This window comes from Phocoena phocoena, chromosome 17, assembly GCF_963924675.1.
Source record: "Phocoena phocoena chromosome 17, mPhoPho1.1, whole genome shotgun sequence".
Classification (NCBI taxonomy): Eukaryota; Metazoa; Chordata; class Mammalia; order Artiodactyla; family Phocoenidae; genus Phocoena; species Phocoena phocoena.
In genome coordinates this window covers 12,389,595-12,461,043 of record NC_089235.1, presented here as the reverse complement: position 1 = coordinate 12,461,043, position 71,449 = coordinate 12,389,595, and the positions used below count along the sequence as shown (strand labels likewise).

The window sequence follows — 71,449 nt, the reverse complement described above, 5'->3', positions numbered from 1 at the left end:
GCAGGGCTTTTACAAAGTCACACTCTTTGGCGGTGCCAGTGCCAGGTTAAGTTTGGGAGCATGGCCCTGGGGTCTGTGCAGAGGCCAGCCTGGGTCAGGGCATTCTTGGACCACTTCATTGGACTTTAGGCCACTGCCAGAAATATGATCCCTCCTCATATTTCACGGCACAGTTAGAAATCATACTTCTGGGCCAGCTGCTTCTCATTTCAGAACCCACTTGCTCACTGGAGAGGAGGAAAGAATCTGTCTGCCCTGGGAATTTTGTTTTCATGTCTGTCTCCTAAAACAATGGCTTGCTGTCACTTTCGTTTGGCATACTGGGTTGCCAGTATCGAATTAAGTAAAACGAGGAGTAGTTAGCTGCCCTCATTTCCCCTTTGATGGACTGTTTCTCAATGATTGACGTTCATCCATATGCCTCCTTTTCAGAAACAACCACAAACACGGTCAAAACAGAGAGACCATCCGACCTCAGAAACCTGGGGGTAAAAACCGTAATAAGGTAGCACATGACTGTCTTAGCTCTCCTGCTTAGCCTGCCACGTTAAGGAAACAGTCGAGGGCAATTTTACTCACCCTTGGAAGGAATCACGGTGGTGAAAACTTCTATATTTTCATCACTGCAGCTGTAAATCTGATGCATTGTTTCAGCCTTCTCTCCCCAAAAGTGCCTGGGAACCGGAGGCCTCTCTCTGAACCCCTAGTCGCGAGGTTTCCTAATCCAGTCTGGCTCGGGGATCATTGTGCCGGTCCACAAAAGACAGGCTGGTGCTGTGATCTCATCTCATTCCAGAGTCTTCACTGCAACATTTTCTAATCCCATCTGTCTTTTTTTTTTTTTTTTTTTTTATGAATCCTATTATTGCGAACCTTTGATGGAGCCTGGAGGTTTCAGTCCCCTCGCGGCCAGGATGTATTTAACATTTTTATTTTGCCGTGTCTGCCGCAGTGAATTTGGAAGTCTTTTGTGAAGTGGTGATGAAGTGAAATCGCCTACTCGGGTAGCGCCAAGCGTGGCTGGAGGATTTTACCGAAAAGGAAACGTGAATTTTGGTACCAGCAACTCCCCTTTTCATTTCAGAGATGAAGAGGCTTTTTTATTTTTTCCCCTCCCTCCAGAACTGGCTATTCAGTAATCTGTCATGTGTTAATTTGGCTTCCTTGAAAGTTTCTATTTTAAACAAAAGGACTGTTCTTCCAGAGCGTTCTCGCCTCATGCCAGTACATGACAAGGCTGACATTTCTAGAGAGCTGTGTGTTTAGCATCTCCTTGTACAAGCCTGCAGGTGCTTGCAGGAATGGGGGTAACAAGCAGTGCCTGACGCTTGAGGTGCCCAGCTACAGGGAGATTGTATTTTTATTATCCTAAACGTCCTAATATATTGTATACTATCCTAAATATCCTACTGTCCTATATATATCCTATATATCCTATATTTTATCCTATATATTCTGTATACATACACAAAAAATAAGGTATGGTTGAAGCATAGGTGTATTATGTCAAACCCATGGCCTTTCATTACACCATTACAGATTTATTTCTTCATGTTGATAATGATGTAATATTTTAAAATTTTATTTTATTGAGGTATAGTTGATTTACTATGTGTTAATTTCTGCTGTACAGAAAAGTGATTCATTTATACATATATATGTTCTTTTTCATATTCTTTTCCATATGGTTTATCACAGGATATTGAAAATAGTTCCCTGTGCTTTACAGTAGGACCTTGTTGTTTATCCATTCTATATGTAATAGTTTGCATCTGCTAATCCCAAATTCCCAATCCATTCCGTCCCCACTTTCTCTCCCCCTTGGCAACCACAAGTCTGTTCTCTATGTCTGCAGGTCTGTTTCTGTTTTGTAGGTAAGTTCATTTGTGTCTTATTTTAGATTCCGCATATAAGTGATATGGTATTTGTCTTTCTCTTTCTTACTTCACTTTATATGATAATCTCTACGTCCATCCATGTTGCTGCAAATTGCATTATTTCATTCTTTTTCGTGACTGAGTAGTATTCCATTGCATTCCATCCACATCTTTATCCATTCATCTGTCAGTGGACATTCAGGTTGTTTCTATGTCTTGGCTATTGTGAATACTGCTGCTGTGAACATAGGGGTGCATGTATCTTTTTGAATTATAGTTTTCTCCAGATATATGCCCAGGAGTGGAATTGCTGGATCATATGGCAACTCTATTTTTAGTTTTTTGAGGAACCTCCATACTGTTTTCCATATGGCTGCACCAATTTATATTCCCACCAATAATGTAAGAGGGTTTCTCCACACCCTCTCCAGCATTTGCTATTTGTAGAATTTTTAATGATGGCTGTTGTAACTGATGTGAGGTGATACCTCATTGTAGTTTTGATTTGCATTTCTCTAATAATTAGTGATGTTGAGCACCTTTTCATGTGTCTGTCGGCCAGATGGTGATGTAATACTAATAATGATAGTTGGCATTTATTAAATGCTTGCTAAGAGCCTGGAAGCCTGATATATAATCTCATTTAATGTCTACAACCACTCAATGAGACTAGCTATTTTTGCCATTTTATAGGTGAGGAAACTGAGGCATAAAGAGATTGAATAATTTGCCCAAGATTAAAATATGTAGTTCATGGCAGAATTAGAATTTAAACTGTAACTTGACTCCAAAGGCAATGTAATTAACCACTAAATTGTAGTCCATTCTTTACCTCCAAAGCCATTCCCCCTACTTTGAATCAGGGGGAACCTGAGCCATACTCTCTTAGACTTGGATTTGGTGACCACTGATATTTCTACTGTAGACAAATCTGGGGCATTTACTCATTGGGTGGTTGTCAACATTACACCTGTATCTCTGAGAATTGCACCCAGCCACAGAGGATGGCTCTGGGGAGCCATGTTTGTTCCACCTGAATTTGTCCCCTTGGCCACATTTGATTGAACCAGAGCGAACATATAGCCCAAACTGCTGCTTCCCGGAAACAATATTTGGGCCTTGACCTGAGGCCAGAGGGAAGGTACTGACTTTTAACATCTGAGGTGGCTTTCAAGGCCAGTGGGGACAGAGTTAAGGGCAAGCCAGTGGACAGAAATGGAACTGTTGCTCTGGAAGGGGCCCGAGGCCCAGATGCAAACTCAGGGTAAAGAGTTTTAGCTGGGGGAGGGGAGCAGATCCTTTCACCCTGGCCTACACCAGGTGTGTCTGTGGTTCTGTTTGCACTCAGGTAAGGGCCAGTGGGAGGGGTGGGGGTGAGGGGAGTGTTGGGAGAGCGAGGGGTGGGTGTGGAGAGATTGAAAAAGACAGAGGGGAGGGAGGGAGGGAGGGAGAATTGCCCTGGCTTGATAGTTTCCCATTTTCTGCCTTGTCTCTCTCAGGCCCCGTGGTCTTCCTGTCTCGTGGTCAATAAGATACCTCCATCTCCATCTGATAGATTTCCTTTGTGCTTAAGTTTAAGTAGGTTTTGGTCATTTTCAGCTAAACAGAGTCGTGTCTAAAAGATATGTCTATAAGTTTTGTAACCTCCACAGTGATTACATTTTTAGATAATGTAAAGTTTAGAGGAGTACCTAGTACAATAGAAAGTAAGATCCAAAATTATGTTGAAGACAGAAATTATGTAACAGACTCTAGGTAATAAAAACTACAAGATGAAACTTAACAAAACTAAATGAAAACATCTCTCTTTACATTAAAAAAAATTAAGTACAGAATTGGGGTGACCTGGTTTAACAGCAATTTATTAAAAAGAAATCCCGGCTTTGGGTTAACACGTGCTTAATAAGAGGCAATATTAAAGGGCAGAGACTAAAAGATACAAATGTAGTTTCAAGGACCTGATACTAAATTGGAATTAAGAACCCTCTAGGGCACCCAGAATCCAGTCAGGGTTACCTGGAATTAATCTCAAGGGGTCCATGCTGGATTAGGTTTTTTCTAAGAAAGCCTAAACTTAATTAGAATATATTGTACTATGTCTAATGAATAAGACTGAAATATGTAACTGAATGAGTTTATGTTAGGAAACACATCCAGAGATAAACAGTTCTTAAGAAATCATTTTTACCTGTTGGAAATATATTTTAAATAATAAAAATAATACTTGCTTATTATAACAAATTCAAAAATTGTAGATAGGTATACAGAAAAAGTGAAATCCACTTCCCCCATTCCAGCCTCACTTCCTAAAAGCAATCATTGTTTACAGATTGGTGGGTGTATTTGCAGACTTTTTTCCTTGTATATATATGTATAATTAAAAAAAATAGAAATGGAACTATACTACACATATGCACGTACATGCGTGCACTCATTCATGTGGGGACATGTATAGTTCCCATTCTTTAAATGTGCAGGAGACTACTGCATTGTAAGAATTTATCCACTCCTTTCTTGATAGACCCATAGCTTATTTCAATTTTTTAAAATTAGAAACAGTGCTGCAAAGAGCATCCTTATATATGTATCTTTATATATGTCTTCTTCTAATATTTTTGTAGGTTACATTTCTAGTTGTGGGAGTATGGGTCACAGCATATGCATATTTAAAAATTTGAGGGATTTTTTCAAAGTGCCTTCCAAAAATTCTCATCAGTTGACACTTTCACCAATAGGATATGAGGGACTTATTCCCTACACCCTTGGTGAAATTTGACATTATTAATTTTTTGCCAGAATGATCCTGTTTGGTTTTTGTATTCTGAGTCCAGAATATTGATTGCGATTGACAGTTAGGGTCCTCCTAGCTCAGGTACTTCACAATCCATGGAGGGGTGGATGGCTGAGCCCTCACGTTGGAATACAAACTCTATAATCTGTGCGCAGTAGTAACTATACACCACACCTCTGAGTACTGGTCGCCACCCCTGTCCAGGACCAGGCTAAGCCTAGGTTAACAGAGTCTTTCCTGCCCTAGGGGTCCTCTCTCCCAGGTTAGGGGAATTCACTGCGGAGAGTTCTACACTGTTTGTGTGTGGATGCCCACTTCTGTTTTAAAATTTTGCTTCTACGCTTACTCAGCAGCAGTCTCAGTCAATGTTAGTGGAAGACTTTCTTGCATGCTTGGCTACCTGCTTGGCTGGCTAACGGGAGAGGCTGAGTGGTGTTACCTCTGTGTTTCTCTCTCCAACCTGAGGGCTCTGGAGACCTACCCTGGCGGAGGTGCTAGAGGAAGCCCTCTCTGAAGACATTCCATTTAGGCCGGAGCCTAAGCACTGCTTCTGAGACTTTACTGTGATGGGTTCGCCAGGGGGTCTTGTTAAAATGCAGACTCTGATTCCGCATACTGGGGGCGAGGCCTAAGAGACTGAGTTTCGAGGAGCTCCTGAGAGGCCCTCCTCGCTGGCTCCAAGGTGCACTTTGGGGCTCACGCATGGAGTTCATTTAAGGAGGGCAGATATCCTCGACCCGGATGCATTAGAATTTTGAGGAGCTCAGGTCCCCCACCAGACTACTTAAATATGATTCTCTAGGGCCCAGACATAGGTACTTATAAATACCCCTGGTGAGGATGATATGCAGCTGGGGTTTGGATGGAGCGACGTAGTTCTCAAGTTGTCCACAGACCGCAGCATCAGCATCACCCTTGTTAGACACGCAAAGTCTCAGGCCCACCCTGCCTGCTAAATCAGAAACGCCGGGGTACAGCCTCGCAATCTGTGTTTTACAAGCTCTTCCAGGGCTTCTGATCTCGCTGAAGTCTAAGAACCTTTGATGAGCAGAAGAAAGAAGAGGGTTCTTGTCAGAGCCCTCCTCCAAGACTTGGATCCATGGTTCTTCATCCTGGTTGTTCTTAACCCAGACCTGCTGAGCAGCTTGATAAACATCCTCATTCCTGGGCCCCAGGCTCATTCTTTCTGATTCCAAAGATCCAGAATGGTGCCCAGGAGTATGTGCCTTTCAAAGCACTTGAGGGATGCAGGTTTAGTGGCTGAGCAGAGGTGGGGCGGACCTCCAACAGGAATGGTGGCCTCTGGCCTCCTGGCTGGCCCCATACAGCAGTCATTCACTCACTTCATGTTTACCACCCCATCATGAGCCAGACACCATGCAAGTGGCATCACTGTCGATCACCCGTTGTGTACCAGGCATTTTACACGTTAGCCTACTATACCCCTGGGAGGTGAGCCTACTGCCATTTTACAGAAGAAAGGCCTTAACCCGGGTCAGTCATGGCTCTAAAACCTGGACTCCCCACCACTGCACCCGGCACCAGTCTTTGCAGACTGGGGGGCACCAGGCTGTGGGCCTCTGAGAAACCTCTGTGTTTCATCTTCAGTGGCTTGTTTTGTGAAATTGGGGATACATTTGTAATTATAGCAGGTATAGCACATTCTCCTTTCAGTTCCTCAGAGAGAGAGAGAGGTGGTTTCGATCTCTAACTTATGCAAAGTGAGGCTCTTTGTGCGTGAAGAAGACTCTCCGTATCAGAGGGCGTGTGCTTTGGGGTGTAGGTGGTCAGATAAAATACAGGTTACCCTGTTACGTTTTAATTTAAGAGAAATAACAAATAGTTTTTCTAGTATAAGTATGTGCCAGACATTGCATGGGGCATACTTAAACTGATTTGTTTTTACTGAAATTAAAAGTTTATTTGAATTACTGAAATCCAGATCTAACTGTGTGTCCTGTATTTTTATTTGCTAAATCAGGCAAGCCTATTGGTGTGCTCCATCTCCTTGTGATGCTTCCATGTTAGAAGCTCGCATCTAGGGCTTGAGTTGGGGAGGAAGGCAAATTTCACCTGGTCTTATTAGGTGAATAAGGTTCACCTAATTCCTGGTTCTGCAATAATCGAGATAATCAGATACAGGCTTGACCTAATAATATTTTAAAAAGAGCACTTATGTGCCAAGCACTATGCTATGAGACCTTTGCTCACTATTTTATTTAATCCTCACAACCCTGTAAGTCGGCCCAGAACTAATAGCCCCATTTTACAGATGAGAAAACTGAGGCTCAGAGATTGGTTGAAAAAACAGTTGATTGAGAAAACAGCTCAGAGATTGGTTGAAAGCAGAGTTTCTCAACTGCAGTGTTCTCAACGTCTGGGGCCCGATAATTCTTTGTTGTGGGGACTGTCCTGTACATTATAGGATGTTTAGTGGCCTCCCTGGCCTTTACAGATTAGCTGCTGGTAGCATTCCATCAGTCGTAACCAAACTTGTCTCCAGACATAACCAGGTGTCACCTGAGGTACAAATTTGCCCCTGGTTGAGAACCACTGATGTAAGGTTTTGTTAACTATTAGATGCTGAGTCAGGATCAGAGCCAAGCAGACTGCCCCAAAGCGTGTGCTTTTAGACACTGCAATGGTTTTTTTTTTTTTTTTTTTTTTTTTTTTTGCGGTACGCGGGCCTCTCACTGTTGTGGCCTCTTGCAGAGCACAGGCTCCGGACGCGCAGGCTCAGCGGCCATGGCTCACGGGCCCAGCCGCTCCGCGGCATGTGGGATCTTCCCAGACCGGGGCACGAACCCGTGTCCCCTGCGTCGGCAGGCGGACTCTCAACCACTGGGCCACCAGGGAAGCCCTGCAATGGTTTTATCCAGGGAAAAGTTCAGGAAGGAAGAGGAATCTATCATATCACATTTATTTGGAAGAAAATCATTTGAAAATGACAGAACTTTTTTTTTTTTAATATTTATTTATTTGGCTGTGTTGGGTCTTAGTTGCGGCACGCAGGATCTTTTGCAGCAGCATGCGGGATCTTTTGCAGCGGCACGCGGGATCTTTCAGTGCTTTGCACGGGCTCTTCATTGTGGCGTGCAGGGTTCTCTCTAGGTGTGGTGCGCACGCTCCAGGGCACGCGTGGGCTCAGTAGTTGCAGCACACGGGCTTAGTTGCCCTGTGGCATGTGGGATCTTAGTTCCTTGACCAGGGATCGAACCCGCGTCCTCTGCACTGGAAGGCGGATTCTTAACCACTGGATCACCAGAGAAGTCCTGAAAATGACAGAACTTTTGCTTGACCTATTATTGCAGTTTGATTTCCTCTGTTTGGCAACTAGGTAGTGGTGACAGTGGTGATGGAAGCACGACATTGTGAATGTGCTAAATGCCACTGGAATGTACACTTTAAAATGGTTAATTTTATGTAATGTGAATTTTACCTCAATTTTAAAAAAAGCAAAAACAAAAGGAAACCCTGTATCCGTTAAGTCATCACTCCCCATTCTCCCTTCCCTCAGACTCTAGCAACCACTAATCTGCATTCTGTCTCTACGGATTTACCTATTCTGGTTTTTTCATATAAATGGAATCATACAATATATGACCTTTTGTGTCTGGCTTCTTTTGTTTAGCATACTCTTTTTGAAGTTCATCCATGTTTCAGTCATTCATTTTTTTCAACAGATATTTATTGAACAATTACTATGCGTCAAGCACTGGGGATGATTAAGTGTAAATTCATGGAGCTTATCTCCTATTGAGGGAGACAGATGATAACCAGATGCTATAGTCTGAATGTTTCTGCCTCGCCAAAATGCATATGTAGAAATCTTAATACCCAGTATGATGGTATGAGGAGGTGGGGCCTTTGGGAGGTTCTTAGGTCATGAGGGTGGAGCTCCCATGAGTGGGATTAGTGCCTTTGTAAAAGAGACTCCAGAGAGCTCCTTAGCCCCTTCCACCAGCGAGGACACAGCAAGAAGGCACCAGCTATGAAGCAGGAAGAGGGCTTTCACCAGAACATGGCTATGCTGGGGCCTTGATCTTGGCCTTCCCAGTCTCCAGAACTGTAAGAAATACATTTCTATTGTTTACAAGTTACCCAGTTTGTGTTATATAGCAACCTGAATGGACTAAGACACCATGATGAATAAGTAAAATATACAATGTATTAAACAGTGATAGGGTAAAAAAGGAGAAAAAAATATAGTAAGGAAGAAAGATATGGAGGATTGAGGTAGAGATTTAAAATTTTAAATGGGGTGGCCAGAGAAGACCTCATCAGAAAGGTGATGTTGAGCAAAGCCCGAGGGACGTGAGGAAGTTAGGCTACAAGTAACTGGGGGAAGAACATCTCAGGCAAGGGAACAGCAAGTGCAAATACCCTGAGGCAGGAGTTTGCTTGTTTGCAGAATATTCTATAGTCACTGGAATAGAGTGAACAAGGGGAGGATAGTAGGAGATAAGGTCCAAGAGGTAGCAGGAGGCTCCTTCATGAAGAGCCTTGTAGTAGGTACCATATAATTGATGATCCAAACTAGGCTAATTTTTCTTTTTTTTTTTTTTTTTTTTTTGTGGTACGTGGGCCTCTCACTGTTGTGGACTCTCCCGTTGCGGGGCACAGGCTCCGGACGTGCAGGCTTAGCGGCCATGGCTCACAGGCCCAGCCGCTCCGTGGCATGTGGGATCTTCCCAGACCGGGGCACGAACCCGTGTCCCCTGCATCGGCAGGCAGATTCTCAACCACTACGCCACCAGGGAAGCCCCAAACAAGGCTAATTTTGAAAGTGAAAGCAATTAAAATTTTGCTGGGACATTAGGTATAAACTGAGATTGTCCTAGCCACGCTGGGTCATAGCAAGGAGCAAGGATTTAGCCTTTACTCTGAGTGGGATGGGAAGTCACCGGTGGGCTTTGAGCAGAGCTGCTCCATAATCTGACTTGAGAGCTTCATTCTGTTGAGAGGTGCTGAAGGGTGGCAAGGGCAGGAGCAGGAGAGGAGTTGGGAGGTCACTGCAGTACCACAGGTGAGAGATGATGGGGGCTTGGACCAGGGCAGTGGTGGAAGGGGCGGTGAGAGTTGATGGGGGCTTGGACCAGGGCGGTGGTGGAAGGGGAGGCCAGAGTTGATGGGGGCTTGGACCAGGGCGGTGGTGGAAGGGGAGGCCAGAGTTGATGGGGGCTTGGACCAGGGCGGTGGTGGAAGGGGAGGCCAGAGTTGATGGGGGCTTGGACCAGGGCGGTGGTGGGAGGGGTGGTGAGAACTGGTCAAATTCTGGATATAATTTAAGATAAAACCAGTAGGATTTCTGACCAGTAGGCTGTGGGTACGAGAGAAAGAGAGGAGTTAATGATGGCACAAGGGGAAGAGTGAAAAAGGAAGAGATTTTGGGGGTGAGGGGGTCCCATTGCAGGTCAAGTTCCCAGGAAGCCGTCTCAGCTGAGATGTGTGTGCAGGAAATTTGCTGGCCAGTGGTCGCAGGATCAGCCCCTGGGGTGGAAGTGAAGGAAGTGAGATGGAGCAGAGGGAGTTGCTGAGCTGCTTTGTGGTCCCAACAAGGGACTCAGCCAGCCGCATGAAGGAGCCTCCAGAGTTATCCGAACTGGGGCAAGGTGGTTGGGCAGGCCTCCTAAGTGGCCTCCTACTCGACTAACACTGGATGGAGGCCGCCTTGGGAAGGGGTGTGATCTCGGGTGAGGCAGCCCTCCCCGGTGGAGGGCAAGCTCTGGAGAGCCTCAGCTGTGAGCTGTCGGTCACCAGCACTCGGAAGGGGAGAGGAGTGTCTTGGTCCTGGAGAATCAGGGTGGCGACTCTAGCATTCGCTGTGGATCGGAAGCTAAGTTTTGGCCCTGTGAAGTTTGATATTCAAGGGGAGACGTTAACTGACTCTTGTGCCTTTTCTGCTGACACCAGGGGCCTGTACATTTTCTCAGTTCCTTCAAGGTGCCTCTCACCCATACTGTTCCCCAGCTCACGCTGAGCCACTACAGCAGCACCGTCCCATAGAAATAAAATGCAGCCACATATCTAATTAAAAATGTTGTAGTAGTCACACTTAAAAAGTTCAGAGAAATAAGGGAAATTAACTTTAATAATATATTTTATTTACCTAATAGATCTAAAATATTATATTCTAATCATATTGACTTTTTAAAATGCTAAGTGTTCCAAATCTCTGTGTATTTTAGTTATATTACAGCACATTTCAACTTGGACTAGTCACATTTCAAAGGCTCTGTAGCCATGGTTCTAGAGGTTCTCCACCAGCCGAATCCCGCTACTGACTCTTGGACTCTGCCCTTGACATGCTCAGTTTCAGCATCACTTCTGCTGGAAGATTCCCAAGGCAGGTCAGGGGTCTGAACGCCACTGCAGCACTGTAGTGAGCAGTGGTTGCTTGTTAATCGGTCTGCCTGCCCCCAGGAGGCCACGTGCCCTGTTCAGTGTGGTACCCCAGTGCCCAGCGTAGTACTGGGCACAGAGTAGGTATTCAGTGATTATATCTTGCTTGAGTAAGTTACAGCAACGTTCTATTTGCATAGGATTTAGAGGTGGAGAGGCTGATAGGTACGTGCATTTTTCTCTTTCTCCCCTTCCGGCCTTCCAACATTTTCAGGATTAATGGGGACACACCTAGAGCTTCCTCTGGGGAATCCAGCTGAATTTGAGGTAGTGTGCCCGGGGTGGCATTAAGAGGGACTTGCTTAGCAGAAATGAACTGAATGGGTCCTTTGCACAAGGCGCCGTCACTTTCCTTTGGTGGTTTCCCTTCCCATTGTTCTTTCCTTTTCTATTTCTTTGACAAAAAATTGCCGCCGAATTAAAGCGCCTAAGACTGAACATCCGTGGAAAGAGGCCTCCAAACGCAGAAGTGATGGTGACAGTAGGTAACTCGCAGCAGAGGAAAATGAAGAGAGAGAGGGAGCGGTGGGGGGACCGCTAAGGCTTCCCAAGCACCATGGGCTCCTGGCCTTAGCGCTTGGGCTGTGGGAGGCGTGGCTTCCTTAAAAACCACAGTAGGTGCGGCGCCATTTTCTCCCTCCGAGGTGTGTGGCTTTCCTGCTTGGTGGCCATGGCCGATCTGCCTTGTGAAATGCTCCAGCTATTGTGTGAGCACAATTCTTTTCTTTCTCTTTAAGAAAAGAAGAACTAGGCAAACATGCTTATGCTAAACAACGGAAGCTTCCATTTTCCAGTTATCTTCAAGTATTTCTTTTAACTTTAACTTCTGAATAATTTAACATTATGAATAATTGTAAACAAACATAAAAGTAAAGTATATAGTATAATGAACCCCCGGGTTCCCATCACTCAGCTTTACCAGTGATCAGCTCATGGCCAATCTTTTTGCACCTATACATCTTCCCACTCCCCCAACCAATGGGTTGTATCTTGAAACCCATTCCAAGTATTATATATTTCATTCACAAATATTTGAATGTGCATCTGAAAGTTTTTTTCTTTTTTCTTTGACTTAGGAAAATGATTTCTGGCTTCCCTTGTTACCTCTGGTCTCTCGGTGAGATCAGAATCGCAAATCAGGTCTTTAGGCTCAACGTTACCGTAAATTCTTGGGTATTTCAACGGCTGGCGAGTTAATGACAAGAGCAACCAGAGATGCTGTTAGCTCTTGATTTATGAAGCCACGGGTTCAGCCTGTGTGACGGATGCCATTAAAATCGGGCGTGGCGGCTTGCTCTGCCCAGCCCTCTCCAGGCCTGAACGCCCTCAACAGATGGGGAATTTCATGGCCACAAATGGAATTGTTTATCCTCTCATTGTTCCCGTGTCAGCAAACTAAATCCATTACCCACCAATAAAACGATCAGCCGGCTGCCAGTTCAGCCGTGGAAGGAGCTGAAGCTATGTTGAGGAGATTTAGAGTTTTAGAGGGGATAAATTAGTAATAAGCCATATAAAAATTAAGACCCAAGAGAAGAGTTTGAGTCTCTCATTCTAAAACTGAGGTTTTAAGGGATTTGGAAGGGAAGGCCTAGTAACTCAATCTTTTCTTCAACAGAAAATATACTCTAGAGACACCTGATTATAAATATTGCATAGCTTTTATTGTGTGTTGATGGCTTTATTACTTCATTAAAAAAAATCAAAAGCACTCAGATTGGGCTTTGAAGAAGAAAGCAGTGTCAGATTCATAATGCAAAAGCTGCTAAGATGTTAATGGCGTTACTACCGGTAGGAAGATTTTCTTTTGTATGGCTAAATAACTGTCTGTTCTTTATAAAGTTGTTTCTTATTGGCTCAGCTGGGGGGTTCTCTCCATTGATCTGTAAGAGGAGGCTCCTAAGTTCTGTGGACCCCCCAAGCTGCCCTCCCAACATTCTCAATGCACCAGGACTTTAAAAAGTGGGTCCTAGAACACTTTTTGCTTTTTGTCAGGTTTTTTTATATCAGGATATATTGGGCAAAAGATGCTAGTTCCAGCACTCACTGGTTATTGCTGAGGATCTGGGGCTCACAGGCTTTGTATTAATTCACTTGAAAAGTTGGAGGGAGATCAGGATTGACATATCTACACTACCATGTGTAAAATAGGCAGCTAGTGGGAAGCTGCTATAAAGCATGGGAAGCTCAGCTCGGTGCTCTGTGATGACCTAGATGGGTGGGATGGGGGTGGGTGGGAGGGAGGTCCAAGAAGGAGGGGAAATATATATACATAGAGATGATTCACTTCATTGTACAGCAGAAACTAACACAACATTGTAAAGCAGTTATGCTCCAATAAAAAAAAAAGTAAAAAAAGAAAAGTAAAAAAAACAAGTTGGAGAATTTGGCTAATGAGAATTTCGTTCTCTCCTTTCCATTCTGTTGTGCACATACTTACTGGAAACTTACTGCTGTACAGGCACACTCTTCTGCTAGGCAGTAAAGGCTCCAGAGATAATTAAGACATAATTGTATCCTCTGTTACCAGATTAGAGGGGGAGATGGACAAGAAAATAAACGCGCACAGAGTAAGACGTTTTTGCAGCATAGTACAGGCATGCAGAGGATGTTATGGGAGTTCAGAGGAGGGTTCTTTGACTCCCCCAGGGAGAAGGGTGTGACCACAGTGAAGGATCCATGGGGAGACAGGAGCGTGGGTGAGGAGGCAGCGGCAAGATCATGACAGTCCTGCCTGTCTGCTGCAGGGTGTGTGCCTCCTCGTAAAGGCCACGGGAAGCCACTGAAAGACTTTAAGGGAAAGCCATTGGCTTTCAGACAATCTGTGTTTTATCAAAACCATCCTGAGGGCAGGACGGAGAATGGATTTCAGGGGGTTAAGAAGTGGAGGCTGGGAAACCATTAAAAGGCGACTAGAGGGCATCCCAGGTGGCGCAGTGGTTGAGAATCTGCCTGCCAACGCAGGGGACATGGGTTCGAGCCCTGGTCCTGGAAGATCCCACATGCCATGGAGCAACTAAGCCCGTGCGCCACAACTACTGAGCCTGCGCTCTAGAGCCCGTGAGCCACAACTGCTGCAGCCCACGTGCCACAACTACTGAAGCTGGCGCGCCTAGATCCCGTGCTCCACAAGAGAAGCTACCGCAATGAGAAGCCCGCGCACTGCAACGAAGAGTAGCCCCCACTCACCGCAACTAGAGAAAGCCCGTGTGCAGAGTGACGACCCAACACAGCCAAAAATAAATATATTAACTAATTAATTAAAAAACAAAAAGGCGACTAGAGTGATCCAGGTGAGAGATGGTGGGCTTGAATGAGGTGTGTGTGTGTGTCTGTGTCTGCGTTTGGGGTGAAGAGGAAGATGTAATAACTCATAAGGTTGTTGAAATGTCAAAACTGTAAAATAAGTAAAGTGCTTAGAAGTTGTTACAGAATCGACAATCAGTGTTAACTCGTGTTTCTCTTTTTCCTCTTTGGGAATGAATAATTCCCAGTGGTCATAGAATAGCACAGAGGAAAAACAGGAAGAGGAATAAAAGGAGGGGGATAATTGGGATGGGAGGGGAGAAAGGACACAGTGGGGAGGGGAGAGCATCCTCCACAGTGTCTCCTCAAGTCTCTGCCCTGTAGGAAACCTTACCTGCTGATGAGACTCTGAAGAAGGAGAGGTGAGCTTGGTGTTGGTGGTCTTGTGGGATGGTGGAGTTTTGGGAACACTGAGGTCAAAGTTACTTGGAAAGTAAAACCTGTCCTGGGCAGCAGTTGTGGCTTAACCTGGGTATTCCACAGAGCTGTGTGTGAAGGATTTGCTCTTCTTTCTGGATGACCAGATCCTGCTACTTTTTGGTTCTGATATTCCATGATGCTTCAGTCCCTTTCTTTATATTTGATAGTTTTCAGTGATTGTTACCCAGCACAATTATGCAAACTGACCAGGCTGGCTAGAGGAAGGTAGATATTTAGGTTTAAGGAATCCTTTCTACTTCTAGAAAGTATAAAGTACTAGAAAGAACTACCTTCTACATAAAATATGACCAACTTTAGATCTGTCCAAGAAACCAGAATAATACCTTCCTCCCTCCCTCCCTCCCTCCCTCCCTTCCTCCCTTCTGCTTGGCCATTCACTCAACAAATATTATTGAGCTCCTCTAACATTGGAAAGATATCTCACTAACTGGGGCTATGGCTTCTTCAGGGGCCAAGCTGCAAATATGCTGATCTGTTTCCCCTTCTCAACTGTGAGCTCCTTCAGGCAAGGGACTGTCTCTCATCCAGCTTTGTATCCCTAAAACCTGGCACAGGAGTTGGCACTGGGTGGTTTTCAAGACCAAGATCTGTGTCTATGTCCAAATCACTTGCTGCTTCTTGCTAGTGGTGTGACCTTGTTCAATTATCCACCCTCTCTAAGGCTTTGTATTATCATCTGTAAAATGGGGGTGGTAGTAATATCTGCCTCATCAGGCTGTTTTGAGCATTAAATGGCATAATGCATGTAAAGCACTTATAGTGCCTGGCACATAAGAGTTCAACCATATTATCAATATTAGGCTTACAGTAAATGTTATTGAACTAATGCCCTAGGACCCAGTCTGACTCTACTAATTTATGTGTAAATTGGGCAAATCAATTTACCTCTTGGAGTCTCTATTTTTAAAAAGCTTATGTGGGGCTTCCCTGGTGGCGCAGTGGTTGAGAGTCCGCCTGCCGATGCAGGGGACACGGGTTCGTGCCCTGCTCCGGGAAGATCCCACATGCCGCGGAGCGGCTGGGCCCGTGAGCCATGGCCGCTGAGCCTGCGCGTCTGGAGCCTGTACTCCGCAACGGGAGAGGCCACAACAGTGAGAGGCCCACATACAGCAAAAAAAAAAAAAGCTTATGTGATAAATGGAAATTGTAATACCTGCATGGGTACGTTAACAGGATTATAATGGAAATGGAGAAGATCACTTTGTCCTTTGATTACAAAAATAACCTAACTCCAGTAAATTATCTAAGCATGAACACCAGGAAGTAAGAAAAGCTACGTTATAATATTTTAAAAAGATGACACAGATTCTTTAACTTGATAAAAAGCATCTACAGAAACTCTACAGCCAACATCATAGTTAATATGAAAGACTCAATACTTTCTCCCTAGGATCAGGCACAAGGGAAGGATGTCTGCTCTCACCACCCCCATTTAACATAGTACTGGAAGTTCTAGCAATGCAGTAAGGCAAGAAAATGAAATAAAACGTATACATATTGGAAATGAAGAAATAAAACTGTCCCTATTTGCAGATGCCATAATTGTCTACATAGAAAATCTCAAGGAATCTACAAAAAAACTTACAGAATTAATAAGTGAGCTCAGCAAGGTTACAGGATACAAGGTAAGTATGCAAAAATCAATCACATTTCTGCATACTACCAATAAATACGTGGAAATGGAAATTAAAAACACAATACCATTTATAGTTGCTTCAAAGAAAATGAAGTATATAGGTATAAATACGACAAAACATGTTCAGGATATGTGTCCTGAAAATTACAAATGCTCATGAAAGAATTCAAAGATTTAGATAAATGGAGAGACATATTGTGTTTGTGGATTGGAAACTCAACATACTAAAGATGTCAGTTCTCCCCAAATTATCAATAGGTTTAATGCAATTCCTATCAAATCTCAGAAAGATATTTTTGTTGACATAGACAAGTTTATTATAAAACTTATACTGAAAGGTGCAGAATCTAGAATAGCTACAACACATTTGAAAAAGAAGGATAAAATAGGAGGAATCATTTTATCCAGTGTTAAGGCCTACTAGATAGCTACAGTAATGAAAACAGTGTGGTATTGATGGAGAGATAGATAGATAGATCAATGGAACAGGTTAGAGAAACCAAAAGTAGACCCACATGAATAAGCCCAACTGATTTTTGACAAAGGTAAAAAAAATCAATGGAGGAGAGATTGCTTTTTCAATAAATGGTGCTGGAGCACGTGGACAGGCATAGGGAAAAAAAGAACCTCAACCTAAGTTTCATAATTTATACAAAAATTAACTCAAAATGGATTACAGACTTAGATATAAAACTAAAACTTCTAGGAAAAAACTTAGGATAAAATCTTAGAGGTCTGTGGCTAGTCAGTGTTCTTAGACTTTACACAAAAAGCATGATGCATAAAAGGAAAATGTGATAAATTGGATCTCATTAAATTAAGGACTTTTGCAATATTTTGTAATAACTACAAATGGAGTATAACCTTTAAAAACTGTGGATCACTGTATTGTACACCTATAACTTATATAATATTGTACATCAACTATACTTCAATAAAAAAAGAAAATATATTGAAACTTTTGGTCTGTGAAAGACCCTGTAAGAAGATGAAAAGACAAGCAATCGACTGGGAAAAAATATTTGCAAACCACCTCTCTGACAAAGGACTTATATGTAGAATATATAAAGAACTTTCAAAACTCAATAGTAAGAAAGTAAACAATCCAATTAGAAAACAGGCAAAATACATGAACAGACATTTCACCAAAGAGGATGTACAGATGGCAAATCAGTGCATGAAAAGATGTTCTACATCATTAGCCATTAGAGGAATGGAAATTAAAATCACAATGAAAGCTCACTACCTACCCACCAGGACAGCTTAAATAAAAAAATAGTGGGGGCTTCCCTGGTGGCGCAGTGGTTGAGAGTCCGCCTGCCAAGGCAGGGGACACGGGTTCGTGCGCCGGTCTGGGAAGATCCCACGTGCCGCGGAGCGGCTGGGCCCATGAGCCATGGCCGCTGAGCCTGCACGTCCAGAGCCTGTGCTCCGCAACGGGAGAGGCCACAACAGTGAGAGGCCCGCGTACCGCAAAAAAAAAAAACAAAAATAGTGGTAACACCAAATGATGATGAGAATGTGGAGAAACTCAAACATTTCTGGTGGGAATGTGAAATGGTGTAGCCCCCTGAAACAGTTTGTCAGTTCTTTTTTTTTTTTTTTTTTTTTTTTTAATTTATTTATTTAATTTTTGGCTGCGTTGGGTCTTCGTTTCTGTGCGAGGGCTTTCTCTAGTTGCGGCCAGCAGGGGCCACTCTTCATCGCGGTGCACGGGCCTCTCACTGTCGCGGCCTCTCTTGTTGAGGAGCACTGGCTCCAGACGCGCAGGCTCAGTAGCTGTGGCTCACGGGCTTAGTTGTTCCGCGGCATGTGGGATCTTCCCAGACCAGGGCTCGAACCCGTGTCCCCTGCGTTAGCAGGGGGATTCTCAACCACTGCGCCACCAGGGAAACCCAGTTTGTCAGTTCTTTACATAACTAACCAAGTCATACCACATGACACTCTTGGCCATTTATTCCAGAGAAATGAAGACTTACGTTCGTGCAGAAACCTGTACACAACTGTTCAGAGCAGCTTGATTCATAATAGCCAAAGACTGGAATCAACCAAAATGTCCTTCAGGAGTGGTTTAACAAACTGTGGCCCATCCACACAATGAGATACTGCTCAGTAATAAAAAGGAAGGAGCTACTGGTATACACAGCAACCTGGATGAATCACCAAAGAATTATGCTGAGTGGAAAAATAGTCCATCTCAAAGATTCCTAGCTTAAATTATACAAAATTATAGATAAAGGGAATAGATTAGCAGTTGTCAGGGATGGGGGAGGGAAGGAAGTGGCTATGGCTCTGAAAGGTAGCTCAGGGCATCCTTGTGATGGAAATGCTCTGTATGTGGCCTGTGGTTGTGGTCACATAATCTGCACATGTGATAACATTTCATAGTGAGTGCATGTAAAAATGGTGAAGTCTGAATAAGGTGGATGGATTGTATCACCGTCAGTTTCCTGGTTGTGCTATTATACTACAGTTGTGCAAGATGTTATATTGGGGGAAATTGGGTAAAGGGTATGTGGGATCTCTATGTGTTATTGCTTTCAGCTGAATGTGAATCTACAATTATTTCAAAATGAAAATTTAAAAGAAGATCTAGAGAAAGATGAAAGAAATGTTAGCTTATTTATCATGATTTTTTCGTTATTCTGTAACTATTATCAGTCACTTCTTAATCTGGCTTCTTGTCTTGAGTGCCTGATCTCCAACACACATCTGTCTCTGGCACTCCAGCTGGTACCTAATGATTTTTTTTTTTTTTTTAGCACCTTACTGGATTCGTTCCAAGTTCCACTGGGCACCATGTTGACTTCTCCAGCCTCAACTTACCACCTCTTGACTTGCACATGACACTCTGGCAATACCGAACTGTTACACTCTTTGCACACCCTGTGTTTTTACTCCATGCTATAGTTTATGCTGTTCGTTCTACCTGGACCATCTTTCCAACTTCCTATCTCCCATCTAGCTCTGCTTTCCTTCAGAGTTCAACCCAGGAGTCCTCTCTTTCATGAAACCTTCCCTGACTTGGTTTTTTTTTTTTTAATCACTATGCTTACTACATTGTTTTAAAAGTATAACGCAACACCCCTTAACTTGGACCTGGTCTTGGTTTGCTGTTGCAATTTAGCAAAACCATCACCGCAAAATTTTAAAACAATCTGTATCATCATCACCATCTACTAAGAAGCTCCAAAGGGAGTTCTATTCGTAACACAGAACCAACCTTTAAAAACCAAACCAAACCTCTCTTCCCTATTTATCTTCTAATGCCTGGCTTGCAGCTGCCCCTAATCTCTTCCTCTCTCCTGAACTCCCGCAAGACTCTCTCTAAACAATTTGGGGCCTCTAGTCCTTTCCTTCTTGCCTTCTGATTTACAAGTATCTTTTTTCTGCCAGTGGCTTTTAGCCCTTTCTGATGTAAAATTCTCAAGGCTCCCCCTCTTTTGCTAGCAAACCCTAGTTGTTAGGGTTACCCAAACAAAACACCACAGGGTTTAAACAACAGGAATTTATTTTCTCGCAGCTCTGGAGGCTGGGAGTCCAAGATCAAGGCATTGGCAGCTTTGGTTTCTCCTGAGGCCTCTCTCCTTGACCTGCAGATGGTGCCTACTTGCTGTGTCCTCACATGTTCCTTCCTCTGTGTGCATATCTGGTGCTTCTTTTGTGTCCAAACTTCCTCTTCGTAAAAGGACACCAGTCAGATTGGATTAGGGTCCACCCTTTGGACTGCGTTTAACCACACACCTCTTTACAGGCCCTGTCTCCAAATACAGTCACATGTGAAGTACTGGGGGTTGGGGCTTCAGCACATGATTTGGGGGAAAAACAATCCAGTCCATCATGCTGGGTATCCCAGTTTCCCCCAGAGAAGGCTGGGGGCCCAAGCTAGCAAAGCCAAAATTCCTTGTAGGAGCCAGAATGGGTAGAGGCTATGAGTGCTCACCCACTCACGGTATTTCTGCTCCCACGGAACTTTCCGTGTTCCAGTCCCTTGAGTGGGGAGGCTGGGTCTCGTTTATGCAGCAGCTCCCATCCCAGTGCAGGGGCATAGCAGGCATTCAGGCAAAGTTTGAGAGCTGTTCCATCTCTGCCCCTCCACAAACTTAGGGAATATCCTTTTCTTTGTACTCGATTTCAACTTTCAAGTCAAATTCTTAAATCCATAGACTTTGGTGGTTCGGTAGCATGACAGGGAACCAGCCCTCCCAGCCTGTGCCTGTTTCCGGGGAGAGCATCCGACACCCTTGCTCACGGGCACGTGATAGTTCAAGGAGGTCAGGAGGAAGAGCAGAGAAGCCTGGGGTGCCTCTGAGTGCGCTCAGGACACCTGGGTTGTCTTTTCCTAACTGGATGTGAGTAGCCATCCTTCTCTTGGTCCCTTGAAGCACAGCTCATTTTATTCTAATTCATATCCAAGGATTCTTTACCAATAATTACATGCACAACTCTATATGTATTTACTCCTTCTATATCCACTTTCCAGGTAAAATGGAAACTTTTCCCAGAATAACTTTTTAAACAGGAGCGTAACGAGGAGGGTTTTTGTTTTCTTTTTTAAACAGAAATAAGACATAGTCTGTTAACATCGTAGTTGGGAGTTTTATATTCTTTATACCAATTATACTGAAATGAAACTCAGAGATCTGGTACATAGTGTATTTTTTAATAGTCCCATCGTGGTTGCCGCCAATACCGTGGCCTTCCAAAGCGCTATAGTCACTCGTGAGTGTTCCCTTTCTGCTTGGGCTTTGACAAACAGAACGTCCTCACACCCTGGAAAGGCCTCAGCCTGAAAAGAAAGTGGAAACAAGGGAGACAGGGCCTTCTTGGCAAGGCTGTCATGGCGGGGAAGAGGGGGCCCAGCGCCTGGGGCTGGGGGCCCTGGTCTGGTGGAGAGGTATGTCCTGTGGTCAGTGTCCTGGTCCTGTCCTGACCCTCACCATGGACCCATGGTCCTGCTACACGCTGGATAGAACTAATTCCAGCTGGAATTTCCTGAATTTGAAACATGAGAAAATTGCAATCCATGGGTCCAGTGGTTCTTAAAGTGTGGTGTCAGAGTGGCAGCGTCACCTGGGGACTAGTTCAAAATACAGATTCCTGCTCCCCAGCCAGACCTATTGAATCAGAAACTCTGGGGACCAGGCCCAGCAACCCATGTTTTAACAAGCCCTCCGGAAGTTTCTGTGCACACTGAAGGTTGGGACTGATGCTCTGTTTCTGTCACCACCTACGCTGAGAGGCTACCCAACTGGTCCAAGTGCAATTTAATTTTCCGAAGTGAAACTTACCCAACCATTAATAGATCCATGGGTTCCAACCTCGGTTGACAGGAGCTGAATTTCTGGGGGATGGGGGAAGAGCCTGGTGATCTCTGTCTTTAACTAGCATCCCAGGTCATTCTTGTCCTGGGGGAAGTTTGGAAGCCCTTGGTGCCCAGCTGACGTCGTGTAGAGATCTGATGCCAGCTTAGTGTTCCGGGAGGGAGGAGAACTCACAAGTGCTGGGCAAAGACTGTAGACCGAGCACCGTTCTAGGCACTTAGCACACGTGACTCCCTGTAGACATAACAACCCTGTAAGGTGAAGACTGTGCTCAGAGAATCTGAGTGAATCACCCAAGTTACTCAGTCAGTGGCGATCAGGGCGGGCCGGCTTCACCCCAGGGCGGCTCTGTTACCTCTAACACCCATCCGTGTGGCCACCAGCTCGGCCAGCTTGACTCCCCTCTGACATGTCAAAGGCTTGCAGAATCTCCTTTTCTCTTCTCCTTCTCCCTCTTTTAATGAAGTACAGTCCTCTATTCCACGAATACTTATGGCGTCCCTACTGTGTTCAAGGTACTGTGTCGTACACAAGCATCTACAGTGTGTAAATGGGATTCAGGGAAGTCTCTGACAACAGAAGGCATTCGACAGGCAGTGAACTTGGTGGTGGGAAGGTAGGGTCAGGAGAACCTTGGGATTGAGAGCTGGCTCTGCCACTTATCAGCTGTGTGAAGTTAGGCTGTTTGTTTTTATTAACCTGAGTCTTAGTTTCCTCATTTGTACAAAAATGATAATAGCAATGCTTCTCGTAGTAGGCAACTCCTTGACAAAGAGTCTGGCACAGGCTAAGGGCTCAATAAATTACCCAATAAATAAACTTATTGTCTTTAGTTTATTATTGTTGCCAGCTGTGGAAGATGCCCTAGCAAATAGGCCGCTGTGTTTCATAAGATTTGATATTTCTATTTATAAGTTATCAATAGTTTGCTTTAAAAATACAATTAAATGTTATGTTTTTGTAATCGTTCCCCAGCTCACCCCCACTCCCCAAACCAACCCCATCCCTGCCTCCCCCTCTCCCCCAAATCCATGTTCCCCTTCGTTCTCCTTTGGGAACTTGCTTCGTCAAGGTACTGAGTTATGTGCTGAGTATGCAGTGGTTAAACGAGATGTAAAAAAATGAAAGAAAATTAGCCTGTCCTTACTCAGGTGGCCACTCAGCTTGTTGGTACTATTTTGACATCTCATTAATGTATATGTTGCTTTACACACATTCTTTTCTCTTATGCCCTGTTTGGGATAAAGCTCGCCGTGGTCCCCAGTAATGTTGCCAAAGCCAAGGTGGGACCAATGCGCCCACCTGCACAGGTCTGGGAGGTTTCTGATTAGAGGAGCAACTTAGAGCCTTGGAAGGGATATTGGTGGGTGATTCCTTGGCATTGCTTACCTCCCTCCCCATGTGGCAGTCTTTTCACTCAGAGCCCCAGACGATTCTAGAACACCGTTATAGAAAAGGACATTTATATGTTGCTCTCTTGGTTTTTTTTTCCTTGGCCAGCAAAACTGAGGACCATGAATGTAATAACACAGGCCCATAGGCTTGGAAGGGGAAAACAATATAAGTGACACAAAAAAGTAGACTTGGTGGTTTACAGTTTTACTTAAGATGCAAAAATATAACACTAAAGTAAGTTTCATAATTTTGAGAATTTGAATTTGCTTATGTGCACTGTTAAGATATACCATCATAAAACAATAGCGAGGTATTTATGATCTGATAATGTGAGTCGAGAGCCATAAAAGTGTCCAGCCATGGCCGCTGGGCCTGCGTGTCCGGAGCCTGTGCTCCGCAGCGGGAGAGGCCACAACAGTGAGAGGCCCGCGTACCGCAAAAAAAAAAAAAAAAAAAAAATGTCCATACTTTAAAAATTCCATTCGGGGATTAATTAACCTAAGAAGTTAATTTAGAATATGAGAAAAGCCACATACAACTTTTCATTTATTCATTGCTGTGGCATTGGTAGGAGTAAAAATTTGAAAGCAATTTTGGTGCCCTATAATAAGAATAAATAAATTATGAAATTCCTATTCAGTAAACTGTTGTCTGCCTTTTAAAGTAATGGTTATGAAGATTATGTGGCAACATAGAAAATACTTAAAATGTCATTCCTTAGGGGAAAAGACCTAGGGATTACACCACCCAAATGAAAAAGATAGAAATATAGCAGATGTAACAGCTGTGTTGGGGCAATGGTACGATGGTAGCTTTGTTTTTCCTTTTTGCTCGTGATTATTTTAATCAGTTTCCAATTTTAAAAGTTAGAAAACCAATTAAAAGCACTCAAATAAAAAAGCCAATTTTAAAGCCAGAAAGAATGAAATGGAGTTACTTTAAAGTTAGCTGTCCTAGATGTAGAGAACAAACGTATGGGCACCAAGGGGGGAAACTGGGGTGGTTGGTGGTGGTGGGATGAACTGGGAGATTGGGATTGACATGTATACACTGATGTGTATAAAATGGATGACTAATAAGAACCTGCGGTATAAAAAAATAAAAGAAAATTCAAAAAATAAAAAGAGTGGGGAGCTGGGAAACACACACACACACACACACACACACACACACACACACACACAAAGTTAGCTGTCCTGCACATAATTTCATGAGGGATTTCACATGGGCCAAAATTGCAAACAGTTATTGCAATTTGTGGAGGGTATGCATTTATTCTGAGAGTTGGGGTGGTTGGAAAGCATAATAGCATGAGAAACTAGACCCTCCCACCCCCAGCTGCCAGTAATTCAACCTAGGGCTTCAAGAGCCAATTTCTGCGCATTCAAAGTGTGACTTGTCCCTGGAGACTGCCTCCCGCAGGCCATTGTGATGGTGATGGCGGGATGTGGCCTGGCCTCCTCAACAGCTCCCAGAGGACAAGGCGTTTAATGGAAGAGCCCAGGCAGCTGTCTCAGCTCGGGGTTGCTGCTCATCAGAGACCCAGCAACCTGTGCAATGCTGACCCGGAGGTGAATAGCCCCCTTTCTCATACCCACTCCCCGGAGGCAACAGTCCCTGATTAGGGTAGTTTCTAATGCAAACAACCATTAATCTTTCTCAGGGTTAAAAGGCCAGAAAAGCAATTTTTGCTCTCTATTTTGATACTGTACTTTGTCTCTATTTTACAAGAGCAGACTTACCTCACTGACCACTGGAAAATACCCTACAGCTGTGTCCACAGCTACACTAACAATGCCAAACCCAGCACAACCCTCCCTGTGCACAGGGGAGGGACAGGAGTGCAACACGCCAGCTATTTGTTATGGCACTTGGCAAAAATCAGAGAAACATGACCTGCTTGAAACAAATTAGTAATTTTGTATCAAGAAATAAATTAGGGATGATGTATTTTAAGTGAAAATGCCACCATATATGATAATTTTATGAAAGTAATATTATATAAACTTTTGAATACTATTCCTTTAATTTTCCTTTCCTTAGCAAGTACATTAATCCATATAAATGAAGCTGTGACCCCTAAGGACTGTTTGAGCTTTTAAGGAAATCAGTAGATAAATAGGATTTGACTTAGAAAAATGTACTTGTTTTCTCAGAAAACAATTATATATTTTTGCTACAGAAATGGACATAATCTCTCACACCCTTTTAATAGCTGGTAAAGTCAAGAAACACATCTTTTGTATATTCTCAAATTGTAAGGGCCAAAATGATGGGTATTAGGATAAAAAACACGAAGACTTCCTAAATCTGTTTCTTCATGCTTGACCTTTAAATCCTTCCTTTACAAAGTCATCATCAGTATGAATGCCAAACACTCCTCCTGGTGAGTCACAGTGAGACATCTGGTTACTGGTGGAAATGGCATCGAATATTTCAGAGAGATAAAGAATGCATTTTCATATCTAAATTGATTTTACATTAAATTTCCCAAACTCAAAATCTCACAGTAAGGACAAGGTAGTACATAAAATCTAGTTATGGTATTTTCAGGCTTGGAGAGGAATTGGTTGAATAAAGTAAGACTCAGACAGACCAAGGGGCTGGAGTGGAATCCAGGGCCCTGGACCCCTGGACTCCCTAGTCTTATGCTGTTCTAACGATGCCACATCACCTTGCAAAATGTATTACAAGAGGTCTCGAATTTACCTGGACTTTCTTTGAGGGGCTGGGGCACATATATATTTTTGCTACGCCAAATGTATTTTGAGACATTGATCAACAACTTTTACTAAAGTTTCCTGAAGGATCTCAGATTGGCAGTTTCAGTGTTCTCTGCCTTATTCACAAAGCTTCTGCTCTCAGAAGCCATAATTCTCCTGAAAAGCTGGAGGGAACTTTAGCTAGATGTAGTCTGATGGTAGAGATGAAATTCTGTCGGGACTCTCCTGTGCTTGCCTTTTGGGCACTTGGCATAAAGAATTTGAATGCTCTGTAGGAACTAAAACTATACCTTAATGGTACTGTTCCTAAGTAAAAAAAAAAAAAAAAAAAAAAAATAATATATATATATATATATATACACACACACATAGTTATCTATAATGTATCTATATATGTGTATCAAATTATGGGGAGAACAAATATTTTTAAATTTTGTTACTTTTTAACAGTGGCTCTCTTCTGGATGGTGCAACGTGAACAAATATTTTCTTCTGTGTGTCTCTTTGTACTACCGGCTTTTGGTACTGAACATATCTTATGTGTGTAATTAGAAAGACTCCCAGTAAACAATATTTAAATGTTATTTTTAAAATCCCAAGTAAACAGAGATGTTCACAGAGATAAAGTAGGGCCAGGCAGGTTGAATGGCACAGTAATGCCCTTCTCATGTTTTTTAAAATCCTGATGTAATTATATACTTTATATAATTATATACTATAATATGTAATTATGTACTATATATGCATACATCCTATGCCCAGTAATTACATATAATTATATATGTAATTATATACTCTACTTGATATACTTCCTGATGAAAACTTTAATCCAGTTTAAAATATGGATAAATCTGCAAGTACACTGAGATCTAGACTGCCAGAGCAGTGCACTCACCACTGGGAGGAAAAACGAGCCCTAGACGTTTCAGCAGGCTGGGAATAACAGGAGGCAGATGACCCAGCTACCAGGATTCGACTTGCGTCCTGAAGTCTGTAAACCGCAAAACGGCTTGCTTTTGAATTAATTTATTCTGAGCACCAGAACCATTTTCCAAAGAGGGAATTACCATGTAGGTTGTTTGTGTTTTTCTCAAAAGAACAATTGCTCCACCAGAGGATCCATCTCTAATACCTTACCCCTTTGGATTTGTTTTTACCTTTTAAATATTAGTTACTAGTAGTTTAATGAGTCTGACCTAAAACAGCAAAGTGATATTTTTCTTTCTTTTCTCTTCCTCTTTTAGAATTAGAAAATATGTGCTTATTTTAACAAATGCAAACAATACAGATGTTTGTAAAATAAAAAGTGAAAGGATAAAATATAGAGTAAACATTTTCTCTTAATTTTCTATCCTCCAAATTCCATTTCTTCAGTGATCCCTTTTAAGTTTGATGTGTAACGTTCTTTCTAGATATATATAGAGACATATATTTATATATAATTTAAAAAGTAAAAACCAGACCATATTAATATATAACTGTCCTGCAACTTACTCTTTTTCACTTAGTTTATCATGGACATATTTCTAGTAGAGTTATTCTCATTAGTAGGACAAAAGCATTCCATTATTTAATATACTATGATTTATTTATCCATATATTAATGAATACTTAAGTTCTTTCAAATTTTTTATTGTTAGAAAATGCACTGCCAGAAACATCCTTGCCATATTTCTTTACACACTTGTGGTAGTATTTTATAGGATAAATTTCTAGATGTGGGGTTGATTACTGGGCATAGGATAACACACATTAATATTTTTGGTAGATACTGAGTATTTGCTCTTTTGATACGTGGAGCAGGGGTAGTCTGCAGCGTTTGGGGCAGGAACATGGACCTCTAAAGTCTGGCTGAGGGTCCAGCATGGTGGGCATTTGTCCAGTGTGTTCTATGGAAGTAGCTGGACTTGGAGCATCAGGGAATCTTCTACAGGATAAAATTATATCACATTCAAGCTGGTAACAGGGATGTTATCTGTGGAGGTGAAAAGACAAAGCTCTTGCTAGATCAACTTCTGTTTTCAGAATTACGATGGCCAATGGTAATTCTTTCAGTGAAAATGAAAATTAATACAGTTTCATTGACGCTTCAAACAGAGCAGACAGATCCTCTTCTGACTGAGGGCGTGGTGCAAGCTTGGTGACCCTTTCCTGAAACAGTAAACAGAAAGAATTACTCAGGGCTTTGCAAAGACAGTTTGTAAAAGCTACGAGGTATGTAAATTAACTCAGTCATGAGAAACAGTGACTTGACAATAGTCATAGCTTTAAAAATCATATTTCTTGTTTGCTTCTTACTAGCTGATTCCCAGCTCAGAAGTTTATCAAGTGATGCCTCTTTCCTGTGGAGTTTTCAAAGCCATTCCTCTTGCCTGAGCTCCTGAGAACAGCCTTCTGCTCAAATGTCCAGAACCAAACCAACCTCAGGAAAAACACCTCCTACAACGACCAAACCACGCCAGTCTGGTGCCCCTGCCAGGCTCTCCCTGTGTGGAGGGCACTGTCCCAGGCATGTGTGCAGCCAGGGAAGACAGAATGGGGTCATCCTTGGCTTCAAAGACCATATATTTTGCAACTTGGACCTCATGTATATTACAAAGGACTTCACTAGGACATTAACTTTCAGGCTATGGGCAGCAAGTGACTCTTTAAAAAAAAAAAATTAACTAAGGTTTTATCTCTACCTTCCCAAATGAATTCAGTGATTTCCTTACTTTCTCCAGCGATTATTGAGTCAAGTCAGCAAAGACACCAGCACCTCCTACTGCTGTTGACACTCCCGTCAGTGGCTCCTTAATCCCCAAATTTCCAGGCCTAAATGAAATTAAGAAACGTGCCAGTGTTTTGGTTGCATGTTTGTGGGTCTCTGAGTCCGTTATCTGTGATGAGCACCTGTGTGGGACAACACTTGGTAGGAGAGCGAAGCTCCATGGGGCAGGGCTGTGCCCAGCGCCCCACGTGGCAAACAGGTGCTCAGTAGGTACTGGTTGGATTAATAAAGATGATGGGAGGGGGGATATTGGCATCTCAAGATTCACACATACGAGATAGGACTCCGACTCCCCCATCATTCTCCCCATAGCAGCCAGAGTGATTTTTCCGCATTGCAAGTTTGATCACACCGTCCCCTTGCTTAACACCCTCTGATGACGTCCCACTGCAATTAGAACAAAACCATGTCCTCTAACCCCAGCTCTAACTCTTCTCCCACCCACTCATCTGACTTGGACCCCTGGTCCCCCTTCAGTCCCATGAAAATGTGAATCTTCACCCTATCTCAGGGCCTTTCCGCTCTGCTTGGAATGCTTCTCCCAGATCTTCACCTGGCTGACTCCACCTCCAATCAGAGGCGTTCTCTGACCACACTCGCTGGAGTTCCCACCACACTGTCCCATGTGAAATCACTATCCCATTACCCAGGTTTCCTTCAGACCACTAATCATTATCTGAAATGATTTCATTTGTATCTTATTTGTAGATTTGATTAGATGACCATTGTCTGTCTTCCTCACTGGAAGGTAAGCGCCACAAGGGAGGGAAGGGACTTTATTTTCTAAACTGTATCACATACAATTCATGGTATATAGTAAGACATCAATAAGTATTTGTCAGGTAAAAGGAAGAATAAAAAGAAGGAAGGATGTATACAAAAATTAACTTTAAACGCACCTAAATGTAAGAGCTAATACCTTAAAACTCTTAGAAGAAAATGGGGAAATATTCATGACTTTGGGTTTGGCAATGATTTCTTGGATATGACACCAGAACACAGGCAACAAAAGAAAAAATAGATAAACTGGACTACCTCAAAGTTAAAAACTTTTATGCATCAAGGAACACTACTAAGAGAGTGAAAAGACAACTCAGAATGGGAGAAGATATTTGCAAACCATATATCTGATAAGGGATTAATATCCGAAATATACATATAATTGCTACAACTAAATAACAAAAAACCCCAAGCAACTCAACTCAAAAATAGGCAAAGGACGTGAATAGATGTTTCTTCAAAAAAGATATATAAATAGCTAATAAGCATGTGAAAAGATGCTCAATGTCATTAGTCCTTAGGAAAGTGCAAGTTAAAACCACGAGTTACCACTTCGTACCTATTAGAATGGCTATCCAAAAAATGGAAAATAACAAGTGTTGGTGAAGATGTGGAGAAATTGGAACCCTCGTGCATTGTTGGTGGGAATGTAAAATGATGCAGCCACTATGGAGAATAGTTTGATAGTTTGTCAAAAAGTTAAACACAGAACTACCCTGTGATCCAACAATTCTGTTCCTTAGGTATATACCCCAATGAAATGAAAGCAAGGACTAAAACAGATACTTGTTCATTGATGTCCACAGCAGCACTGTTCACAATAGCCAAAGGGTGGAACCAACCCAAGTGTCCGTCTGCAGATGAATGGATGAACAAAATGTGGCCTCTCCATACAATGCAATGTTATTCAGCCATAATAAGGAATGAAATTCTGACACATTTAGGACATTATGCTAAGTGAAGACACAAAAGGACAAATATTGTATGATTCCACTTACATGGAGTACCTAGAATAGGCAAAGTCACAGTGATAGAAAGTAGAACAGAGGTTACCAGAGGCTGGGGGAAGAGGAGAGTGGGGAGTTGCTGTTTACCATTTAGCAATAGAGCAGGGCTTCTTTTGGGGATGATTTAAAAGTTCTGAAAATGAATAGTGATTATGGTTGCACAACCCTGTAAAATGTACTTAATGGCACCGAGTTGTACACTTAAAAATGATTAAAATAGTAAATTTTATGTCAGGTGTGTTTTACCACAATTTAAAAAAAAAGAATGGATGGACAGATGGGAGAAGGATGGGGGCACAATGCTGAAGAGGATGGGTGAAGCCAAGGTAAAGCTTCATATCCCAGCACAGACCCTAAAGAATTCTGAAAATCCATAGCAAGGCAGAGACTTGTTCACGGTGACTTATGCACTTGTTTGTGGCCGTGTGCAGAACGGAAGTTCGGTATTTGCTATGGCCCGAGTTGCCACATTATTCTGTTGATAATGGCAGAGCGTCTTATTTGATGAGCTCAAGCGCCTTTACATGCACTTTTTTTTTTTTTTTTTTTTGCGGTACGCGGGCCTCTCACTGTTGTGGCCTCTCCCGCTGCGGAGCACAGGCTCCGGACGTGCAGGCTCAACGGCCATGGCTCACGGGCCCAGCCGCTCCGCGGCATGCGGGATCCTCCTGGACCGGGGCACGAACCTGTGTCTCCTGCCTCCGCAGGCGGACTCTCAACCACTGCGCCACCAGGGAAGCCCTCAAGCGCCTTTAAAACAACCCTGTTCATCTTGCATGAAGTAGTTCAGGACTCTCAGCTCAGGCCAAGCTGAGGTGAGTTTCTCTTTCACATTTCTAACCCCCCAACGATCGGTTCAACAGGGGCAAGGACGTAAAGTTTGTGATATATCCTTGCACGTATCACTTGTGCCATATAAAAGCCAACCTCTCAGGATTCAGATGTGTTCCGCACTGCTATTATTTATAGACACATAAGACCGAAGGACAACCGATTAACATGGGCAGTGAAATAAATTCAGACTACTACTTTTAGCACATTCATAAAATAACATTTTAGCAGGCCTGTCTGCCAGGGAGTGGAAGTGCTCATTTTGGTAGACAGCTCTCCTCAGTAATGAAATGTTTTGATGGGAAATGTAAATGTGTCTTTCCAGAGGTTTCAGAAATCCAGCTTGGAAGATTAATTTATTCGTGCCTGCTCCCCGAGCAGCCCGGCTATGGCAGTTGGAAACCTCTGTACACAGGGCTGCTATTTGCTGCCACCAGTATGGGCTGTGGTGTTTGGTTAAGAATACTGGCCTGGTTGTTCCAGAGAAAACCGATCCCTCTTTGCTGAACATAAAAGAAGCTTTATCAGATGTTGACTGCATGAAATATCCTTTCTGGTGATGTTCTTTGCAGGAAGGGTATATCCCTCTCACTACCTTAAATCCTGTAATACTAATAAGTGAAGATTTGTCTGCTGCATGTGTAAAATTCTGAAGTTGCCATAGCATTCCTGTAAAATGTTCACTAAAAAAAAACTAAACAAAAACCCAACAGTAGTTCAACTGCAAAACAGACAAGCTTATTTCCAATATGCCTTCTAAAGTCCTATGAATATTCCCCCCTTCCCCACATATGCATATAAATCTGTCATATTGACTTCAAAACTGAACTAGTGCCAGTGAATTAAAATTAACTGTGTTTCTCCTAATCGTGAAAACATGATCAAAGGAAAAAAAGGCAGCATCCACCTTGGGGCTGCTTTATGAACATAGCTTGAGGAAATCCTGGTTTCCTACGTTATAGACATGACTTGTATTAGAAAGATTCAATTTACCTTGCATCCTTTGTGAAACTAAGAAATTAGTTTTGTCTAATTAAGGTTCTGCTATCTGTGATTTCCCAGTATGACATGTGCACTGAGGCATTCAGAATGATACCTAATTAACTTGCTATTTTAGAGGATGGTCTCAAGTGTCAGTCTGGATCTGTTGCTGTTTGGAACAGCTTTTGAAAGTGGAAGCCTGGGTACAGTAGAATTAAAACCGTCCACACCTGCCAGTGTGTGCTGATGGCTGGAAGATGCTTGCCACAGCAATTAAATGGCCAAGAATATCATCCAGTTTTATCTGAAACTCATGAATACCATTCTCGGAGGTTGATAAACACATCTGCCTGAACATTTTCCTGGGATACACAAGCAGAACTTTTCAGAGGACCCCCTGAAGAGTGGACACTCTTGCTGGGACCATGCTATAAGAGCCAGAGGCTACATCAAAATCGTGGTGACCGCTTGGTCTCTGGTATTCCTGGACAGGCTTTCATGGCTCCTTTTCATTGGCTGAGTCCTATTAAGTCTAAGGAAATTGCTCAAAAACAAGGACAGAAGATTTAAGAGGAGAGGGTTGCAGGAATGTGCCCCTTTAAATGTTCATTAGCCCGGGTTAGGTGCTATAGAAGATAGATGAGCAAAACAGACAGGCTCCTACCTTCATGGAACTTTAATAGGTTTTGAAAAAACGATTGTGATGGTCATAGTTTTTATTTAGTCCCTTCGACTTACAGGTTAGGACTGTGGGTTAGAACTAGTGTCTCTGCTATACTTTGAGACTCCTCTTTTTCTCATTCATTTATATTTTTGGATGCAACTGAGCAAACTGAGCCTGACCCTAAATCAGGGAAACTCATGGCCCATGGGCCATGTTTTGTTTGTACATTGGGAAATCAGGGAATTCAACACAAACATCCCAATTGCTGATTTTTCTTAAAAATCCAAGTTCTACCAACACTGGGAACTGAATTTATGCTTGGTGATAATAAATTGTAGCTGAAAAGCTGCTCACCCAATGAAATGGGTCATGTGCTTTCCAGTTCACCAAAGTCCCCACCATTCCCTAGTGCCTTAAATTACTTTGTTCATTGCTATTATTTACCTTGCTCCTATGGACAGATAAGTCTGTGAATCCAATCCACACAAATATTATCTTATGTGAGTGGTGAGGTTTTCAACATTCTAAGTACTTGCTAAGTAGGGAAGAAGCCAGTTTGAGGCCTTTACTTAACTGAAGTGGGCTGAGGGAAAAGCACTGCCACTTGAGGTAAGCAGGATGCTGTGTGAGTGGATATTCTAGCTGTTAACTCTGTTCCAACGTCAGGGATAGATACATGAATGCCTTAATTTTGGGGAGAACTGCCTTATCCTCATAGTGTTTGTTTGTTGTTGTTGATTTTTAAATAGAAGTATAGGGCTTCCCTGGTGGCGTAGTGGTTAAGAATCTGCCTGCCAGTGCAGGGGACACGGGTTCAAGCCCTGGTCTGGGAAGATCCCACGTGCCGTGGAGCAACTAAGCCCGTTCCCCACAACTACTGAGCCCATGCACCACAACTACTGAGCCTGCGCTCTAGAGCCCGTGCTCTGCAACAAGAGAGGCCACCACAATGAGAAGCCCGTGCACTGCAATGAAGAGTAGCCCCCACTTGCCGCAACTAGAGAAAGCCCGCGCGCAGCAACAAAGACCCAACGCAGCCAAATAAATAAATTTTTAAAAAGTATAGTTGATTTACAATATTGTGTTAGTTTCAGGTGTATAGCAGTGATTCAGTTATATATATGTACTTTTTTCAGATAATTTTCCATTATAGGTTATTACAAGATACTGAACATAGTTTCCTGTGCTATACAGTAAATCCCTGTTGCTTATCTGTTTTATATAGAGTAGTTAGTATCTGTTAATCCCAAACTCCTAATTTATCACTCCCCCTTTGCCTTTCCCCTTTGGTAACCATAAGTTTGTTTTCTATGTCTGAGTCTATTTCTGTTTTGTATATAGACTCATTTGTAATGTTTTCTAGATTCCACATATAAGTGATATCATATATCTGTCTTTCTTTGTCTTACTTCACCTAGTATGATATTCTCTAGGTCCATCCACATTGCTGCAAATACAAAATTTCATTCTTTTTTATGGCTGAGTAATATTCCATTGTATATATACCACATCTTCTTAAGCCAATCATCTGTTGATGGGCACTTGGGTTGCTTCCATGTCTTGGCTATTGTGAATAATGCTGCTATGAGCATTGCACATATCTTTTCAAATTAGAATTTTTGTCTTTTCCGAATATCTTCATGGTGTTTAAGTGACCCTTGCCTTTCGCATTTTTTTTTTTTTTTTTTTTTTGCGGTACATGGGCCTCTCACTGTTGTGGCCTCTCCCGCTGCGGAGCACAGGCTCTGGACGCGCAGGCCCAGTGGCCATGGCCCACGGGCCCAGCCGCTACGTGGCACGCAGGATCGTCCCGGACCAGGGCACGAACCCGTGTCCCCTGCATCGGCAGGCGGACTCCCAACCACTGCGCCACCAGGGAAGCCCGCCTTTCGCATTTTGGACAGGAGGACTTAGTGAGCGCTCTGGGCCTGGTGAGCATGGTGTCATCTCCTGGCTCTGAGCTCTCTGTTTTATGGTGAATTACAACAAACAGGGTCTTGGCCTGTTAGGCTCTGGTGCTATAACACAAGGGTATCTGATCCTAAATGGAAGAGAGGTCCAATGGGGGATAAACTCTTTTCATGAGAACCTTGAGAGGGGAAACTTTACATCTATTATAATTCTACCATATAAATGATAGCTGCTCAGTTTAAATTCTTTTTTTTTTTCAGTTTAAATTCTTTAGGAGCATATGAATAAATGAAATAAGACTCAAAGTGACACAAATAAGTATACATATGTATATGTATAAAATATATAATCTCCCAAATATGTTTAAAAAATGATTTTGTAATCATCTTAATTTAAAAGCCATGTCTATTCTTCACAAAATAGTAGAATTTGTAACTCTTTATAATGGAAAATAATATCAGTGGCCCTTTTGAAATAGCTTCACATAGTTTTATAGGGGACTCTTAAAAGAGCAGAAATGGAGAAAAGGGAAATTCTGCTATACTCAAGATAAACTTGGTTGTTTTTGCCTTAAATTTTTATAAAGGATCCTTTCATTACATCGTCAAAGCTTCACGTAAACCACAGTTTAATGGAAGAATATAAAGGCAAGGGAGCCTTGGCCCCTTCCCCCTGGGGAAGGGGAGAGCTGCTGCCTGGTGGGGAGAGACCTGGGTTGTCATCTCCTTCCCTAAGATGCCCCAAATGGACCGGGAGTGAGGATGGGCTGCGTCTCTTACCTGGGGCAGTGTTCCTTTCACTAATGCAGGGATGTCGGCCTTGGAGTAGCCAATGGCAGCTAGGCCATCATCCACATCCAGGTCGAATAAGAATTTCCGCAGCGTGTCTGCCAAAACAGGCCCAGCATCTGGGATCCTGGCAGTGCGGGTGTCGGCTCCTGGAAGACACAAAGCACTGACTGTAGAGGGGAGGAAGCTGGCCCTGGGTGTGATTCAGTCACAGGGTAGCTGAATACATAACGTGCTGCCGGCCCCTCACACTGAGGACAAGGGCACCGCTGTGCCCCCAGCCGGGAGGCCGGCTCAGCTGTCAGCCCCGCAGAAGACAGGCCATCCTGGGAGCCCCCAGAGCCTCCATAGAGAAGTCGGAGAGCGGGGAGGAGGGGGCGCTAACTTGGCTCTCACATTTCCAGTGGGCTGCTCGCCTCTGTGTGGTGGGAAGAAGAGAAACGGCCCAGAAAAGAGGCACAGGAAGGAGAGCAAGAAAGAAGGCTGGTGTTTGGATGAGGAGGAATGAGCATCTGTAGGAGAAAACACAGCTTATGTAACTTTCGAGGCTTGGAATTTGCTGACATCTAGAGGTCTACACATTCAATGTCCTTTCTCAAGGCGACAGCTTAGGAGAAGAAGACAAACCCTTTGCAAACACCTTGTGAGACAAGGATCTACAGAAGTTCAAAAAACTCCAACATTAACTGCCAAAAGGGAGGAAAATGACAAAAATGGATTAGGTGTGGCCAGGGAAGGAGTATATTTCCTCTCTCTAGCTAGAAAATTTTTTGGACTCTGTTGCCAAAGGGCAGGTCCCTCTAAATGTATATTATACAACCTGTCAGGCAGAATTAAGAATAAGGAGACTCTTAGAAAGCAGTATTTAACATGTAGATAATAATGATATCGGTGAATGAGGAAGAAGGTTGCCAGGGGTTGGAGATTCGTAAGGGCAGAATTTGGACATAATTACTAATTAATACACAAAAGCATAGAGATGTCAATCTGGAAGAGCCAGGGGGTTCTGCTCTCAGGTAGGGTGGCAGTGAAAGTTCCCAGATGAAGGGAATCAATCCCAAACCCTTAGCACCCATGCCCCACGCCCCCATCTATTCTGGTTGGACACATTCATCGCCGGGACGTGCCGCAATCAGAAGGTAGCATTATTTATTTATTATCCAAAATGCCTCATGCTGTAGTCCAAGTCCACTTTCTCTGTATAGGTCAAAAAGAGACTAGAAGGTATGGTTCACTCCATACTGAAGTATCTTATTAAATCAGTTTTAGCCTTTCTGTTCTCTGACAGCGACCTGTTTATGTCATCCAGGAAAAGGTATAAATAGAACCAGATACAGAGCTAGTTGGGAGAGCAGCTGGATGGAAGGTAAAACTTGCCCGACAAGGCCAGTCTGTATTACACAGCGGCAGCTCAAATATGGATTAAGTGGAGGGTGACACATGATACGGGGTTTATGAGGTTCTTATGTTCCCGGGATTGCTGCCATCCAAAGCTCCAGGTTTTCCTATGAAGTGTTTTAGAAAAAAAGAGAAGGTAGGAAAGAGAATACATTGGTATAAAGCTAAGACTATCTAAGATTACATAGGGAATCAAAATATTTAATGCCATTTGCAGCAACTTGGATGGACCTAGAGATTGTCATACTGAGTGAAGTAAGTCAGATAGAGAAAGACAAATATATGATATCATTTATATGTGGAATATAAAAGGCACAAATGAGCTACAAAACAGAAATGGAGTTACAGATGTAGAAAACAAACTTATGGTTACCAGGTGGGAAGTGGGGGGAGGGATAAATTGGGAGATTGGGACTGACATATACACACTACTATATATAAAATGGATAACTAATAAGGACCTACTATATAGCACAGGGAGCTCTACTCAATACTCTGTAATGACCTAAATGAGAAAAGAATCTAAAAAAGAGTGGATATATGTATATGTATAACTGATTCACTTTGCTGTACACCTGAAACTAACACAACATTGTAAATCAACTATACTTCAGTAAAAATTAAAACAAAAATATTTAATGGCTAAATATGGAATAATATTAACCAAAAATTCCTATGCAAGAGGAAAGTACCGGTAGTTCCTCTGGCCTGGGTTTTGTCTAATAGAGGCCTTGCTTTCTCAGTAGTTTTGTTGGTGGCCTGGAATGTTAGGTTTAGGCTCTCTAAAATTTTCCCGTTTACCATACATCTAGCCTCCTATTTGGGCTCCTGCCTGTTTACATATTTACAAAGGATCTGAGTCCCAACATAGAGCTGAACAATATCCCCAGTCCAAAAGGGAAAAGGGATACAAGATCCTTGGAAAAGTAGGCACCATGTTTCTGGCCGTACGTGCCGGGAAACCTAGCATCGGGAGGTGGAGGTGAAGCAACACAGTCGGAAGGATATCTGTGTCATTCCTACCTTCTTGGAACTACTCTCTCCAACGGCTCGAGCTAGAAGAGCATAATGCAGTTTTCTTTTTAGCTTTTCCCTTTCTAAAACAAGTAGGGGAAGAGATGTTTTAAAAGTTAATTGAATACTTAAGTTTCCTTAAAAGAATTTTTGTATTAGAAAAATACCAATATTTTACTTAACACTAAAGCGACCCTAAATGTAACTGTATTTCTTGTAAGATTTAAAAGGCACTGTGGGTATATTATTATAGACATTATTTATCCTAAAAAAAAGCAAACAAATTCTTCTTTGGGGAACTTTTTATAAAGTTTCTAGTTGTTTAGGTTCTCTATAACTGGGAACTTACTGTTACTTCCTGATTTAGATTCATTTTTAGTTCCTATTAAACAAAACAAAAACCATATATAACATGAATAGTATATAAACAGTTTCACTTTCCTTGGGGACGAAAACAGTGGAAATATTATTACTGTAAACTTAATGTAAGCAGTACTTGGTTCCATTTCATTGCTAATAGACTCTTAGAAACACAAAATTACAGAATTTTAGTGCTAGATAGGAATTTGAGCAGGTCACTGACATTTTATTATTAAATTATCCCAAGCAGTATTTTTTGGTATTATTCTTTACAGTTTATCTTCAGAAGCATCCTAGGAAATGCTCCACATATGTGGGTCACAGATTTATGATTGATGGTTCATACCCAATATCTCTGCCATCTCCAGGTGGTGCTCGGGAGACATCTGTGCCGTGAAAGTGAACACTGCTGGGGAGGTGAGTACCACAGAAAGGCCATGGGGCTGGGGAGAAAGGAAACATGGTGACCGACGTGGCAAAGCCAGTCTTCAACATGCGTATTCTAGATATTAAATTACTTTACCTTGTCCTCCAAGAATTGACAAATACGTTTATGGCAATTGAGAGGAGTCTAAGACGAAATTAAAGAATTGATTATGATTTTACCACCAGTGGGTGATCCACATTATAATCCTTTGCTTTATATGTCTTCACTAAGCCTGAAATTGGGTAAGACATTCCATGGCTAGAAAAGAAAGAAAGTCCATATGTTGACATACAGATATCAGAAATTCAAGTTAACAATACTCTATGGGAGAGCCCTTCACAGTCTCTTGACAATATTGTTAACCCACAAAGTTAGACATTCTGTTTTCTTTGATTCCTATGAGGATACATTATTATGCAGTTGATATTTGGTGCTTTCATTCACAACACTTCTGAAACGTTAAAATTCAAATGCTCACAGAATTGTATGCCGTTAAAAAGTACTGATGCTTAAGTTGCTGGCCAAGCACACTGGTTAAGCTTATGATCTTGAAGAAATCAAGAATTCACTTTGAAGTTTCTTTAATAATCTTCAGGGTATGCATTTTCTATCTGGCTCTGCACTGCCTTGGCAGCGTGTTCCTTCACAAACTGAAGATGTCGGTGGGAATTTTATGAGCCAAGATGTACTGCACTAGACATGCAAGCTTGTTCCGCCAGTGATCTGTCTTGCCAATGATTGATACCTTCTTTTAAATGCTACGCACTAATGGGAGTTGAATCATACGTGATTGTTTCAGCCTGAAAGGCTATCCAGAAAAGGCATTTTTGTTTTTATTTGTGGGGACTTTTTGGTTGGTTTTAATGGGAAAACTCTTTATCCTCTCGAATTGTTAGGGAACAAACAGGACAATATGATAATTTACTAGATGACCCAGAAGATACACGTTGTGACAAGTTAATATATGTACAGTTAATATATTGAAAATGAAATGTTTTACAATAGTAAAATGGTCTGTAAGTCTATTAATGTGGGTTATTGGATGACTTTGTTTTTATTTGCTAAGAGATTTACATTTCATAGACAGATGAAGTATTTTGGTGAATTGTATGATTATCCAAAAAAAGGTACCCCATGCCTGTCCTCTCTCATGAGGCAGATCAGAAGCTGTCGGTTCTCTGAGCTGTTGGATACTTAGGGACGTGCTTTGCTGTTTTCGGGCTTCATAGTATTCAGAAAAATATCGCTTAGCATGCTTCTGTGATGTGAAAGGGTTCATGTAACTTTCAAAATACCTTTCTCACAATAGCCAATATTTTAGTTTGATTTCTTTTATTTTAACAGTTATACATATTCTTTGTAAAACAGAAAAATGATCCGTAATCCTATTTTCTCAAGATAGCCATTATAGAATATTTCCTTCTAGTCTTCTTACGCATATGTTTATGATCGTATCGTGCACTGTTTTTGACATTGCTTTTGTTACTTAATATTCTTTATAAACATTTCCCCATATCATTTTCTATTCTTCTAAAATATTATTTTAATAGATATTTTATTCTTTGAGTACTAAACTGTTGGGAATTTAGGTTGTTCCTAAAAGTTTCAGTTATAAATAACTTTTAGGTGAATATCCTTATAAGGGTATTCTTTGACCAGATCATGATTATTTCTTTAGGCTACATGTCTAGAAGTAACATCAGTGGGGCAAAGGGTATAAACATTTTCCAAGCTCTGGGCAGATTTTGTTCAGTTGCTTCTTAGAAAGGTGGTACCCATCTATGCTCCTCTCAGCAGCAGAGTTTGAGGGTGAACACTTCATTGCGCTCCCCTAGCAAAGGCCAATTCTTAATTCTCCGTGTTCACTGGTTTTCAAGTTTAAGGCAACATACCAATAAAGTTCTGATCAAAAGTTCTGGCTATTGACAAATATTCTAATCCCCTTCTTTTTGAGAGAGATTAGGAGAAAAAAAAATCCTGCGTTTGACGTTTTAAAAACCCATGACACATGATGAAGATGTGGAGAAATCAGAACCCTCCTCCACTGTTGGTGGGAAGGTAAAATGGTGCAGCCACTGTGGAAAACAGCCTGGCAGTGCCTCAGAATTTAAACAGAGTTACCATATGACCCAGCAATCCACTCCTAGGTATATACTCAAGAGAAATAAAAACATATGTCCACCAGGTAAACTTGTACATGACTATTCAAGCAGCAATATTCATAGTAGCCAAAAGAGTGGACACAACACAAATGTCCATCATGTGATGAATGAATAAGTAAAATGTGGTATATCGGTGCAGTGGACAATTGCTTGGCAGTAAAAAGGAAAGAAGTACTAATATGTGCATGGGATGAACCATGGAAACGTGATGCTAAGTGAAAGAAGCCAGGCACAAAAGATCACATATTATATGATTCCATTTATGTGAAATGTCTGGAATTTGTAAATCCATAGAGACAGAAAGTAGATTAGTAGTTGTTTAAGACCTGGGGGTATAGGAGGATTGGTGGGCGACAGCTAAGGGGTACAGGATTTCTTTTTAAGGTGATAAAGTGTTCTAAATTTATTGTGGTAATGGTAGCACAACTTTGTGAATAGACTAAAAACCACTGAAAGTTTTAAATGGGTGAATTATATAGTATGTGAATAATTAATAGCTCAAAAAAGCTGTTACCAAAAAGAAAAAAAATCTATGACCCGATAAACTGCATTTGAATTAAGAAAATATTATGGGACACAAAGTTAAATATCTTCTTTCTATAGCATATTTAAAATCTGACCACATGTCCTAAATTATAAACATTTAAAAAATTTAAGGGCAATAGCTTAGGTGAAGAAATAAAATCTCAAATTTGCTCACCACAGATGAACACCAGCATTTCCAAAGCCAATGCCAGCAAAAGCACTTGCCAAGTGCATATTAGACCTTGCTTCAAGATCGTCAGGATTTCTGACAGCCCTGTGGATGACATCAATACCTAACAATAACACGTCTACATTGGCATTTCCTAGTGAATAAAGAGCCGCCTTAGGGAAAGATCTGGAAAAAAAAAAGAAATGCTACCCGATAGGAAGAAAAATTAGGCAAGTTATTCAAATGACACCTTGTCTTCTAGACGAAAACCAAAGTGAAACATATTTTCTCATCAACAGTTTGAGCAAAGGCATAATAAATATGCTGTCAGGCTGCTCATGGGATAAAAGTGCCAGGGGAAGAAAGCACTGACCCTTGGACTATGAAAGCTCCTCAAGAAAAGCGCCCTGAGACTCATTCTTCTTCTTCACTTGTCAATGACCTTGATTGCGGCTGTGAGTGGACTCAGAGTAAACACATACTCAGAAGGCCCAGGGCCCAGGCTGGTTTGCTGAAGTGAGTCCCTGTCGCCTGGGGCTACTTACTGGCCAAGTGAGCCACCCAGACATCTTTCTCTCCGTGATACCGCCCCAAATCGGACCCACTGGAGACCTCTTTTGGTATCTGTGGAAATTGCACATGTTATTTTCATACTTATTACTGTGGACGTGGGATGTTGTTGTAGGACAAGCCTTCACTTGCTCCATCCCTCCTCAGTGCCACTTTGGAAAAGCAAATTCTCAAAGGCCCCTTTCAGATGCAGCTCAGCCTTCCTGCTCCTGGGCTTGGAAACCCTGCCCCCGGGAGGAACCCTAAGACAGCCAAGGGCACCCCTTCCCGCGTGGTTTTTTGTGATCCTGCCTGGAGTAAGGGTTCTTGCTATGAAATAAAAGTGCCACAGCCCTTTTCCTCCTTTCATCTGGAATAGTTAGGCACTTTCCAAAACCCAGTGTTTGTTCCTTATTCCCAAATAACAAGGTGAGATAGCAGGTGATGGAGCTTCAGCCTCTCTTCTGTCCATTTCGCCCCCTCACCTCCCACAGCTGCCATGCCAAGCCTTGTGTCCCCGTCAGACACCTGGCTGGCCATCATCTGCATCTGCTTCTACCCAGACAAATCCTCCCTGCTGGGCTCCGAGCTGGAGACAGTTCTGTGTCCCTCCCCTACCTCTACTACAAAATGCTGTCCAAGGCCCCTCCCCCTCCAGGCCGGAGGAGGCACCGGGCTCACATCTAGTCCTAACCTGCCCATTCTTGCCCTCCGCTGTGTATAAATACAAAGGGGAGTTCGACTTTGCACAAGTCTTAATGTCTCAGGGATCAGTTTTCATCTCTAAGTATATCTGTGCTCTCTCTCAAGAGTCTATTATGGCTATTTCATGCATAAATCTTTCCAAACCTTTTAGGAATCTTTTCAGGAAGGCTTTCATATCTCCCAGGACAGACATCTCTACACATTTATTTCTTAAATTGAGTTCATGTGCGTTTGCTCATGGGTCCACCCTGTGTGCCTCTGGACAGGGCCTGATGGGGCAGGGCCAACATCTGTCTCATCTGTGGTTCTCATTTCTGCCCTTGGTAGCCAGACCTCAAAGGACATCTCCCCTCCCCCCGGTTTGGTTTTGAGGCTTTGATGAATAAACCTTCTACCTGCATCCTTCATAAATTAGGGGCTCCTATGTTGTCCCCTCATGATCTTTGCCTTTTCAGATCAAAGGATCCAGTTTTCATCTGTCCTCATGGGGCTCCCTCCAGAGGTTGCTGGTCTCTGGTGCTTCTGTACGTACAGTGACTGATTTTTTTGGTGAGCGGGCTTGCTCAGGACATTTCAGGATCTGGTGCGCCACATTTCACGGGAAGGTGGAAAGCGGCTTTTCTGTTCTGTTTCCGTCCCCTCCGGGTGACATACCTCTTCAGGTACTTAGCAACGATCCTCAGCGCGTGGACTGCCCAAATGTCACTGATGGGGTTGCCGCCCTGGTAGGCTGGCCGACTGATGGGATTTGCAGGGCAGGGGCTCCGCATGTGGTACGGGAGGGCAGTGTAGGACTCCAGGGCGTGACTAACAAGGAATGTTTAAAACACACAGTTGAAAGCATCCTTTTCCTCCTTTCCTCCATTCAGATCCCAAACTGTCTCCGAATGCTCGGTACTCACCCCCCTGTGGATATGCTCTGTAGTGCTGATAATCACAACTCATCTCACTAATCAGCCTCTTGTCCACGACAGTCATTGCTTATTATAGCAATTAACACAGTGAAGCTGACATTAACAGCACTATAGTGGTTTTGACCAGTATGTATAAGATTACATATGGTTCCTTTCTAGTGCCAGTATATCTTTATGATGTTGAATTTTTAAACATTTAAGGCATCAAGAAAAGCACTGAATCTGAAAAATGACTTCCTTCTAAAGTATATTTACCATTTTATACCTTGCATTGATCAAACACCATATTACCCATCCAAGAAGCGTCACAGTTACCCTAGCCTCCTATAAGGGCACAGTGCAGTGGGTCGGCCCCCCGATGTAAATTCTGGCACCAGACTTCCCCACTGTGGGCCTGAGGGGAGTCACCATCCTCCCTGTGATTCTAAGATGAGGATACATCATTGTATGTCTTTCTTCATGGTGCTGCTGTGAAAATTGAGTTCACATATGTAAAGCACCAGCACTTTGTAAAACTTATCATTCACCATTATTATTAATTCTTGGCCTGAACAAAAAATCAAATTCTTTCTTCTTACATGCTCTAAATTCAGGGTTGGCTGTTTTAAGAATAAAGCATCAGAGCTTCCTTTACCTACTGGGCTGCCGTGAATTCTAGCTAATCGACTGCAGGAGATGAGAATAAACGCAATCATCTAGATCAACGATTTGTTAGGAACACAGTATAACGTGAACTACTTTGTGCATGAGTTATAGTTTTCAGTCTTAGAACGGAGAATTTACTTTCTTCTACATGTGTGAAGCAGATAACATCTTTTAAAAAAGTATTAGAACTTCAAAAAGAATTAGTTGGTGGACAAAAGCTATGGGTTTGTGGTTCTAAACAGGAAATCTGGGCAAGGCAAGAAGGAGGTGTCCACGTGGGGTGGACGGGGTGCTGGTGAGTCCACCAAGGTGCAGAGTTAAACCTCTGCCCTGCTGTGCATCTTGATTCTGGGCGCAAGATCAGATCTGTCTTGAAGGGGCAGATTCACTGAGCTGAGCTCACAGAAACTATGTGTAAAACCTGGAAGTCTGATTATTGATTTATAACAAGAAATATAACTGCTGAGGGGGACAGACAGCTGAGCCTTCTAGGTATCCATTCTCCCTATTGGCAAGTCTGTGGATGCCCAGTTATGGTCAGAAAGCCCATGGAGCCCTAACGAGGGGAACTGCCTCTAAGGTTGAATACAAGGGTGTGTCCATCTTCAGAACAGGCTGCTGGGCCTCAGGGGCAGACTCCTCGGGCCACGCGCGCTCTCCCGTGGTCAGTCCTTGGAAGGGCCACTGCCATCACTCTCCTTTCTTCTGAGCCCACTCCCCGCTTTTACTGACAGCAAAGTCTTTGGGTCTGTGAGTCATTCATTTAAACATGACTGCTTTAGTCTGTTATATGTTTATTATGCAGTTCACAGCTAGGGAGCGTAATCTTATTTCCAAGTTATTAGAGGACAACTCTTCAGAGTACTGACAACATTGACCAGGATGGAGTTGGACACAGTTTTCTCCAGTCTCTTGGCGGGCAGTGTAATGCAGTAAGAAAAGCAGACCATGGACTTGGGTGGACCTGGACGTGAATCCTAACTCTGCTGCCTCCTGCTTGTGTGAACTTCGCTCGACAGTTGTTAATTGAGTACCAATGATGTGACGGTCCCTGTGCCAAGGAGTAGGGATGGAGAAGCGCATGAGATGGTCCTGTCCTTGCCAAGCCCGCGGTGCAGTGAGGGAGACTGGCGTGTGAAGAGCGGTGTCTCCGAAGCAATGCACAGGCCCCCAGTGGGTAAGGGCAAAGGACAGAGTGGTTCTTATGGAGAGGGGAGGGGAGGGGAGGGTCAGCAAAGGCTCCATCAATGACAGAATGCTCCAGTGGAAAGTGAAAGAAGAGTTCTCCAAGCAGATAAAGTGCTCAGCACTGGGGACATTCCAGGGACTTTGGCTTTCAGACAGTAGGTGTGGAAAGGCAATGACAGACTTGTAAGGTAGAGAGGTGTGTGTGTGTGTGTGTGTGTGCGTGTGTGTGTGTGTGTGTGTGTGTATAAATGCCCGTGTATATGCACGGTGGTCATATTGCATTCTGGAAGCTTGTTGAGGCCAGTATGGAGGACAGACAGAAGGACTGTGGGATGGAAGCAGGGAGACTGATAAGGAGATTGGATACTGTCCGGGCAAGAGCTGGGGCAGGCCTGAGCTGAGGTGGGAGCAGATGGGAGAGATTGAGTTGGACAAGAGAGGGGCTCTGTGGCTCGGTGTGGGCACGCAGCGAGGGAGAAGTCCATACCGGGTCCTGCTGCTCGCTAAGGTCAGGGACCCAGGAGGGGAAGCTGTGAGGGGTGGGGGGATTGAGAGAATTGTAAGATTTCATCAGCTTCAAGATGCCATGCTTTAAGCCGCAAGGCACAGGGATATTAGCTCGGGGCTTTGGGACAGCCTGGAGGGGTGGGAGGGGGAGAGTGGGAGGGAGGGAGACGCAAGAGGGAAGACACATGGGAGCACATGTATATGTATAGCTGATTCACTTTGTTATAAAGCAGAAACTAACACACCATTGTAAAGCAATTATACCCCAATAAAGATGTTAAAAAAAAAAAAAAAAAAAGGCAGTTAAAAAAAAAAAAAAAAAAAAAGATGCCATGCTTTATAAGATGCACCATTAAAAAAAAAAAAGTACTACTGAGGAAGAAAACCGTACTGCCATGCCACAGATATACAGATATGCCTTGATTTCAGAGATGTTAAAATGAGAAGAAATGTGCATGTGCAAATGGGTGGAATAGGGTCTTTTGGACCAGGTGAATGTGAAGCACCCGTGGGTCCCCGTGATGCCGCTGGAACGCAGGGCCCAGAGCTCGGGAGCGAGGCCTGTGGCAGAAACACTGATGAGGGAGCCACCAGCACATGGCAGGTGAAGCCTGGGGAGCACGTGGTGTGGCCCCGTGCAAGCTGCTCAACACCTCCAGCCCAGTTTTCTTTTCTGTGTGGCACAGAGCTGTGGTGAAGTGATGGTGCGTGTGAAGTGCCGACAGCGAGCCCTTCCAGCTCCGGCGGTGGGCGCTGCCGCCCCTGCTGTGTGCCTGAGGCTGCAGCCCTGGCGTCCCCTGGCTAGTGCAGCAGAGGCAGTGCTGTGGGTCTGAGATGCTGCCTGCCAGCTGCCGCTGCTCCCCCGCCTGTGTCCCCGTGGCTGCAGCTGTGGCTGGGCCGGTCCATCCCAAACAGCAGGTTTGTGGCTCACCTGGGACCTCGCCTCATCTTTACAGCTTAGCTTTGTCACTCGGGAAAGGGGATAATGACAGCCAAAGCCAGCGCTGTCGTGGCACACAATCAATGAGTGCTTAACAAGGGCTTTCAGCAGTAAAACACTGTCCGTCAACCGAGTACCGGCAGAGCCCCTGCAGGTGGCATGGGTACCTACCAAAGCACATCGAAGCCACTGTTGGCGATCACCCGCTCAGGCATGTACAGGGTGTGCAGAGGATCGATCAGGCCCAGTGTAGGTTTGATGGCTCGCGAAGCGATACCTAAGGCAGGGATTTTCAACAGAGGCTATAAGTACGTACACAATTTTTTAAAATTTAAATAACTTTAGGGTAACAAATTATCCTAAAAAAATTAAAATATGAGGGCTTCCCTGGCGGCGCAGTGGTTGAGAATCTGCCTGCTAATGCAGGGGACACGGGTTCGAGCCCTGGTCTGGGAGGATCCCACATGCCGCGGAGCAGCTGGGCCCGTGAGCCACAACTACTGAGCCTGCGCGTCTGGAGCCTGTGCTCTGCAACAAGAGAGGCTGCGATAGTGAGAGGCCCGCGCACCGTGATGAAGAGTGGCCCCCGCTTGCCGCAACTAGAGAAAGCCCTCGCATAGAAACGAAGACCCAACACAGCCAAATATAAATTAATTAATTAATTAAAAAATATATACCATAAGTCTCCAGATCTCATTAGCCTTTAAAAAAAATTAAAATATGAGATAAGATTCATTCTCATATAGGGAGGCAGAAAGGATTAGCGGGAAGAGATTTGGGGTCAGAAACCAGGTTTTTCAGCGGCCGAAGCCCCTTGCAGTTTACACGAGCCACTATACCCATGTCCTCCCAGCTCCGGGGAAGTAAATAAGCTCTCAGGGCTTATTTACTCATTAAATTCTGGAGAGCTGGTTTACTAGCAAACCACTGGTTTGGGTCCTTGCTCGGTGATTTGCTGCATGTCTTTGGTATGTGTCTGGGCCTTTCTGAGTTCTCTGTGAGATTAGACTCTAATAACACAGGGCCTCCATCCCTCCCGGAGCTGTTGTAAGGATCACAGTAGATAATATGACGGGAAAGTCTTTAAAAAAATGTAAGGTAGTATTTAAGTGTTGGTTTCTATTATTATTATCTTTAACAATGTCAAAGGATAATGTAATTTAAAAAGAGAAGTTACCATATATGTACAGTTCAATGCCAATCTATTCCACTACGAAGGCCTGGAAGAAGGATATTGAACCAGGCTCAAGGAGAGGGACATTTCCCCCACATTAGCTGAGAGTCAGAGAAGAAGACAGGATAAAGATGACAAAGAAGGTAGAAAGCAGAATGGTGGTTACTTGGGAATGGGGCTGGAGGGATTGACTGGGAAGGAGCATGAGGGAACTTTCTGGAGAAGTGGGAATGTTTTGTATCTTTACTGGGGTGGTCGGTACTTGTGGTATATATTTGTCAAAACTCATCAAACTAGACTCTTAAAATGTATACATTTTATTATATAAAAATTACACCTCAATGAAATTGAGTTAGAATATAAAAAAGATGTCTAAGAAAGGGAATAACCACTTATCACTGATCTATAGTCACTAACTTGGGCAGAAAAATGGCCAATTAAGATTCATGGCATTTCAATAAGCTTTTGTAGGTAATTCTCAAAAACGTGTTTATTAGACTGCTTCATATTTTTTATATGTATGTGGGAAAAGAAAGAAAATGTGTCTATGTACATACCCTTTCCTTAACTCTGTAACTCCTTGAATTTTAAATATTAGGGTTAAAGAAAAGGGGGTAGAGTTAGTTGAAAGGTAAGAGAGAGAATTAAAAAAAATTTTTTATGGGCAAAGTTCTTACCAGTTTTTACTTTCAAGCGTTCGTAGTCAAAAATGGCAACTCCAGTAGTTTCGCTCCCAGTTCCTGAGGTAGTTGGGACTTGAACAAAAAAAAATGTCAGTTTTAATAAAGCATCTAAATAAAGGTCAGTGGAGATAATTAAGTCTTAGGAAATAAGGAGCAAGGTTAGAGGAGAAAGTTTGCTGCCCTTGTTTGCTCACCTGATGTCTGTATTTGTATTAACATGCATGTATGCTTAACGTGTATGACTGTGTCTACACTAACATGTGAGTAACAGGTCTGATGCCTGTGTTGGCATTAACATGCCAGCATCCGTGTTTAACATATGTGTGTGATGGCAGTGTCTGCATCAATACGTATGCATGTTTGGCATGTATGGTGTCTATGCATTAACATGCATGTAAACCTAACATGTACACGCACTTGGTATGTATGCATGATGCCTGTGTCTGTGTTAGCACGTATGTTTGATGTCCGTATTGGCACTAACACGTATGTATGCCTAATATGTATGCACGATGTCCATGTCTGTATTACACACATGTGTGTTTAACGTGTATGTGTGATGTCTGTTTCTGTATTAACAGGGAGGAGTTCTGGGAGCCTCGGGCTCCTCTAGCGTCAGAGCTTAAGCAGCTGCAGTTGGGAATTCAAAAGCAGGCCTCTCGGCATCTCTGGGAAGAAAACTCGTATTTGCCATCCCTAAAAGACATCTTTATTCCCTCTTGGCAGCAAGAAGAGTAACACTCTGCCTTTGCTGGACTCTGCGGTTTTGTAGTTCCGTCAAGTTTCTAAACTTCACTAATCACCCCTCTGTGTGATGCTGACACAGTTTCACCAGAGGGTTCCATTTGCCAGACGTCAATTATGCTGCCCCTGCTGATCACTCATTCACGTCAAAGCAGTTCATCCGCTGTCAACTCACTCCTGCCCCCTCACAGGGCCCGTTCACAGTGGGACTAGGAGAGCAGGAGAGAGAGGACAAGACTTTACACTGATATTTTCCTGGGGGTGGGTGTGGTGGGATGAATTGGGAGGTTGGGATTGACATGTATACATTAATATGTATAAAATAGATAACTAATAAGAACCTGCGGTATAAAAATAAATAAATTAAATTAAAAAAAAAACCCCTGATATTGTCCAGCTAGTACATTTTAGATGTAAGACTTTAGACAGTGATATGCTGACAGCCATAAAATGGGAGGGAAGACAAGACAGAAAGGTCCCAAGGTCTGTGTGGAACAGACAAGCGATTCTAATTTGGATGTGCGTGTCTGTGCCCTGGCAGCCACAGAGCAGGTGTCACCCAGAGTGACGAGGCCACGCTGGCCACATGTCCCAGGGCAGAGACAAAGCCCCAGGTCAGCTGAGGAGCCATTAGGTGGAAGAAAGGGTTGAGTCAACATCAGAAAAATAAAAGGGAACGTTCCCCTTAAACTCCACAGTGGCTGGCAAAGTGGGACAAAACCAAGAGGGGCTCAGAAGACAAACCTGCCCACAGGAGGATCTAATAATCTATAGACGATGACCTTCCCTTCTCTTCCACATAGTGACTTCATAGCTTAACTCTGCAAACTTTCCTACTAGTGACCCAAATTTTCTCTGTCTGTGCAATAATGAAAATCAGAATTTTAAACATGAATGAATTGCTCTCTGTTTCAATCTCCAAACAAGGTACTATATGGAAATGAAGAAATCAGGAAACTTTGGAAAACATACACCCAAAAATTACTGGCTTGTGTCTTTCCTGAGGCCTTTTGCCAGTTGCAAAATAAAAGAGACAAACAGTCTTTACCTGCAATCAGAGGCTTAAGAGGCACAGTCACAGGCTTTCCCTTCCCAATGGGAGCATTGACGTAGTCCAGGAAATCAGAGTCAGGGCTGGATGCATACAGATTAGCGGCTTTGCAGGTGTCTATGGTGGAGCCGCCACCCATGGCCACGTAGGCATCAAAAGCTCCCCTTCTGGCAAATTCAATAGCTTCCATGAAGCTTGGAGAAGGGAAAATAAAGGCCATGTGTCAGGGTTTTCAGAAATAAATTGCCGAGCCATTAAATAAGGCCTGGGGCAAGTTTCAATCAACATTGGTATGTGTTGACTTCTGCTTAAAGTAAATTTAAGGACAATCAAAGAATACCTTCTATCGGTTGGTTCCACCCTCACATTATCATAAACCTTAAAGTTTATGCCATTCTTCACGAGGGAATCCATCACTGTCTGTACAGGAGGGAGTTGGGAGAGGTTCTTGTCTGTCATCAAACAAACATTTTTAGCACCCATGTTTTGTAGGTCCTACAATAACAAAAATAATGTATAAGTTAGGTTTGATTACACTAGATACTTCTGGCAAACTTAACATTGAGTCCAAAACAAAAGACTCAACTGCTGTCAATTTGTACTTGTTTTAAAATACACAGGGACTTCCCTGGTGGTGCAGTGGATAAGGCTCCGCACTCCCAATGCAGGGGACCTGGGTTTGATCCCTGGTCAGGGAACTAGATCCCACATGCATGCTGCAACTAAGAGTTTGCATGCCACAACTAAGGAGCCCCTATGCTGTAACTAAGATCCGGCGCAACCAAACAAATAAATAAATATGTTTTTAAGAAAGCCTAAATAAAATAAAATAAAATCAGTGTAACGTTTATAGTAGAAGACTGTAGAAATCTTAAATACTTGCCATGCCCACTTCCTTTGTAACTCCTGCTCCATATCTAATATTTGAAACAGCCATCTGAAAATAAAAAAAGATTTAGGTGATGGGTGTTTAGAGAGTTGGTCATTTCACTTCTAAAACCCTGGAATGGTTCCCCATTGTCTAGAAAATAAAGTATATATTCCCCAGCATGGCATTCTAGGTCATCGCATCTGGCCTCACACTCATCGTACTTCTTTAAGCAAACGTTGGCTCCAGTCACACTGGAATTATGTATTTTTCCCCAAATATATCATAATCTCTCAATTGTTCCCTCAGCTTGAAATGCTTGCCTCTTCTTGCCTCCACACTTAAATGAACAAATATCTTCTTATTTTCCAATGTAAATGTTGTTATCTTTGTGTATTTTTAGTGCCTTCATTCCCTCCTCCAACCATTCATCTATCCAACCACCCTTGCATGCGTGTATCCATCCATCCATCCATCCTCCCATCCAACCAACACTACTGAGTGTCTGCTATATTCCAGGCATGTGCTAGGCTCTGGTAACACAACTACGAACAAGAGAAACATGGCCTCATAAAGTTTACAGCTGAGAGAAGAGCTTTTATACCAATGCATGATGGGTCGCTTTTGGCCTGAAGACATGTTTTGTTTGATCGATGTTTGATCGATGTTATGTTTAAATTTCTTCTTCTCTTTTTTTTTCTTGGTTTCGATAATGACTCTTATTATCTAATTAAAAATAAAAAGCAATGTGACCATCTGGATTTCTATCTCTCTTGAATAATCGGGCAGCACCGGGCTGCATTCCAGTGTGGCTGCAATCACAGGGGGCTGAGGGCAGGCTGCACCCTTGAGATGGGCCTGTGCTCTCAGCAAACTCAGCACCATCCTCCCCCAGCCTGCTCCTGGAATGACTAACTGTCAGGCCTCTGGTCACATTTTAATTTATGACCCCTGAACTAGAAGGAGACAGGGATTTATACAAATAATTATGTAATTACAGTATGATAAAAATTCATCGGAATTAACTGTTCCGTTATTCTTGCTTCAACCGATTACTTGCACCTCTTTTGGGGTTGTTATAATTACAAAACTAAAGAAGATTTATCATACAAGTTGGAGAGTTCGTAGAACTGGGAATTTGCTCTATTTTAATGGCTGTACAGAAAACAGTATTCTACACATTACTTGTGTTATCAGAAGATTTATATTCCATTATCCTGACAAAGTACTTTGCTAAATAGGTGCTGATAAAATGATGTTAGGGAACATCTATTAATAAGAGACTTCAAATGAGATAATAATGCATTAGCAAAATACTCTGATTGTATTTCTTTCAAGTCATTCATAAAAGAAAGAAAGAATGATTAAATCTACCTCAAAGGCATAATCTGTTGTTTTCCCGGAAGGTGAAAGTCCAGGAGCTAGAAATGTAAAAATTAGCATCAGAGTAGGCCTCAAAAACAGAGCAAAAATATTGTCATTTGATAGTGAATTGGATTTTCAGCAGTGAATATAAACATTTCCCTTGAAGCCTTACCTAAAATACATTTTTCAGGTTTCATTGTTGCCTATTAGATGAAAATTAAAACCTGCATTTTAAGAGAATGTAACGCTAGCTTGATGCAGATTGTGTGAAAATAAAGTTACTTAAAATCTTTCCTCCGTTGAAATTAAAATATACTTTTGAAAACATAATGTGTAAAAATCCACTAGAAAAAAATCCTCTAGACTCTAGAGTTCAATTATTATTAGGGAACAACTATTAGTAAATTCATTAATTGGAGTCCTGCTTACACTTCTTATAGCAACTGTGATAATTTATTTAAATTAAGATTTTCTCTATGGGGGGTACTTATCACAGTGAGATATTTATATTTCTCAAGCTTATACATGTAAACTATTTAGTTTTCTTTGGGAAATTAAAAAATTTTTATAAACTGATATTTCTTTACAAAATATCAGGTTTAGTTATGGCAAAAATGATTTTCTGTTATATTGGAACAATAAGAGGCCTCTACTTAGTGGGTTTTATCTTTGTTTTCATCTACTTATTTTTATCAGTCTTGACCAGTCATAAGATTGAAAAAAGTCTACAGAACAATTTTTACTACCTTTTTTTTTTTTTTTTCCAAGACAGACCACAACGGGACAAAAATCTACCTTTGGCAAGGGTATCCTTAATCATAATCCAAATTTCTTTGATCTCAACAGGCTTTAAAGAAATAATCTATTACTCCTGTTACTAAAATTTAGGAAAAGACATAAACTGGATCCTAGAAAACACTGAGATTATCTTTCTCTAAATTACTAATTTTATAGCCCCAAATAGGAAAATTACTGATTCTTTGTTGAAACCAATTAAGAATTGCAGAAAATCAGCTGAAGACAAAATTCTGCATGTGTCCATGAGGGCCTGGAAGGCACGGCATGCTTCTGCTTAGTGGATGGCTGTTAATGACTTGTGGGGGCAGGTCTCTTGGCTGGTCCTGAAGGATGAGTCACTCCCTAGGCAGGAAAAAGCCCTCAGTTACTCTATCTGTTCTAATCCCAACAGGCTTCTTTGTGAGTTTCTGCTTAGGATCCTGTGTGGGCAGGCCCCTCCCTTCCATCCCTTACCACTGTTTAGATTTGACCTTTTCTCCTAAGAGGTGAAATCTGTTTTTGTGTCAGTATAATTCATGTGACATTCTGAGGACTCGTTGAAGCTACAATGAGCTGCCCACTGCTCTGTGGACAATGGAGTTGGTAAGAATGAAGATGTTTGTAGGAACTGAAAACTTTTGTCATTTTTAATTATTAAGAAATAGAGTGTTATTTTAAAAATTGATGCAAGCAATTTTTTTCCTTCTGGGAACCACAGTGTTCTTCAGACTCTTTGGGGATGTATTAGAACCTTTCAGAGATTTCATCTTGATTAATTCTGTTTGATGAACTCAGAAAACCCTAAAATCCTATTTGTGTCACCACTTTTAGCTTTGGCAAATAATTCTGTTTAAAATAGAAAGACATTGTAAATAGCATTAAATATATATTTGAGCCAAAAACATAATCAGTAGCATACATTCAGCTGAGATAGTATAATTCGAACTTCATACTACCAATTTCAAGTGAAAATTTTCACCAATCTTCCTATCACATGCCTTGATTCTCTTACTTTACACTTTGCCCAAATCTATTACCAACAGTGGAAACTGAAATTGTGGCTAAACACAAAATGTATTATTACCTTGGGAGTAAGTATGAGAATGACTTGGGCACTGGCATCTAGGGAAACGAAAAGAAAAAGTAGCGTGAAACCAGAAAACCAGAATATAAGAAGCCTTAAAGTAACACCCATTGCATTCTGGTCTTAAGAGGCTATCAGAGTAGTAGCTACAGCAAACACTCCACGACAGAAAGAGCCAGAAATCACCATGGACAAAAAGTTGACTCGGAGTCTTTCCAGCAGTGTAGGATCGTTCTTCCACTTATTTCTCAAGCTATAGTTAAATGCGGGGAGCTGGGATGAGCGCTCTGGGGCTACAGGAAAGTTTAAGGGAGGGTGCCCCGTCCCCGTCCCCACCGGCAGGCCAGGCGAGGCCCCAGGGCGGGCGCTGGACTCCCTCCGGCATTGCCCGAGGGCCTCTCCGGCCGGGCACCCGAGGCCTCGCTGCGCGCTCTCCCAAAAGACTTCTGTCCGCTTCCTGGCTTCATCGGGTTGATTCCCTGCGGCCGCTGCCGCCTCAGGACCTACATGGACGCAGCAACTCGCAAACGCATCCTGGCTACTCCGGGGGACGTGAGGAACCGGCGCGGAGAGCTATAGGACTGAGGCCTTGGCTTTTTGCTGGCTGTCCACTGGAGACTGCCCTCAGTTCCTAGATGGCACCTGGAATTCCTGGGCCAGCAAGGCTATTTACTTCATCAAGTCAGCAAGGAGAGTCTCCAGAGCGAACCTGCTAGCAAGATGGAATCTCATATAACGCAAGGCGTACACAGAGGAAGATCACGCGAAGGCACAGAGAGAAGACGGCCGTCTACAAGCCAAGGAGAGAGACCTCAGAAGAAACCAACCCTGCTGACACCTTGATCTCAGACTTTTAGCTTCCGGATTTGTGGAAAAATAAATTTCTATTGTTTAAGCCCCCCCCAAAAGATGGGGTCTCAGCTCTTCCTAGGTTAGGAGCTTTGGCCAAATTGACCCAGTGTTAACTACTCACACCTCATCCCCCCATCCTTCTCCCCCGGAACTTTCCGTTTTATTTTCCCGTTGTCTTCAGGGTGTTTCATCCTTCTTCCAGCAGGCTTTGGGCCGTTTCGTCCGGAAGCCCTCAGTGGGCCTGCAGGCCACCCTGGTCATCACCTCGCGCCTCCGTCCCTTCTCTGCTCCGCCTGCTCGGCCCTCCCCGGCCCCACCCTCCGGGTGCGCATAAATTACTGTCACACCTACTGTCACATCTGTCACATTTTCGCCGAATCCCTCACCCCGACTCAGTTCTCAGTCCGCTTCTCTACGGATTTCCCACGCCCTCCTCTTTCGAGACTTTCCCTCCCTTAAATAATAACCTCCGTATCCCTTCCTGTCCAGGTCGCCTCCGATTTCTTGGACGGTCTCTTCTCCGGCTTCTCTTCCTGCTGTTCTCCATCCGACTGAGCCTCGCAAAGGGGTTTATGTTTCTCTCTATTGCCCAGGGGACCCTGTCCCGGTGGGTCCAGTAGGTACGTGCGTGCATACCACCCCCCTGCCCCCCGCCTGCAAACTTAGAATGAACACATCTGAGAGGGGAAAGGGGGAAGGAAGGAAAAGTGTTAAACTCAATGACGGTCAAGATCTCAAAAACTGTGAATTAAGTGAAAACGGGCGTGGACGGGTGTGAGCGCCACCATGAGCCGAGGCTGCCATCTGGTGGGCACGGCTGAGAACGCCACGTGGAATTGTTTCCCAAGAGCATCCCGGCGGGTCTGAGCCATTTGCTGGCTCCCGCAGGAAAACCGGCATTAGGCAAGGCCCTGGCGTTGTCCTTCACAAGGCACTACTTTCGAGGTCTTTCCCTGCTTTACGCCCCTCCAGGACAATAAAAGAGACTCAAAGGGAAGGAAAAATCCAAACTTGAAGCTATCCAACACGAAGGACTGTGGGAGCACCCATCCCCCCTTCTCTTTTTATTATATATTTTTCAAGTTTTCAGGCTACCTCAATTCATCATTCCTACTCCTTAGTTGTGGTCTGAATCCCACCCTCTCTTGCTTTCTTGGGACCTGCATCTGTTCTGTATGTCCTAGCCTTCCCCCTTACTTGATCCTTGTCATCATATTTAAGAGTTTCATGCTTAAAACTCTCAACCTCTTAACCCCTCTGGCTTGCTTGCTGTCCTCTGGTTCTCTCCTCCTCGCCTACATCCACTGACTCCATTTCCTTTTCTCCCACGCATCCTTGGGCCCCTGAAATCCAAAGGGTTAGAGCGGGGCTCTTATCTACCCACCATCTGGCTCTGGCACCATTATTCTGGCTTCCCTCCTGGTATTATTAATAAACTGGCCACGCCCTTAGCAAAGGCCAACCTCTCCCCTGTGCACTCAACGTCAGCCCTGCTCAGCGACTCAAAACATCACTACCAACAGTTCTTCCTTTCCTCTCCTGCGTCATCAAAATCCCCCTTCTCCCAGGGGCTTCCCTGGTGGCGCAGTGGTTGAGAGTCCGCCTGCCGATGCAGGGGACACGGGTTCGTGCCCTGGTCCGGGAAGATCCCATATGCCGCGGAGTGGCTGGGCCAGTGAGCCGTGGCCGCTGAGCCTGCGCGTCCGGAGCCTGTGCTCCGCAACGGGAGAGGCCACAGCAGTGAGAGGCCCGCGTACCGCAAAAAAAAAAAAAAAAAAAAAAAACCCCTCCCCCCAAATCTGATCCATCAGTAGGAAAATGTTGACTTCCTCATATTATATCAACTATCATCCAACAACTTCCTCTTGTCCCCCCTCCCTTTCCCACTGTTCCCCCCACCTCCCCCTTTCCCTTCAGCCGACTACACCTGCTATCTCCAATTTCTCTTCTCCCATTCTCTCTGGAACATCTTCCAATGAGCCTTTGCCCCATGTCTCCACTGACAAACTTACCAGGTCGCTAAGGCCCTCCCCTTGGTGCTAATACACCACTCAGTTCTCAGTTCAGACCTGTCATTTGCATCCTCCCGTTCACTCCCTCCTCCCTGGAAATACTTTCTTCCCTTGGTTTCCAGGACACAATTCCCTGGTTTTCTTCTTACTGCACTGGCTGCTCCTGGCCTAGTTTCTTTTCATGCTCTTGACTCTAAATGCTGGAGGGTCCCAGCGTTCAGCCCGTAGATCCTTCTCTTTTCTTTCCACACTCACTCACTCCCTGAGTGACGTCACCTGGTCCCATGGCCTTGATCACCTTCTATGTTGATGACTCCCACTTTACTCTTTCTGCTTAGACCTCTCTCCTGAACTCCAGAATCAACTTCCTACTCAACATCGTCACTTGAATGTCTGTTAGGCGTCTCACATTTTCCCTAAGACTCAGCTCCTGGTCTTCCCCTCAAAGCCTCTTCCTTATCCCAGCTTAATGACAACTTCAACTTTGGTTGTTTAGGCCAAAAACCTTAGGGTCATCCTTGGCCACCCCGACATTCCCACCGTGTCTCCGGCCTCATCTCCTCGCTCAGTCTGATCCAGACACCTTGTTCTGAAACCATGCCAGGCATGCTCCACCTCCAGATATGTCCCCAGAGAGCCATGTGGTTTGCGCCCCCCTTTCACTGGTCCTTCTGCAACAGTTACTTCCCCGGTGAGTGTGCTGAGCTGAGCCCAAAAGCTGTTCCGGTCCTAATCCCTGGACCCTATCAATATTACTTTGTGTGGCAAGAGGGACTCGGCAGATGTGTTAAGGATCTTGAGATAGATTATCCTGGATCATCTGAGTAGGCCCTAAAGGTAATCACAGTGTCCTTCTAAGAAAGAGGCAGAGGGAGATTTGACACAGAAGAAGGCAATGTGACCGCTGAAGCGAGATGCTACATTGCTGGCTGTGCAAATGGAGGAAGGGGCCACCAGCAAAGGAATGCAGGCACTGCAGCTCTAGAAGTTGTTAAAAGCAAGACAATGGAGTCTGCCCTAGAGCCTCTGAAGGGAATGTGGCCCTGCCGACACCTTGATTTGGGCCCAGGAAAACTGATTTTGGACTTCTGAACTTCAGAACTGTAAGATAATAAATGTGTGTTGTTTTAAGCCACTAAGTTCATGGTAACTGGTTACAGCAGCCACAGGAAACTGTAAGTAGTCAAGGTTTTCTGTCTTTAAAATTGCACCCTCTCCTCTAACACCCCATCCCCCTTTGCTTTCTCTTTCTCTTTAGTACCTAGCTGCATCAAATATACTCTAAGTTTTACTTACTAGTTTATTGTTTATTATCTGCCCTGCCTGACCCCACCGCCCCCCCCACCCCACCACCACCACACACACACTTAAGTCCCACAGATGTTAGGCTGCTTGGTTCCCTGCGGTACCCTGGGGATGAGAGCACTACAAACTGTCCTTCCCTCCTTCCCTTCCTTCCTCTCACCTCTTTGGTCACCCCTCCTATCCTTTAATGCTGGTTCCTTTTCCAGCAGTCAGAGTGCAAAGCATGTGCAAATCCAAGTGCCTAAAGAGGCCAGCAGGTAATGGAAATGAGGCCAGAGCAGCTGGCTGTCAGCACAGCTGCTGTGTGTGTGGACTGAGTGGTGGGCTGCCCTGGGGTGGAGGGACTTGTCTCTCAGGAAGCTGGAGTGCTGCCCTGTCCAAAGCAGGTGGGCACAGCTTCACCTCAGCTCTGGCAGACTTTCCCCGGGCAAAACGTGGGCCTAATGATACCATTTCCCAATTTTCCAAGATTTTTACCTGCAATCTCTCACTTTCTACATGGGATTAAAAAAAAAAATGCAAAGAACAAAGCACCACACAGTGCTGCTCCGCAGGACTTCATCCTCAGCCCTTTTCTTCTAGGAATACAGTTTGTTAAGGCCTTTGCTTCTACATCCGTGGTGTCAACTGCTCTCTATATATAGGTGTGTTTCCAACTCGCTCCCGAGCTCCAGAACTATGTATTCAATTACCTGCTCGGGGTCTTCACCTGGATGTACGTGAGGCATGTCCAACTCAAAATGATTATCATCTTCCTCCTAAAGTTTACAGTCCCTACGTTGGTAAATGGCCTCACTGTTTACCGATGCCCCAGCCAGAAACCTCCACTTCTCCTGTCTCACTGATCAGACACAAAATCCTGCTGATTCTAACCAATTTTTCTTACATCTCCGTATCTCTTACATCTACCCTCTTGTACCAACTGCCGCTCCTTGGTGCCTTTTAGCTGGAGCCTGACAATTACCTCCAGTCTTTCCTCTCCACTGCCGCCAGAAAGCTTCAGCTTAATTCTAATCATGCCACCCTCCTTTGCATGCAGCTATTCCAAAAACATGTTCTACGTGACACTGGTTCCAAGGGATATGAATGGGGTTGCTTGATAAAGAGTTCTGTGATGACACAGGTTTAGAACAAAGAGTTTAAATACAGCTAAACTTTGTTTCTTTTCTTCCCTGCAGGAGTTCTCAGTGTCCTTCGTGTGCTGATGTATATCCTGACTCCCCATAGGGTGATGCAGCAGTTGGTTAGTTTCGCAAACTTATCTGGCCATGGGATTCGTTTTTCATGAGGCATCTCAAAGAGTATGTTTCACAGTGAGGACTATTGCTTCAACAGCTTTCTATTATCTACAGGACACAGTTAAAATTCCTTAGCATAGGACTGAGAACAAGGATAGTGAAGCCAGAACACCTGGGTCCAGATTATGGGTGTGCCACTTGCTTAGTGTATGGCACTGGGCAAATTATTTTTCTCCATGCCTTTCTTTCTTTATCTGTAATAGAAGGATAATAATACAGCTTGGCATAGCGTTGTCGTAAGGATTAGAGTTATTAGTAGTAGTACATGTAAAGTGTGTAGGACAGCGCCCTGTGCTTGGTAAGTGCCCAGTAAATTTGGCTATTTTCTAATTCATGGTCTTTCGCCATCTGTTTTTTCTTTCCTCACGTCCTCCTATCATGGTAGGTCCAGTCTTTAGCTACTTTTATATCCTGGAACTACGGCTTTTGTCTCTGGTGTTGCTCTTCCCTTTGCCTGAAATTCCTCTCTAGTCCCCTCCTTTCCCCCTATTTATCTCCACCTGTTCGCTCATTTTTCCCCCTGTGTTCCCAGGCGGACTTGTGCACCTGCACATTCAACAAGTATTTATCAGGCAGCTACTATGTACCCGGCATTTCTGGAGGGCGAGTCAGACATGTCATAACGTTTAATACCCTGACTGCCCTGTACATGCCAGGGAGTCAAGCTCCTGGTGATTTCTCATCCCTCTCTCTTCTACACCCTCTGTCCGCTGCATTCTGCAGAGGCCCGTTTCACTCCTGTCCGCTCATGCAATTCCCTGCTAGACTTTGCTGCAGAGTCTTTCGTCTTTGTATCCCCGGCACCTAGAATAGTTTTGGGCACATTACATACACCCGATACATATGTGTTGATTGGATACATGCATTTCTCTGGGTCACTGTTCCAAGCTCTCCGCTGCCTGCGTAGATCTGGGACCAGGCGCTCTCCTCTCTGGGCCTTACTTTCCTAAACCGCAGATCAGGCAGAGGAAAAGCAGCCTATCGCGCCGCGCTCGGCCGTTTGCCTGCTTGGCTAAGCTTGGCAGACAGCGCCGTCCAGGCCGCCGCGCACTGCGGTACCCGGTCCCCAAATTCTCGAAAGTGACACGAGGAAGAACGTGCCGGTCCGGGCGAGTTGCTCCCCGGGGGCTGCGTGGGCTCGGCCGCACCCTCCGATCTCCTGCCCGCCAGCCCGCGCCGCCCGCACTCACGCTGCGCGTTGCAGTTGCCTCAGCAAGTGCGCTACCCTGTCGCGAGGAGCGGCCATGGCTGTGCGGAGTGCTTCTCTCCGCGGCCCCGCCCCCTCCGCCGCCGGCCAATCCCGACCGCCGCCTCTCCTCCGCCCACCCGCGCCGCGGTCTCCGGCCCCAGCGACAGCCCTTGGCAGAGGACCATTTTCCCACCAGTCGGAACTACGACTGCCCCACCTGCAAAGTCTCACCATCCACCTTTGAAATTGCCACACAGGTAACTGCTCCGTAGGGATTTGGGGTACTTTCCTAAGTCTCTATATAAAACGCTCTATGTCACAAGTTGGGGACGTGGGGAAAGGGAGAAACAAAGGCATTCTTTTTCCACTCTGTTATTTTGGCTTCTCAGAGTATTTTCAGAATAAATTAAGACACCGCATTTAAATTTGTTTTAACGGTAAACAAGAACTTTGCAAAAAGCCCGAGGGTCTTTTTTTTTTTTTTTTACAAGGCCAGTATTGTGTCCAACTGCTAGATCAAGTCACAAAACAAAAGCCAGAAAAATTCCCAAACAAAACAGTAACAAAAACAAAAAATCCCAGACAGTTAAGAAGAATTTAAAAGGTGTTAAATGGTCTATGAATGGTTTGGCTTTTGATGAAGTTGTTCAGGATACCATTAAATGGTTTTATCAGCAGTTAAGTTTCCACGGTTATGTGGGAAGAGAGGGCCAGGGTTTAGCAGCTCCAAGTTTCCAGGTCCCAGTGGAAACAATGATCAATGATGGCAGAGTTAACTTTATCACAAAGTATTTTAAGACAGTAACAACTGAACGTCTGTGTTTTAGTAACCTATTATGAAATCTGAATTAATCTTTTCTTTCATAGCAATTTCTAAAAGTAACAAAGATGAAACAACAGTGAAAAAATGAGAGACAAACGATCTCAATTTTAATTTCCTATCAATCGTCAGACCAAAAAGCAAGAGTAGAGTGGCTCCTCAGACCTATAACAGCAGCAAAAAAAGCACTACCTGCCCCCCATTCTAGATGTACTATGAATCCTTTTCAGGAGATATGTATTTTTATGAAGATGAGTTACTGATATCAATTAGGGAAAGAGACCCAGAATAGCCGTAAACATTTCACTTCCTAATCAAACCAGCTCAGGTAAATTTGACAAATGAATCAAAAGATAATGTTCCAAGTAAGGACTTTGTGAGTTTCTTTCTCTCTTCCCCAAACAGACCTACTTGAAGCTTTAAAAAAACTGGAGACATAAATTTTGATAAAGATTTAAGTATAAAATTAGGATTAATGAGGATTATTACTATTATTAGTGAAGCCCCAATTTATCATTTACAGCAAATTAATGTTTTCAGTGTTGAAAGAGGCACCAGTTGTACTACACTTTCAATATTATATCTGATACCAAAAGAAGTATGAGCTTTTCTAATAAAAGTGGTCTCACTGAAATCATAATTTAGCCGCTATGTTTTCTAGAAAGTAAATGAAAGTAATCTGTGCCAGGTATCCAGGTCACAAGCTTTACTTAAGATTTGTACCAGTAGCCAAAAAGTTAAAAGCAACATTACATAAGACACTTTTATTAAATAACCTTTACAACAGTTCTGAAAATGTAACCTTTCTGTTCCTCTCCTTTGATAAATACACAAGCTTGTTATCAAAATAATGCAGATACCAATCTATTAAAAGTCTCTGAAATATGACCAGCTCTCTCCCTTACACCCCATCCAAAGTTTAAAGAGAGAGAGAGAAAAAAAAGGCTGTTTAAAAACAGAACTCATTCCTAGCTCCCACAAATTCTTTCCAATTCGTATGTCCTTAAATACATCCTTTAATCTCCAGCAAAAGTTTTGGCTGTGGGAAATGCATTAATTTGTCGAATCAAACATTTACAACCATCTTCAGAGGAGGGCAAGCCTAGCCCTTTAACCTGAAGCTCGATGCAGGCAGTGGCCCCATCTTCTGTATCCCCCTACTGTACCTCTACCTAGAACTTAACATTAAGTACAGTTCTTGGTTTACAAGCAGGTCCGAGGGTGAAATTTACTTCCTCCTCTTTCCTCCTTGGTGTTGCCCTCCTTTTCTCTTGCCACTCAAGCCAGGCCGCCCGGAATTCATCTTGCCTCCCAAGCCCCCTTTCCTCTTCCCTCCTTGGCTGGGCGGGCCCCCTTTCCTCTTCCCTCCTTGGCTGGGCGGGCCCCCTTTCCTCTTACCCCCGGGACCCTGTCGGCCCCCCTTTCTCTTGCCCTTCTGACTCATTTTCCTCCTCTTAGCCGCCTCTTCCTGGTCCTCCTCCCTCATCTGCTTATTGGTGGCCCTCGTAACGTCCAACTGAGGCTTCTTGCTGTTCATTATTCGCAGCATCTCCAACTGGCTGTTTTTCTCGGCTGCAAAGTCCCCGAAAAGAGGCTGAAACTTCCTCTTCTTTCCAGAGCCCCGGGGCGCCTTCTCCTTGGGCAGGCGCTCCTGGAAGCGCCCCACAGAGGCGGTGGAGACCCTGGCCACCTGCACGGCGCGGCCAAGCTCCTCCTTACTCTGGTGTCCGGTAGGGTGCATGCCGGCCGCGCTGGGCAGCCGCAACTTGTGCGCGCGGGCCAGGTTACGCAGCCGGTTCAGCTCGTTCTTGGCCACCCGTTCCTTCTTAGCCTGAATCCGCTTGGCGAACTGGTCCTCCATGGGGTCGGCATTCCCGGGCACCTCGATCAACCATTCCTTGGTGTCGTCGCGGGCCCGCTGGTAGCCCCAGCGGCGGCGCCACTGGCCGCTCCCCTCGTCCCACACCAGATTGGTCTTCTTCTTGGGACGGATGCCCTTGAGGCGCGCAAACTGCTGCCAGCGTGTAAGCGGCCGCGGCCGGGGCACAGGCTTCTCGCGCGGCAGACGAGTGGTGGGCTCCGGCAGCCGCGCCACCAGCGCCTCCTCCACACGATCGGTGGGCAGCTGCCACAGCTGGTTGATGAGCAGCTGCGTGTTGTCCCGCGCCAGGGCCCGCAGCTCGGCCTCCTGCGTGGGTCCCGCGTGCCGCAGCCCGGTCGGAGGGTTCCGGTCCGAGGCCAGCAGGTTACCCAGGTCGAACTCCAGCTCCAGTTCCTTGTGCACTGTGATGCGCTGCAGCTTCTCTGCCTCGTCCCGCTCCGCCTTTGCCAGCAGCTCCTCCACGCTCTGACCCTCCATGGCTCCGGCTCGGCTCCCTCTCTCTGGGAGACAGTTGCAATCACTTCTCTACCAGCTAGGTTCAAGCCCCGGCGCTACCACCACGTGCGGTCGCCCAGACGCTCGTCCCGGAAGAGAAAGCTCCGCTTCCGGGACACCCGGAAGGGACTCACAATGCCGGCGACCCAAGAGAAGGCCGGCAGAGGGCGGTGTTGGAGAGCAAATGGGAATAGAGGCGGCCCTTGGGCTCGAGACCGGATGTAGGCGGAGTAGGGGCGTGGAGCCCAGCCTGCGGTGCATGTTTTGGGGGCCGCAGATTAAGGGGGTCACGGAGCGACTGTGTTACAGTTTAAGTGTAAGTCAGTTCTCAAGATGTTTAGCCAATCAGCTCTTCTTAGGACCTGACAAATTATTTTTCTCCAGAGCCCTGACTTGTTCATGGGGGTCCGGGTTGTGGGCCGAGAAAGACACTTCCCACAGATGTACGTAAAGCTACGTGTAGACGAGGGCTTCGTTTGTTTTGGGAGTGAGCGGACCTGGCATTTAGAGCGCCCTGAGTGGGTGAGCTGATATCTGGTCCCCGGAACCCTGGGCCGCATCCTCTGCTGGCTTGTGGCAAAAGAGCGCCGGGCTCTGCCGTGAGACTGCCTGGATTCCGACCTTGACTGCACTAGTGTTTGACCTTAAGCTGTTTAACTTCTTTGGGCCTGTTTTAAAACCTGTACGATGGGGATACTAATAGTACCTGCCTCTTAGGGCTGCTATGAAGATAAATGAGTTAATATGCTCCCAAGGGAGCTTACACAGAGGTCTGGAGCCTATGAGTGCTCAGTAAATGTGAGCTAAGTACCAATTATTATTTAATCTTCATAATGGCTCTGGGAGCTATGCTGAAAAGGCAATCTTATACAGTGATTAAGCACCAGGTTCTTGAATCAAACTCCTAGAATAAGATCTGGGTTTATTGTATCCACATTGGACAGGTTGTTTAACTTAAGTCCTATTCGTAAGTTGATAAATTTGAAGCATTAGTTCCTGGTACCTAGTAAGCACCATATTCCAAAGGCAAGCTCAGTAAAATGACTTGTCTAAGATTTTACAACTAGGAAGTGTGGGAGCAGGAGGTATCTTAACTGTGATTTTAAGACTACATACATATTATCTGCAATATCTTCTAGGCTCTTCATGCTGGAAAAGTGTGGTCTGTCGACCAGCAGTGTAGCATCACCTGGGAACTCGTTAAGAGTTGCAGAATCTCTGGCCTCACCCCAGATGTAAGGATTCAAAACCTTCATTTTAACAAAATATCGAGGTGATGAATATGTACAGTCCAGTGTAGGAGGCACTGATGATTGTGTGGTTTATAGGATTTGTTTTCCTTTAATGGGAAGTTGGGATTAGTGAAGAAGGGGTTAGCTGGAGAATTAATCCATAGAAATGGACATAATAGCCGTTAGTTAGGAAATAGATTCAGTTGAGTGTCAGCTAGAGAGGGCTTTAGATACAGCCCCACCTATCACATCTGCCCCCCTGAGTTTGGTCTCTTCTTGAGCTCATTGGCTTTCCTCAGCTCTCCTTTGTTCATTCACTCATCAAACATTTAGTGAGCACATTTTATGCCTCAGGAATTGGGCTCTAATATTCTTTCTTCCTCTTTTCTAAAAGCATTTTAAGATTTGCTGGGGTTTTTCTGAGCCTTTGTCTTAATGCTCAACACCAAGTTTTTAATACCAGTCATCCCATGGGGCCAAGGCCAGGTCAAAGGTCATGTTAGGTAACTTCCTTGACCCTTAAAGCATTTGGGATTTGCCATAGGAGAGTGTTAAGGACACTGATATGGCTGTTCTGGGCTTGGCTTAGCTTCTGATTCATTCATTCATTTAACAAACATTTGAATGACTACCATGTTTGAGACACTAGATACAAAGATTAACGAGACCTTATGGAACAGTGGGGAAGAAAGAAAGGTTAAGAGGAATTTACAATATGGCATGGTTGGGCCTTAAATAGGAAGTACAGCTGTGTAGAATTTAGCTCCTTTGTCAATCTTCTGAGTTAGGGAAAAGAAAGAGCAGTTGTCAATAGGCGTTGAATGGTATTCTCACTGGATGAAATGCTATTTGGTTCGAATCATAATGTCAGCTCTTAACCGAACTTTAATTGTTTTATGCTCAAGTGTTTCTTTATAATCCAAGTCGATTTTAATTTCCTTGATGACCAGAGACTGATTTTTACTTCCACTTTGCTGAGTATAGTGCTGGATACATAATAGGTATTCAGTACATGATTGCTTGAAAGAATAAGCCTCATTTCTAAATTAAAAAGGGATTAATGATGGCTGTTAGATTCAAGGTGAGCAAAACTAGTAAGACCGGGATTTGGGGCTTTAAAAAATACCTGATTGAGGCAGATAGGTATGTGGCAGTCTCCAGCTTGCATTTGTATCATCTTTATGTTGGGCAGGATTGTGCAGTGTTAAGAAAAAAGAGAGCTTACCAGGGATGTGCAGATATATGTGAATATACTATAACAGTACGGCAAAGGGTTGTAAATATTGTCGTTTCCTTTTGTTGGTTTTTCCCTTTGTCTTTCTTCCTTTGTCCCATATTGCAGATAGATCCCCAGTCTGGTCATCAGACCCCACTTCTTTTCTCTTTATACCTGCTCTCTATGCCATTTCATCCACTCTCACTGTGTCAGCTGCCACTTCTGTGCGGATGAATCTTAGAGGTACATCTTCCTCCCTTTCCTTTTCCGAGCACTGGACTCAAGTCTCCAGCCCCCTGCTGGGCTCTTCTACCATACTCTAAACTCAGTGTGTCTAAGACTACATAACATAATCTTCCTGAAAATTTGCTTCTTCCATCATCCGTCCACCTTTTTTCCCCTCCAACAAATGTTTATAGAAGGTTTTTCATGGCCAAGGCACTGTGCTGGGCGTTGGGAATACAACGGTTAGTAAAAACGGGCTCAGTTGATGTAATCATCCATTCTAGTCTAGCAAGGCTTGAAACTATGATGTCATCCTTGGCTTTTCTCTTCCCATCTCTAAATTCAGTTGGTCTAAAAGTCCTATTAAATTTGTCTCTGTATTGTTCCTTTCTCATTCCCACTACCGTGACCTCACCCCTAGACTGGGACTCTTCTATCTACTTCTCCCGGTACTCTCTCCACCCTGCTCCTGCCCCTGGCTTCCAGCTGCGTGCAGCCAGAGGAGGCAGTGACGGAAGATCAGAGGATGTGAAGAGGGAGAGGTGAGGGCATGTTTGTCCCTAGCCCTCTGTGGTTATTACTGTGGGTTGGCTGGTTCCTCTAAAAGGCCATAGCTACAATCAGGCAGCTTTCTCCATGCAGCCACCCTCTCCCAGCTACTCTAATTATTCCCCTGGTTCTTGCAGGCCTCGGAGTGGTTATGGCTTTTGCCATTGTAGTCCTATCCTTTGTGAATTTCCTTAAGCCATGTCTACATCCTTGTAGTATTGCCTTTGTTGATCTTAAATTACCCAGCCTGACTGCTACCTGTTTTCTGCTGGGACCTTGACTGATACCTGGGGACCTATCCCTGGAGCATCCTAAGAGTTTCCTTACTTAGTTCTAGAGGATTTATCTTCCACAGATCTGGCCAAATCACTCTTCTCCTCAAAAACTCCCTTCTCTACCTTGTTCTTGGGCTTGGATGTTTGTGATCTGGCCCCAAACTACTCACGTGGGGTGACACTTCTGCTTATGCTTCTTTTCCAGATATTTCTTACCCACTCCGATTTTCCATCTTAGCTATTTTCTAGAGCCTTAAGAAGTTTTCTCAAGAAAGGCAAAAATGAGGGACAGGACAGAAAAAGCAACAATTATGTTTTTGTAGCAATGTAACCTATAGGGAGATTCCCCTCCCCCCAACCGTGGGCAAGAAGGTTAAACATGTGAAAGTACTACCTTTCAGGTTCCCTCAAAACACAACTAGTTTGGTCAGTTAAACATTTTTGTAAGCGATTTCTTTCTTCATTCTTTTGATTAACTTAGATTTACTTTCTAAACATTTCTCAGTTGCCCCTTTTTGGTAAAGGAAATCATTAGGGTTGATTCGACCATTCTTTAATCCTGCTGTGAACATAGTTAATTTGAGTATTTTTGTCTAGGAAATCCAATGTTCCAGTAATTTGATAAAATAATAGAAAAGGACCCTTAAAACACTTACATTATTTCCACATGGTTCATTTTTAACTGATTTATAATTTAACTTGGAAGTACTTGAAGTGAAAATTTAATTTTGAAAATTTCTTAATCATAGATAAAAATCTGTGTATTCATGTACTTCAGTTTTAGTCAGAAACCCATACACAAAATCTATTATTTCGTTTTAAAAAGGAAAAAGATGCAGCGCTAAGGTTTTGTGCGGTTAGTGGAGAAGCAGATTGAACATTGCACATTTGCCTAGAAGGAACTTTGGATTTGAGGGCAAAAAAAATGATGGTAGAATTTTAGAACTGACGTAAGTTGTTTTGTTCTCTGTAAAATACACAATGGTTGCACTTCAGAAAACGGCGTTTGCCAAAATCTTTTTTTTTTTTTGCGGTACACGGGCCTCTCCCTGCCGTGGCCTCTCCCGTTGCACTTCATCACCAAATCCCAAGGGAATGAAATTGGCTTTAGATTTAGAGTTCAATATAAAAATGAAAGAGTGATATACAGAGGAAAGCCGAAGGTCCAGAATTTTATGCATATTTGTACTTAGAGTCCAATAACAAAAATTTAGATCCATTTATTAAGTGATCATTTTCTATTCTGTTTTAACTTACAAAAGTAAAATTGCAATGAGTAAGAAATCTTTTTTTGTGTTCTTCTTAAGTCGATAAAATCTGAACAGTTTTTGTAAATGACTTGAAAGTAAATTTACTCCCAATTAGGCAACCGAGTCCTGAATGCCTTTCCCCTAAAGAAAGCAACTGCATCACCACACGGCCTTCAATTTGTCTTCGCAGTTATAGACCATGTGTGAACATATATCGATCTGCCAATCAAAATGTTCTAAAAAAAAAAATGTTCTTCTAAATTTCCCACATGAGCAATATCAGGAATGAGCACGGGGCTCTCCTGGTGGCTCAGTGGTTGAGAACCTGCCTGCCAAGGCAGGGGACACAGGTTCGAGCCCTGGTCCGGGAAGATCCTACATGCCACAGAGCAGCTAAGGCTGTGCGCCACAACTACTGAGCCTGCGCGCTACTGAAGCCCGCATGCCTAGAGCCCATGCTCTGTAACACGAGAAGCCACGGCAATGAGAAGCCGGCGCACCGCAATGTAGGGTAGCCCCCGCTCTCTGCAACTAGAGACAGCCGTGAAGACCCGACACAGCCATAAATAAATAAATTTATTTTTAAAAAAAAGAATGTGCAGGGAAGTTACCCCTATGCCAAATAAACATTAATTCTTGGCCCTCTTAACCAAAAATTGTTTCTAAACATTATTAACCCATTATTTTTTAGAACATGTCTGTGAAAAATGAAAACAACAGGTGGAAAACCTAAAAAGCATGACCCTATATATGGTAAATTCTGTAGCGTACACTTTTCTTTTTCTAGGTCTTTTTACTTGCCAAAGGAAGACAGCAAAGGAAATGATCTCTGAGTGGCAAGTAGGTGTGTGACTGCATCCTTGTCAGCATCCCAAGAGTGCACTGCAGTCTAAGCCAGCTCCCTGGGCATTTGGTAATCCAGAAGATCCAGTTGCTTGTGGTGTGTGTACTCTCCCCTAAGGCCTAAGTAGGAGTTATTATTTAGAATGTATAAATAATGTTCCTGGCATTTTCCAGTATTTATTTCAATTGCCTCATTATACAAGATAGTGTGAATTTCAGCTGGGGAGGAAGCTGCCTTCTTATGGTGGTTCCTAGATTCCCTTCTCTGGAAAGCCTGTGGATCTCAAAGGAATCCATGGTTTAGGTCTCAGGCTTCAGGTTTTTCATCTGGAAAATGAAGGATTTTGACTAGGTGGCCTTTACGATTCATCTGTATGAATGATCCTTTTCTTTTGTTAAAAAGTTATGCTCTTCAGATACTCCAATATTACTTTCTTGTAAAGTGCTTTCTCTCCTGGTCTTTGATTAAAGCTTTTGACTGATGTATCCATTTACAGACCTCCCCCTCTTCCTGAGTCATTTATCTCATTTCCTAGGCTGGTTGTATGACTCCACATAGTGAAACAGCTTCCTGTGTGCACAAGGAGACTGTGACTACAGTGTACGCTACAGAATCTACCAGATGTGCTAATCAGTTTTTAATAACGTGGAGGTTGATTATTGTGTTTTGTAGGTTATTCATGATGCTTTTCCTTTTTCTTTTTTTCTTGCTTACCGTTAAACTTCTTTGAGAATTGGAAGAAAGGGTAGAGAATGAGCAGAGTATAGATTATTTTACTATTTGTTAGTTGTTCTGGAAAAATTCTTGTAGGTAAGAAGATAGAAGCTTTTTTTTTTTTTTTTTTTTTTTGCGGTACGTGGGCCTCTCACTGTTGTGGCCTCTCCCGTTGCGGAGCACAGGCTCCAGACGCGTAGGCTCCGCGGCATATGGGATCTTCCCGGACCGGAGTACGAACCCGTGTCCCCTGCATCGTCAGGCAGACTCTCAACCACTGCGCCACCAGGGAAGCCCCGATAGAAGCTATATTTTAAAATATTTATATTTATAAAGTCATGTCTGGGAATGAAAGATTATGGTGGATTGGCTTTATTTGTATCTTTTCTGGCCTGAGACCTAGAACTGATGATGT

At 43.6% G+C, this 71,449-nt stretch overlaps 3 protein-coding genes across 3 annotated transcripts in view; all 3 read right to left on the bottom strand.

Annotated features, from left to right (window-relative positions):
* Positions 1–646, bottom strand: part of VXN (vexin) — a 22,620-nt gene extending 21,974 nt beyond the window's left edge. Inside the window, exon 1 of the mRNA XM_065895675.1 lies at positions 580–646. Coding sequence (XP_065751747.1) covers positions 580–646 — 67 coding nt within the window. The remainder of the gene's footprint in view (positions 1–579) is intronic.
* Positions 647–27,511: 26,865 nt separating this feature from the next.
* Positions 27,512–61,591, bottom strand: ADHFE1 (alcohol dehydrogenase iron containing 1). The gene is made up of 14 exons (XM_065895253.1): positions 61,534–61,591; positions 54,877–54,914; positions 53,025–53,071; positions 51,666–51,719; positions 51,123–51,277; positions 50,780–50,976; positions 48,982–49,059; positions 47,302–47,407; positions 43,591–43,743; positions 41,689–41,787; positions 39,006–39,084; positions 38,746–38,842; positions 35,619–35,776; positions 27,512–28,046 (listed from the first exon to the last, which is right to left on the bottom strand). Exons 1-14 carry the CDS (start codon positions 61,587–61,589, stop codon positions 27,963–27,965), a joined length of 1,401 nt encoding a protein of 466 aa, XP_065751325.1. The 5' UTR covers positions 61,590–61,591; the 3' UTR covers positions 27,512–27,962.
* Positions 61,592–62,335: 744 nt separating this feature from the next.
* Positions 62,336–64,803, bottom strand: RRS1 (ribosome biogenesis regulator 1 homolog). Its single transcript, XM_065895661.1, has 2 exons — positions 63,751–64,803; positions 62,336–63,717 (listed from the first exon to the last, which is right to left on the bottom strand). Exons 1-2 carry the CDS (start codon positions 64,709–64,711, stop codon positions 63,581–63,583), a joined length of 1,098 nt encoding a protein of 365 aa, XP_065751733.1. The 5' UTR covers positions 64,712–64,803; the 3' UTR covers positions 62,336–63,580.
* Between the last annotated feature and the right edge of the window lie 6,646 nt (positions 64,804–71,449).

What these genes read in the sequence shown, in the direction of transcription:
- ADHFE1 (XM_065895253.1), bottom strand. Translation starts at nt 61,589, where the DNA reads ATGGCCGCTCCTCGCGACAGGGTAGCGCACTTGCTGAGGCAACTGCAA. An exon ending in AGTGGCTTCGATGTGCTTTG is followed by an intron (nt 43,744 to 47,301) that starts GTAGGTACCCAT and finishes ATTCCTTGTTAG; the next exon opens with TCACGCCCTGGAGTCCTACA. An exon ending in ATGTGGATCACCCACTGGTG is followed by an intron (nt 38,843 to 39,005) that starts GTAAAATCATAA and finishes CTTTCTCCCCAG; the next exon opens with CCCCATGGCCTTTCTGTGGT.
- RRS1 (XM_065895661.1), bottom strand. Translation starts at nt 64,711, where the DNA reads ATGGAGGGTCAGAGCGTGGAGGAGCTGCTGGCAAAGGCGGAGCGGGAC. An exon ending in GGGCCGACAGGGTCCCGGGG is followed by an intron (nt 63,718 to 63,750) that starts GTAAGAGGAAAG and finishes CCAGCCAAGGAG; the next exon opens with GGAAGAGGAAAGGGGGCCCG.